Source organism: Bos mutus, chromosome 14 (genome assembly GCF_027580195.1).
Source record: "Bos mutus isolate GX-2022 chromosome 14, NWIPB_WYAK_1.1, whole genome shotgun sequence".
Taxonomy (NCBI): Eukaryota; Metazoa; Chordata; class Mammalia; order Artiodactyla; family Bovidae; genus Bos; species Bos mutus.
In genome coordinates, this window is record NC_091630.1 from 22,041,702 (window position 1) to 22,113,790 (window position 72,089).

Sequence of the window (72,089 nt, forward strand, 5' to 3'; positions counted from 1 at the left end):
TCTTTGAAAAGTTAGTGCAAGATTAAAAATTCAGAGAAATACTTTGAAAACAGAAGTATTAATAATATGGATAGGGAGGAGACCTACCATGTTTGAGAACAAATTTCAAAATGCAGTATTTAACAATGTATGCTACTGATACAATAGTAAGACAGTCAGATCAGAGAAACATAGCTTGTAGACCAGAAACAGATGCCATTATAAATATAAGCATTTAATGCATAACAAAAGAGGCTCTACAAAGAAGTAGAGAACAAAATGATTAGTCAATAAATGATGTGACAATTGGCATTGTTATACTGTGAAGAAACAATCAATTTAGTTACTCACTCTGCACCATACGCAACAGTAAATTTCAGGCAGAAGTGTTAAATATAAAGTCAATTCATGGATAATCTACAAGAAAATAGAATTTACTTGTTACTGGGTTTCTAGAAGGGGGAGGACTTACATAAGCTTAGTAACAAAAGAAGAAAGCACCAAGGAAAAGATCAACAGCTTTGTCTTATTCGTGTAAAGTGCACAGCCTCTTAAAAGCAAATTCCTAAATACGCTGGCAAACAATAGAGTAAAATAAAGTATTTTTTTATCTAATTTAAGAGACAAAGTTTAATATCTTTACTAAAGGGACGATATGCGCAAATCTCTCTAAAATACTAACTTCATTCACACAGAACATAAAAATGATAAACAAATATGGCAAAACGTTTGTCTTCATTAGCAACCAGATAAATAGAAATGAAAAGATTGGCATGCTGTTTCTGCAAATCAATATATAGCATACGTGAGAATGAATGAAAAGAGTGGCAGAGGTGCTTTGGAGAATAGACATTCTCTTACAGCATTGGTGTTTATATGGGTTGTTTTTAAAAATCAGTTTAGTGATCTTCACTGAGCCTAAAAAATGGTCATATATTTTGACCCAGAATTTCATTTCTAGGGCTCTGTCCAAAGGAATTCATTTCCAGAAGGAAAATCAAAACAGTCCTTATGCGGAAAGATGTGTATCAGTGTTTGTATTAGCATATGTGACTGCTTAACAAATTACAGCAAACCTGGTGGCTTAAACAACAGAAATGTATTCTCTCACAGTTTTAGAGCCCGGAAGTTCCAAATCTTTATCATTTGGCTGAAATCAAGGTGCGAGCAAGGTAGTGCTGCCTTCAAAATCTCTAGGGGAAAACTCATTCCTGGCCTCTTCCAGCTTCTGGTGGCCCCTGGGATTCCTTGGCTCGTGGCTGCATCACTGCAATCTCTACCTCTGTGGTCACATGGTTTGCTTCTCTTCTGTCTGCAGTCAAAACTCACTCTGTCTCTCTCTCAGAAGGACACTTCATTGCAGTTAGGGCTCACCTGGATTGTTGTTGTTGTTCAGCCACTCGGTCGTGTCTGACTCTTTGGGACCCCACGGACTGCAGCATGCCAAGCTTCCCTGTCCTTCACCATTGCCAGGAGCTTGCTCAAACTCAAGTCCATTGAGTTGGTGATGCCATCCAACCATCTCATCCTCTGTCACCTGGATAACCCAGAATAATCCCTTCCGGGTTGTTACTTATTCACATCTGCTAAGATTTTCCCTATAAGGTAACATATAAAGCTTCCAGGGATGGACTAGGATCTCTTTACGGGACACTTTCCTGTCTATCACAATGTGCATGCCTTAACTCCACATGCATTCACGCAAGACCCTGTGTGAGGTATGGGAGCAGCTGCAATGACCCAGGATATGGTACCTGCCCTCAAAGAACTTATGGTTGGGTGGGAAAACCAGGTAATAAACCAGCAACTGAAGCCTACAATGAAGAGAAGCCCCTGGCACTAAGAGGACCAGAGTTTGAGGGTGTCAGGGAAGGGAGGCAGTAACAAGTTATTTGCAACTTGAAGGATAAATGAGAGTTGGCTGAGGAGCAGTGCCGGGAGAAAGGAAGCCAATCAGATTTCCATACTTCATATGTCCTTTAGAGTACAGCAGACTTCCCTGGTGGGCCAGCGGTTAAGACTTCGCCTTCCAATGCAACGGGTTCGAATTCAATCCCTGGTCCCTGGTGGGGGACTAAGATCCCACATGCCCTGTGGCCAAAAAACCAAAACATGAGACAGATGCAATATGGTAACAAATTCAGTAATGACTTTAAAATGATCTACATTTTAAAAAAGTTAAAAAAAATAAAGTACAAGTTCTCCTTAAGTGCACTGTGCTCTCTTATGTTCGAATATTTGTTCATCTTCGGGCCTTGACACATGCTGTTACCTCTTCCAGGAGCACCTTGCCTACTCCTCAACCTTCTGGTTTTAGCCTGAGTGCTTTGTTCTCTCATAGCACACTCTACCTACCCTGCCATGACCCTTAACCCAATTCTAACTGCCCGTTTGTTACTTGTATAAATCCTCTATGGGTTTGTTACTTTGAGACATGCTAGTTTGTGCCTGTCCTGGTCGCTATGACAGAGCTAGCTTCCTGTCTCCTAGTAGAGTATCTGGCACCTAGCTGATGCCACGAAGTATTCAATGAGTAAGTAAGTGAGTGAATGAATGAATGAATGAATGAACACAGCTGTTGGGGAATGGCCAACTGATTAGCATTCGTTTACCAATCCTCCTTTTTGTTTTTCATTTTGTTTATTTGGCTACACCGGGTCTTTGTGGTGGCATGCAGGTTCTTTAGTTAAGGCATTCAGGCTCTTAGTTGCTGCATGAGGGATCTAGTTCCCTGACCAGGGATCAAATCTGGGCCTCCTGCAATGATAGCTTGGATTTGCTAACCACTGGACCACCTGGGAAGTCCCCAACAATGCTTCTTTTTGCATTGAACTTTTATTAAATATGCAGCTTATTAAGGTAGACTAAGCATGCAGATGACACCACCCTTATGGCAGAAAGTGAAGAGGAACTAAAAAGCCTCTTGATGAAAGTGAAAGTGGAGAGTGAAAAAGTTGGCTTAAAGCTCAACATTCAGAAAACCAAGATCATGGCATCCGGTCCCATCACTTCATGGGAAATAGATGGGGAAACAGTGGAAACAGTGTCAGACTTTATTTTTCTGGGCTCCAAAATCACTGCAGATGGTGACTGCAGCCATGAAATTAAAAGATGCTTACTCCTTGGAAGGGAAGTTATGACCAACCTAGATAGCATATTCAAAAGCAGAGACATTACTTTGCCAACAAAGGTCCGTCTAGTCAAGGCTATGGTTTTTCCTGTGGTCATGTATGGATGTGAAAGTTGGACTGTGAAGAAGGCTGAGCACAGAAGAATTGATGCTTTTGAACTGTGGCGTTGGAGAAGACTCTTGAGAGTCCCTTGGACTACAAGGAGATCCAACCAGTCCATTCTGAAGGAGATCAGCTCTGGGATTTCTTTGGAAGGAATGATGCTAAAGCTGAAACTCCAGTACTTTGGCCACCTCATGTGAAGAATTGACTCGTTGGAAAAGACTCTGATGCTGGGAGGGATTGGGGGCAGGAGGAGAAGGGGATGACAGAGGATGAGATGGCTGGATGGCATCACCAACTCGATGGACGTGAGTCTGAGTGAACTCTGGGAGTTGGTGATGGACAGGGAGGCCTGGCGTGCTGCGATTCATGGGGTCGCAAAGAATTGGACACTACTGAACAACTGAACTGACTGACTGACTGAAGCATTAAATTTGACATAGGTCAGGCAGGTGCAGATTCAAGATTAGGTTTTCTGCTATTTAAATGTGTAACAATGTATCACCTAGCATGCTGCAGTTCATGGGATCGAGAAGAGGCTGATGCAACTTAGCAACTGAACAGCAACAACTATGTATCCCCTAACATCCCTTGACCTCCTTTTTGTCTTTCCGTCTATAAAATTCAGAGCTTGGATTAAAGTATATCTAAGCCGGCATTTCCATGATTCTTGCCATTTCCTAGTCAAGCCATTTCTTTGTTCACCTCTCTCTGTTTGAAAAGTTTTTTTTCCCCTGGGCTCCCTTAGAGACCTCCTGATAACCCCTAAGGCAGAGCTCAGGTACCTGCAACTCCTATTTCTCCCCTAAAGCTGGCAGGACTCCTCAATCTGCTTCTCCAAATACTTTGCAAGTGTCACTCATAGGATATGCCACATAATGCTTATGTGGCATAAATGATATGTACATAAATGCTTATGTGTTTCCTATTCGACTCTTTTCCCAGTTCTTCACCCTCAAATAGGAATTTGTTGTTATTGTTCAGTTACTCAGTCACATCCCTTTCTTTGCAACTCCATGGACTGCAGCACTCCAGGCTTTCCTGTCCACCACCAACTCCCGGAGACTGCTCAAACTCATGTCCATTGAGTCGGTGATCCCATCCAACCATCCCATCCTTTGTTGCCTCATTCCAGCTCCACAAAGCAGGTATGATGTTTTCAGTCTTTCCTTACTCCTGAGTGCAGTTCCAGCATCAATTAACAGTGAATGCAATTGATTTAATTCTTTTTCCTTTTCTCCCGTTACATATGAGCTTTTTAGAAAATGAAGTAAGAAAGGAAGGGTGACGTTCAAATCATAGCCAGTCAGCAGAGACTGGGTGGCAGCAGTGTGCTGCCATCAGGCAGTTTACACAACTGCTCTGCTCAGCCACGTACATTCAGTCCAAATGGTCACTTTCTGTAGATACAATTCTCCATATCTTATCAGCAGTAGATGGATTTGGCTGAGGTCCCTCTTAGGAGGAAGTTACAGGTAACCTTTCTGAGCTACCTGGATCCATTTAGTAATTTACTTTTAATAAATTGCTTAAATAGAACCTTAGTGGCCTAGAAAGTTAGCACATGTGCCTAAAAGTAAGCAATGTACTCCCTTTTCAGTTATGGGATTAGTCCTTAATGGCCTCTTTAAATCTTAATGACTTCCTCAGAGTGTGGAAGAGCAGTAGTCTTTTATGGTATTCTAACTTAAGCATTTCAAATCAAATCACATATATTTATTGAGCTCTGTGCAAAGCATGGTGCTTAGCTGTGGGGCATACGAAGATGATTAAGATATAGTTGCTATCATTAAGGAAGGTACTATCTTTTTGGGTACACAAGACAAATGTGTGATAAATTAATAATACATAATTTAAATAACAATTTGAGAGACTTGTTGAAAAGATTCCACAAAGCAGTAAGTGATTAATTGGCAGATTAATTATTCAGACTACGTATAGTAAGCATTCCAGAGAGTGGGAGAACCTTGGGTTATGTAAGGCTTTCTGAAGAAGGAAGTAGTTCAGTTAAACCTTCAAAAATGCCTGGGAAGGGAGAATGAATTTATATTATCTGGGAACGTGAGTAGGAATGCCCTGCTACCTCCTACCTGGTAGGAGAGGTAACACTCTCAGGAAATAGTAGGTGGTGAATTATCTTAGATTTTGTTGTTATCGCAAAACGCCATCTACTACATAGCTTATAACAACAGAAATTTATTTCTTACAGTTTGAGAGGCTGGAAATTCTGAGATTGGGGTGCCAGCATGGTTGGAGACTTCTGGTTGCAGACTTCTCATTATATCCTCACCTGGTGGAGGAGGTGAGGAAGCTCTCTCTAGCCTGTTTTATAAGGTTTTCATCTCATTCATGAGAGCTACCCCTTCATGACCTAATCACCTCCCAAAGGCCCCACCTCCAATACCATCACATTGGGCTTTAGGATTTTACCATATGAATTTGGTGGCAACACAGACATTCAGATCATAGTATAGGTCAAGCACCAGGAAATTTCTGGGAAATAGTTCAGTCTGTAATATAGCATCTGGAGGAAAAGAGCCAACAACATGTGACCTAGTCTTGGCAAGAAGTCAGTATCAAGACATCTAGTGGAAAGGAGAAAAATGTCAAGATAATTGACCGCACATAGGTAAGAGTTAATTATGCTGCTGCTAAGTCACCTCAGTCATGTCCGACTCTGTGTGACCCCATGGACGGCAGCCCACCAGGCTCTCCCGTCCCTGGGATTCTCCAGGCAAGAACACTGGAGTGGGTTGCCATTTCCTTCTCCAATGCATGAAAGTGAAAAGTGAAAGTGAAGTCACTCAGTCGGGTCTGACTTAGCAGCCCCATGGACTGCAGCCTACCAGGCTCCTCCGTCCATGGGATTTTCCAGGCAAGAGTACTGGAGTGGGGTGCCGTTGCCTTCTCCGAAGAGTTAATTATAGCAAAGAGAATTAAACAACAGCAATAGTAGCCGCAGTGAACAACAGTTTTTAGGTGTTTGCCAAGGCACAGGCACAGATAAATGGTCTAATCTCATGTATTAATTCCTCAATCCTCACTAATTTATAGATCAGATGCTAATATAATTCCCATTTTACAAATGAAGATATCAGGACATCAAATGATACTTACCAGTCAAATGGCAAAGAAATTATGCTCACAATTAGTACTGCTACCTGAGCAAAGACTGTCTTGGCAAACTTAATGCCCTAAGGACCTGAGAATTTTAAGTAAGTTGTTAGGAGATGGCTTAATATGTTAATTCAAGGATCTTTACTCTGGCCTGAATCATCCATTCACCATGTGTTCATCAGCCCATAAATTTAAGTTGCAACCACCAGTTCTGTCTGTGCCATTTGGCTAGATTTCTCAGTACTGTTTCACTCAGGCTCTTTTTCTGCCTGTTCTACCTTCTACCCGAGACCCTGCTTTGACTTCTGCTTCTGTGTTGGTTTTGGACTTAATCTCTCCCGTCTTAAAACTCAATATTTACCAGTGGACGTTGACTTGATTACTGTCTTGATTGTTGGTCTGTTGGACTGTCTCAGTAGGAAGTTCTGGTTTCCATTCCAACCCATAATCAGTCTTATGGGATCCAACACTCTCCTTATCCTATATTTCATACAGGCCAATCCTATAGCTTCTTCCTCACTGTTCTCTAAGTGGGGATAGGGTAGGTGGGAATATGCGTGGGTTCAGGCATGAAAAAAATTGATCTGTATTGGGAATCAATGACTTTGCCTAAAGCAGAGGTCTTTCAGGGAACAGAGGGAGACAAGTCTGATTTGTCCATGGAGACTGAGATGGGAAGGGCCCTATTTTGAAATACTTGAAATGTAGCCATTTTTAGCAATAAGATTTAATGTGAAAGTAATCATAAAATTAACACAGCAATATATTTTAAATGCTTCAACTCTGTGTTATGTTTGCAAAATTTGAGTCATACGTGGAATCTATTTCAGGCAGATTTTTCTTTACAGTTTCAAGGAATATACACCACTTCAGAATATCTTAGATTAATGTTTCTTAAGAGAGGATTCACTGGAATATCAGGCTCAGATAAATAAAATGACAGTTTCTAGGTCATGCCCCTGAATACTAGATCAGAAGCTTTTAGGGGTTGGATGTAGTAGATTTCACCTTTTTAAAATTGATTTTTATTGGAGTATAGTTGCTTTACAATATTGTGCTAGTTTCTACTGTACAGCACAGTGAATCAGTTATACATATATCCCTTTTTTTAGGATTTCCTTCTCATTTAGTCACTACAGAGCACCGAGTAGAGTCTGCTGTGTTGCTGTTTTCACTGTTGTTGGTTCTCATTGTTGTTGTTCAGTTGCTCAATCGTGTCTGACTCTGCAACCCCATGGACTGCAACATGCCAGGCTTCTTTGTCCTTCACCATTTCCTGGAACTTGCTCAAACTCATGTCTATTGAGTCGGTGATGCCATCCAACCATCTCATCCTCTGTTGTCCCCTCCTCCTCCTGCCTTCAATCTTTCCCAGCATCAGGGTCTTTTTCAATGAGTAATTTCTTCACATCAGGAGGCCAAAGTATTGGAGTTTCAGCTTCAGCATCAGTCCTTCCAATGAATATTAAGGGTTGATTTCCTTTAGGATTGACTTGTTGGATCTCCTTGCAGTCCAAGGGACTCTCAAGAGTCTTCTCCAACACTGCAGTTCAAAAGCATCAATTCTTTGATGCTCAGCCTTCTTTATAGTCCAACTCTCACATCCATACATGACTACTAGAAAAACCACAGCTTTGACTATATGGACCTTTGTCAGGAAAGCAATGTCCCTGCTTTTTAATATGCTGTCTAGGTTGGTCATAGCTTTTCTGCCAAGGAGCAAGCTTCTTTTAATTTCATGGCTACAGTCACCGTCTGCAGTGATTTTGGAGCCCAAGAAAAAAAAGTCTGTCACTGTTTTCATTGTTTCCCCATCTATTTGCCATGAAGTGATGGGACCGGATGCCTGTTTTTTGAATGTTGAGTTTTAAGCCAGCTTTTTCACTCTCCTCTTTCACCTTCATCAAGAGGCTTTTTAGTTTCTCTTTGCTTTGTGCCATAGGGTGGTGTCATCTGCATATCTGAGGTTATTGATATTTCTTCCGCAATCTTGATTCCAACTTGTGCTTTATCCAGCCCAGCATTTTTCATGATGTCCTCTGCATATAAGTTAAATAAGCAGGATGACAATATACAGCCTTGACGTACTCCTTTCCCAATTTGGAACCAGTCCATTGTTCCATGTCCAGTTCTAACTGTTGCTTCTTGACCTGCGTACATATTTCTCAGGAGGCAAGTGAGATGGTCTGGTATTCCCATCTTTTTAAGAATTTTCCACATTTTATTGTGATCCACACAGTCAAAGGCTCTTGGGTTCTCATTAGTCATCAGTTTTTTACAAAGTATCAATAATGTATATGTGTCAATTCCAATCTCCTAATTCTTCCCATCCCACTCTCCTTCCTCCCTTGGTATCCATAAATTTATTTTCTACGTCTGTGTCTCTATTTCTGCTTTGCAAATCAGTTCAGTTCAGTCTCTCAGTCGTGTCCGACTCTTTCTGACACTTTGGACCGCAGCACGCCAGGCCTCCCTGTCCATCACCAACTCCCAGAGTTTCCCAAACTTATGTCCTTTGAGTCAGTGATGCCATCCAACCATCCCATCCTCTCTCGTCCCCTTCTCCTCCTGCCTTCAATCTTTTTGAGCATCAGGGTCTTTTCAAATGAGTCACCTCTTCACATCAGGTGTCCAAAGTATTGGAGTTTCGGCTTCAACATCAGTCCTTCCAATGAACACTCAGGACTGATCTCCTTTAGGATGGACTGGTTGGATCTCCTTGCAGTCCAAGGGACTCCCAAGAGTCTTCTCTAGCACTACAGTTTAAAAGCATCAATTCTTCGTTGCTCAGCTTTCTTTATAGTCCAACTCTTATATCCATTTTGCAAATAAGATCATCTATACCATTTTCTAGATTCTATATATATGTGTTAATATCAGAGAAGGCAATGGCACCCCACTCCAGTACTCTTGCCTGGAAAATCCCATGGATGGAGGAGCCTGGTGGGCTACAGTCCATGGGGTCGCTAAGAGTCGGACACAACTGAGCCACTTCACTTTCATGCATTGGAGAAGGAAATGGCAACCCACTCCAGTGTTCTTGCCTGGAGAATCCCAGGGACGGGAGAGCCTGGTGGGCTGCCGTCTATGGGGTCGCATAGAGTTGGACACGACTGAAGTGACTTAGCAGTAGCAGTGTTAATATATGATATATGTTTTTCTCTTTCTGGTGATAGTAGACTTTGACTTCTCACCCTAAAGGATTGTTGAGTGCACCAAATTTTTAATTAAAGGAAGACCAATAAATGCATTGGTAACCACACTTTCAGACTTTACAGAAAACAGTTACAGTTTTTGTGAGTCAGTGTGATTCTAATGATAGATTTTGTTTCATTAGAAGTATTGTTACTTGGTATCTCACCACTGTGACTCTGATTTTTTTTTTTTTAATCTCTTTAGCCTTTATCACTGGTATACTCTATTCTCTTACTTTTACCTACTGATTTTTGCTCACTTACGGTTTCTACTACCTTAAAGCTGGTACTGCCTCATGCTTGTGCTTCCTGCCTTTTCTCTGAATTTCGGTCTGCTCTTCTTTTCTTCTCAACTGATGATTTTATCATAGTCCAGGAGAAAGTTGCACAAAGTCTTAAGTCAGAGATTAGGAGATCTGTGCACTAGATAATGCTCATAGTTTTTATTTGCTTTTATTTTCTATCCTCATGAATAATTTTAATATTTGCAGGATTATAGAGGAGATTCAACTGTGATTTATATTTCCCAAGTTATGTAATTAAAATCACATAGTCTATCATGTTTTCCCACCTCTCTCTAAGGCTGCAGATGCCCTGCATTTAAATTCTACAACAGAGATAACCTAATTTATTTTGTTGGTGACTTTCCTACAAAGAACAGCTCTGTTAGAAGAGATCTCATGTCATTTCACATATCCCTTGCCAGCCTTGCCTTTATTACCCATCCTCGTTCCAATTCACTGCAGCCAGAGTAGTTAGGTCACAGGGTCAGCTTTCCTTAAAAATAGAAACTATGGACAGTCAAGAACATAGAACATAAACATCCCTCTCTGATCCATAGCTGCATTAGCTGAGTATTTGGTGATTTGGGGATAGCCTATTTAGTGTGTGTGTGTGTGTGAGAGAGAGAGAGAGAGAAAATATACCCAAAATACATCGTTTTGCTGATATATCATTGCTTGCCTCAAGCATTTGGGTCTACCTGAGGATGGCTCTGGACACAAAAGAAGCTCACGGTTGGTTACCTCACTGGGTATTATTTGTCACCGTGTCTTTATAGTAGAAATGCAAAGATAAGGCTGCACATATTCCGAGAGTCACACACTACTACTTCTCTATTTCGTAGAGGCTGGATGCACAATAAAGATTCATGAACCTGTATTTCAAGAGCTAGCTAAAAACAAGACAATAAAGTTGGTTGAAGGATTCCATAGATATCAGAAAAATCCACAGGCCTATAGCTTCTTCAGACCAGGGAATCAATTACATGCTAGGTTCCTTGAGAAACCATGCATTATTATTTATAGCAGGCTTGTCAATTGATTATTATGGACTGTGCTTCAAAAAAATAAGAAGCCTTGATTTATAGGCATCTGTTTTCTCACAGTGGATATGCAATGATGGTGTCACTGTGTTCACAAGAAAAGAAAAATTATTCAACACATGTCATGATGGCCATATTATAGGAAAATTTGAATGAATAATTATTTTCCTGAACCCTGGCTATTAAACATATTACATGAAGCATGAAACTTTTATTCAAAAAGAATCACAAACTTTATATTCTGTAAAATTTTTTCTTTTGGCATTATTGAGAATATTTACCAAAAACAGAAAGCCCTCAACTATTCACTCAACAAATATTTATCAAGAATCGATTATGTTCCAGACATTATGTGACAGACACTAGCAAGATAAAGTCCCTCTTTCATGGAACTTACCTCCCAGTGGAGGAGAGTGGGAAAAAATAAGATGATTTCAGATAGCAGAAAGAGGCATGAGGAAAATAGAGTAACGGACAAAAGAGTAAGGGGAATGGGTGGGGGTGGGGTGCTTTAACAGACAGCTACTCTAACTAGAAAGGCCAGGAAAGGATGCTCAAAGGAGATAAAATCTGAGCTGAGACCTGGATGAAGAGCAACAGGCACATTTATTTAATGCTGGAGAAAGTGTATCATTAATACAACACCTCGGTATAAACTATGGGACGTTGTAGGCACACATATGCCCTATGACTTAGAAAATCCTTGCTCAGGTATATACTCAACAGAAATGTCAGAAAGTCTGTGTCTTGTATAATTATGTACAAGGACTACCTGTCTATATATACTTATATACTTAGTAACGACGCTCACATTTATGCTAGCCTCATTAGAGCTCAACACTGAGGGTTTGCCAATGAGATGTGCAACTTTTCTGACTGCTACCGATTTACTGAAAAACGTATTGCGCCAAACACCTACAGTGTTTCACAATCTCAAACTGTGAACAGTTCTAATGTCCACCTGTGCTAGAATGCACACATGAATTGTGTGGAATTCATATTCCATATGATGGAATTCTTTCAATCAATGAAAATGAATGAATTGCACCTACATGTGCATCATGGATGCATTGCACAAGCACAGTGATAAATGAAGGATGCCAGACACAAAAGGACACGTGGTGTGCAATCCCATTTACATAAAGTTCAAAAAGGAGGCGAAGCTAAACACTAGGGTTTAGGGCATGCAAGCTCAGGTGGTTGGATCACTGTGTAAGTCAGCATAGTAGTTATCTCTGAAGGAGGGAGGTTAGTACTCAGCAGTGGACAGGTGGGAGGTTTTGGGGTGCTGGTGGTGTCTGTTGGCTTGCAGAATAATCCCCCTATCCTGACTCTCCATTGACTTGGCTTATAGTTATGTAAGTTTCATTGAACTCCACGTTATTATTTTGTGCATATAGCTGTTTGTTATATTTCACAGAAGAAAAAAAGTCAAAAAGCACAACCTATGCATAATTGAGTACTACTTGTACAAAAGCATGAAAATGAAATCAAAGCATAAATTATTCAAAATATTTTTAAAAGTATATGAAATTTAAAAATATTAAGGCTTTAAGGTTGCAGTAAAGATGCTTAAACTATGAAATACAAATATGATTTTATCTGTAATAGAAAAAATCTTGTTGTCAGGCACTAAGTCACGTCTGACTCTTTGTGACTCCGTGTACTGCAGCACGCTAGTCTCCCCTGTCCTTCACTATCCCCAGAGTTTGCTCAAATTCATGTTCATTGAGTCAGTGATGCTATCAAAAAATCTTATATTTTATTAATTTTAAATTTGCTACCTCGTTGCTGTTTACCTGTGAAAGATGCTGATCAGTGATTTATTCTTACCTTAAACCACACCAGAAGGTATTCTAACTATTAGGTTAGTGACAGGAACAGAAAGTAATATTTTATATAATACCCTTTATGCTGAGAGTGCCTTAAGGCACTTGACAGCATAAACATTGGTAGTGAATAACCTTGAACAAATTTTGCCTTTATAAAGCTTTTAAAACTCTATACATATCAAATAAGTAAATGTTGGCCAGAATGCAAGGTTTTTGTTACTATTAATATTCATATCCAAGCCTACTAGGGGTGTGTATATAATAAAACACCATGCTGAAATAACAAAGGTCAACAATCAAGAAGAAAGATTTACTGTCTACTTTTCTACTTGGTAATGATGCTCATATTTGTGCTGACATCACGATGGTTATTACTAAGTGCTAGGGGTTGGAATGTGTTATATAATGTTGCTGAAAACTATTTGTTCCTGAATAACTTCATGCTCAACCCACTGTGACACATGGGACTCCCAGGGTGTATAGCGATCTCATAACAAAGGAAAACCTTGCATGTTTTTTCTTTGTTCTGTAATTTCTTTTTTCCTGTGTGTGTGTATGGGCACATGCATACATGTCTCCACAAAAAAATGTACTGTGTTAATTATAGATCATCACCTAAAGTGATGAAATCTATCAGCAGCCCTGAGCCACACTTAGTGTGTTTCCAGCATCTCAAACATCAAGCTCAAAGTTTGCTAAGACAGGGGTGAACTAAATCGTATTAGAAACCCAGGTTCCCTCCAGGACACAAAGGATTGAGATGTCACAAAAATTAGTGTTATATTGTAAAAACCTATGGAGGCAGACTTGTTGGTCCTGAGTGAGGTCCAGTGCTGGTGTAGGTGTAGAAACTTCACTGCTAAAATTATGAGATAAAATTACTACAGGAGTTAAAAAGACTTAAAACTACAGAATTGGCTTGGGTAACATGATAGATGGTTAAAGAACAAAGTTTTTTCTGGAGTCAGTGAGACAGTAGACACTAGAACCTACGTATGTGTGTGTGTGTTGGTTGCTCAGTTGTGTCTGACTCTTTGCAACCCTGTGGACTGTAGCCCACCAGGCTGCTCTGTCCATGGAATTTTCCAGGCAAGAATATTGTAGTGGGTTGCCATTTTCTACCCCAGGGGATCTTTCTCCACCAGGGATTTAACTTGTGTCTCCTGCATTGGCTGGTGGATTCCTTACCACTGAGCCACCTACGTCCAGATGGCAGACTTGAGTGGCAGCCGCTAAAACTTCAAGGCAAAGACCCTAGGCCAGAGAAGGCTCGGTGTGGTCTAGCCAGGAGTCTCCGCCAGAATGGAGGTGGACCAGCCAAATTTATGCCCTTAGAAAAGCAACAGCAGAAGCAAAGGGAGAATTGCTTCAGACCATCTTGGGAAAGGGCTTCTGGGAGGCTGCTATTCTGGGGAAGTGTGGTCCCTGGAGTGGCAGCGTTAGCTCACTCTGGGAAATTGTTAGAAGTGCATTTTTTAAGGTCCCTCTCCAGACCTGCTGCGTCAACGTCTCTAAGGATGGGGATCAGCATTTTGTGTTCTATCGAGTCCTCTAGGTCACCCTGGAGGCTTCCCAGGCAGTGCTAGTGGTAAAGCACCCGCCTGCCAATGCAGGATACATAAGATATGTAGGTTTGATCCCTGGGTGGGGAGGATCCCCTGGAGGAGGGCATGGGATTCCAGTATTCCATGCTATTTCCGATATTCTTGCCTGGAAAATCCCATGGACAGACAGGCCTGGCAGGCCACAGTCCATAGGGTCGCACAGTCAGACATGACCGAAGTGACTTAGCACACACGCTGGATCACTCTCATCAGTGGCAAAGTAGTGGTGACAGCACCAGAGATCAGTGATGATGTCAGGGGCCAGTGTGAACCTGATCATGACAAAACAGCACTGCGTTACCTTCTGGAGAAGGAAACCCAGCCTTCATGAGTGCTGAGCTGCCATCAGCCTGAGGTAGTTCGGCCTAAATGTGATTTGAGATTAGATCAGATAGAACTCTGGATTCCAGGAGGCAGTCTGGGGGTCTCTTTGAACGTTCTGGAGAGGGGGGATCTGGGAGGAGGAGAGACTGAACTCTTTCTGATCTGTGATGAGGTGGTCTCAGTGTTGCAGCACTGGGGCTGTCTTTTGTATGTAAACCGGCAAGGGGAGATATCTAATGTATGCAAGGGGAGATAGCTAATGTGTGCAAGGGAGTATTTTCATTTCTCAATTTACATTTGCAGTCTGTTTTGTTTAAAATGTTAAATCTTGAAACATTTTTATTGATTGACTTGAGATCCTGACTTATGGTACTTCTGACTCCATGTTGGCATCTCTAAGATGGCCTCTGCCTAGTAGGTGTTAGCAAGGAAGGATGGTGCTCGTCTCTGGAAGCAACCACCTTGGCAAAGTGCTCGGGGGAAACATGCTGCCTTTAGTCTCTCGGGAAAATAGAACTGAATTCAGCTTCGTCTTCGGGAAGAAAACTTAATACCCACTACAAGAAAGATGACAGGGCCTGTGTCATGCTTATCTATGGCTTATAAGAGTTAACATTTAAAAAATGCAAAACAGAATGGAACATTATTAAGATCTACTATAAAACACTGCCAAGCTGGGACTAGAGAAGTTTGAGGAAACTGAAGGTATTTATGGACGGTCTTCTCTGACTTGATTTCTAAAGACTTCATGCAATTTCTTTCTCCTCTAAGGAAGACTAAAGGAAAAAATGAATTCTCATACCTTACCTATAAAGCTACCTCTGATGTTAAAAAAAATGCTGTTATGGCTTAGCCTGGCACCATTATTTTGTATTTTACATTCTTATTAATTTCTCTCATTTTCCCGCAACTGAAGAATACATTACATCATCTCCATATGCAAGGACTGCAGGAAGCTATAGACTTCTCTGCAGAGTTTTGGAATGGTGGAAACAGTCATGCTCATAAATTGATGGTGCTTAAAATGATCATGAGCTGTAAAATCTTACTTTAATGGTTCTTAGCATATAAATGAGAGCAGAATTTGTTCTGAGCAAGTTATTGCTATACTGCACCATACTCAGTGGGGCTGTTGGATTCCCTTACTTTCTGTGGTTGGCTATATCTCATGGAGTAGAATAAGTTAATAGCATATTTCTTTATATAGTAAAAATCTAGATAGTCTCACAACTAGTAATACTGCATTTTGTTAGAATCATCAACAAACAGCAGGTCACAATGGATAATTCTGATTTGAAATGTGGTGGGATTTCAGATCTAGCTAATTGCAGAGTAATGTGAAGTGTTTTCATATATGTATTCACATGTATCCCCAACCCTAGAGATTTTGATTGAATAGGTCTAGGAAGGAACCTGAGTATTTGAATTAAAAACAGCTCTCAGATGTTTCTATTAGTAACCAGACTTGACAACCCCTGAAGTACTCTATCTGCTATTTATATCCCTCTCTTGCTCTCTATCATCTGTTGATCTATATAGGTGTAGGGATTATATCTAAAACTTGTTAATAACTTTACAGTATTCAAAACATATTCTGAGATAATTACATGAACCAAAAAATAAAAGTTGAGGAAAGTAGGGAAATTTAAGGGCAAAAATCTGAAGCTCAAAGAGATTCTCTTGGTTTGAGGTTGCAGGAATGAGCATCAAACTCATATCTTCTCGTTCCAGAATTTGAGTCTTTTTCTTGTACTCTGTAGGGCTACAATAAAGATTTGCCAGTAGTTCAATGCCATCTTTCTCCTTCAGGAGAGCGTGGACAATCCAAGATCTTGTAACTAGAAGAGGTGGGAGAAGATAGGGAAGAAAAGCCACCACTTTTTTTTTTTTTTTCAGAATAACCATGCATCCAACAAAGTGATAACCAAGAATATTCAATAGTTATGTTTATATTAGGGATTCTTGATCTGTTCGGTACCAGAATCCCAGAAGATACCTGTGTGGGTTTCAGAAGATCTGTGAACTTTCCAAAGTTATATGTAAATTTTTTTATTTCTGTGTAATTGAAACAGATTTTTTGGGTATTCCAGTCTTCTGCATTCCACATTCTTTTAGTAATGGCATCACCTCATTGATGAGTTATATTCTTTTGGTGTATAACTTCTTCCTTGTTGGAAGCACTCTGGGTAGACTATTAATGAAGGTGTCCCACACTACCAGCCAGGTCTAGGCATATGAAACTTGTTAAACAATCACATTTTCTAATTTGAATAGTGAACCAGGTAACACAAAGCTGAAATCTCTTGGAGTGATTTAGCAGAGATGCCTGAGTAATTCCTAATTTTTAGTCAATTTGTCAGCCTCCCCTCTGTATCTCTGAATTTCCCACATGTTTCTATAAATTATTTTTGTTTGTGTCAAAAGTGATTCTGGGACGTGCAACTTAAGAGCTCTAGTGAGTGTATAACTTTTTTTTTTTTAACTGGGGAGAAATTTCAAAACTTTCATTACAACTTCATTTCAGTCAGTGACCTCAAGAAAGCTAGGTATTGCTGGTCTGGAGCAACTGGGAAGGGATTTGGCCCCATTCTAGATTTGGTGGTGGGCAGAGGGCTGGAGAGGACTCCATATAGAATTTGAGCGGTGGGAGCAAAATCTCATGGTACCACGTCTTCTTCTGAGGTGGGTTCTTCTTCGGTCATTTAAGGGTTGACGCTGACAGCCCTGGTGGCACTTAAGTGAAACAGCTCTTTGCAGAGTCACTTTTTCTTTTCACATCTCCTGCCCCGTCCTTATTGTCCATTGGCACATGGTTCTAATTTTCTTCCTTGTGTAAGAAGTGTTTCTCTACGTCAGTATTTCTCAAAGTGTGGCTAGGGGCCCACCCACATCGGAATCAGCTAGGGCCATGAAAAGTCTGTATTCTTATGCTTTTCCTGCCGTTGCCATGGATGAGCTGTGCCTGTTTCCCTGTACGGTAACTCTTCCACTCGTTTCGGTTTTATCCCTTTTAACCTTCCCAAGAACTGTCATCACAGTTATCCCCCCGAATCTTCTCTATCATCAAATTCTGTCAACTGGATCATTCCCTTTGATATAGAAAAGTGTTCTACTAACTCCAGTCCTAAACTATTCTTTAGACTGCTGTTTTCACGTAGCTACTTCCCCACACCTCTGCTTCCCTTTTAGCAACCCCCCTTGAAAATCTCTCAGTACTTTCTCTTGTCATGTTTCCCCAATCAGATTCGATCAGGCTTTTGTTCCCACTGTGTGTGCACGTGTGCCAAGTCGCTTCAGTCATGTCTGACTCTTTGCGACCCCATGGACTGTAGCCTGAAGGCCATGAGTTTCTAGACTCGTGGAAGAACTCAGTGAGAAATCAACCTGACGGGAGGAAAAAGACATGAACGAAGACACATGGTCCAGGTTGCAGGGTGGAGAAGGGAGTGGAGTGTCTGCGGGAGCTGACGTTGGAGATTTCAAGGGATGTGGGGAAATGAGATGGGTGTAGTTCAGGCAGAGATGGCAGGAGCTTGGGCCAAGCTTTTCAGGTTGGAGGTGCTTTCTAGAGCTTTTCTGCTCTTGAGTGATCTCTTGATTCCTAACTTGTTGATTCTTAATCAGCTTTTCCACCACAGTCTTTTGAAAGCTGACCTTCAACCCCAGGCTCCTCAGGTCTCTCTCCAGTTTCCATCAGCTCTCTGGGACAAGACCTTCTCTTGGAGTGAGAAAGCCAAGTTGACTGACATGTATGCACTTGGTTCCCTCTCTTCACTTTAAGATGCCTCTAATCTGACTCTTTCTTTGTTGTTTCTATCCTATTTTTGGTATAAAATCTCTTGCTTTTATTTGCCAAGAAATCTTTTCATTTATGGTTCCATTTTTTCCCTACCACTTCTTCAATACCATCTCGACTTCATTTTTTTCTTATAACACTTATCACAATCTCCCACTAGAAAAACCGTCAGTCTAAGAGTCTTTGCCTCCTCACTGCCCTGTCTTCAGCTCTTAGAACAGCAGCTCGCACAAAATAGGTGTCCAATAAATAATTGTTAAATGAACAAATGGGTCTTAGGATCGCAGCACAATTATGTTCAAATGTTTCACGTGAAACAGGGTAGAGAAATGAGCATAATTTAATAATGATCATTTCTTAAGGACTTTCTATTTTATACATACAATGTTTTACTTTCTTTCTTTGGGTGTGTTAATGTTTATAATGAACAATAAAGACACTTCCATTTAAAATGAATAAGACAGTATGACTCACTACTCTTCGTCTACTTAGAATGCTCATTTTTCCATGATAGCACATCATTTTCTAAAATTATGTAATACATTTATTTGTTTATTTATCATCTCCCTGTCTTGAATGTCAGCTCCAGAAGAGCAGAGACTTTCTCTAGTTCATGGCTATATCCCGTCTGCCTAGAACATTAATTGACACATAGAAGGTACTTAAATAAATTTTAATTCTCATCTCAAACCCACTGCTGAACCAGAATCTTTGTGATAATACCAATATCTACATTTTAAGTCAATTCGATAGATGATTTTTTTATTTTGTTTTTTAAATTAATTTATTTTTTGATTGAAGGATAATTACTTTACAGAATTTTGTTCTTTTCTGCCAAATATCGACATGAATCAGCCACAGGTATATATATGTCCTGTCGCCTCCCTCTTGAACTTCCCTCCCACCTCCCTCCACATCCCACCCCTCTAGGTTGTGACAGAGCCCCTGTTTGAGTTCCCTGAGTCATACAGCCAATTCCCATTGTTTTTCTATTTTATATATGGTAATGTAAGTTTACATATTACTCTCTCCATACATCTCACTCTCTCCTCCCCCACCCCTACCCCACTGGCTGTGTCCATAAGTCCATTCTCGATGTCTGTTTCTCCACTGTTGCCCTGCAAATAAATTCATCAGTACCATTTTTCTAGATTCTATATATATATGCATTAGTATACGATATTTATATTTCTGTTTCTGACTTACTTTATGCTGTATAATAGGCTCTAGGTTCATCCACCTCCTAAGAACTGACTCAAATGTGTGACTTTTTATGGCTGAGTAATATTCCATTGTGTATACCTCCACAGCTTCTTTATCCATTTATGTATCAATTAAGTCAATTCCATAGATGATTCTTAAGAGATTTAAAATTTGAAAATCATTTATCAAAATAATCATTACTAGATCAATACATATAGGGCTACCAGATATGCTGAATTTAGATAATGGTCTCTGATTCTATTCTTTTAAACCAAATTGCCTTATTTGACGGAGAAGGTGACGGCACCCCACTTCAGTACTCTTGCCTGGAAAATCCCATGGACAGAGGAACCTGGTAGGCTGCAGTCCATGGGGTCGCAAAGAGTCGGACACGACTGAGCAACTTTACTGTCACTTTTCACTTTCATGCATTGGAGAAGGAAATGGCAACCCACTCCAGTGTTCTTGCCTGGAGAATCCCAGGGACGGGGGAGCCTGGTGGGCTGCCGCCTATGGGGTCGCACAGAGTCAGACACGACTGAAGTGACAGCAGCAGCAGCAGCAGCAGCAGCAGCAGCAGCCTTATTTGAAGAACAGATTGAGAAACTGGACAATCTATAAAAGGGTAAGAATAGAAGTGTTTCTTCTCTCCCAAATGGAAGGAACAGTTACCTTCAGCCTTTCTTTTTACACTTATAATTAGTGTGATCACTTTTCTCCTCTTCTATTCAGCTTTTTTTTTAAACCACAACTGTTGGGTATATAGGTATTGTAAATTACATGAGTCTAACCTACTTGTAAGCTGTGTGAATTTCAAATATTCTTCATTTCATAAGTTAGATGTGTAAAGTATATCACACCTGGGCATAAATAAATCTTGTTAAGAGAAAATTCTGTTAGGAAAGCTTCTTACCTCATTTTGTTCACTTTGGGATCCAAGCATCTATATATGTAACAAGTAGAGATGTTATTTATCACCTTTGTGAAGGTGATAAGGGGAATTTTTGGAGGATTATTCAACTCATAGTCTATAATGACAAGTATTTACAACTTGCTATATATAGGTATGGGCTTCCCCGGTGGTTTGGAGGTAAAGAATCTGCCTCCAATGCAGGAGATGAGGGGTTTGATCCCTGGGTTGGGAAAATCCTCTTGAGAGGGAAATGGAAACCCACTCCAGTATTCTTGTCTGGAAAATCCCATCAACAGAGGAGCCTGGCAGGCTACAATCCACGGGGTTGCAGAAGAGTCAGACATGACTTAATCAGTAAACAACAAATACATAGGTATATATCTCAAAGTAAAAAGATGCTATTGTCAGTCTTTAGCATCTTCTCACTTTGGAAATTGAAATAGCCCTTCTGCCATGCTGAGGGATCAGTCTTGGATTGTCTTCCTTCTGCCCCTTATATGTTTGCTTCTTGAGAGGGACACTTAAGACCTGGTCTCATCTTTTGCTTGTGTCTTTATCTTTTAGTCAAGACTCTTAAGACTTGAACCTCTATCAGAGGGCATATATGGGAAGTTTCAATCCATTTCAATGTATTCTAGAAATTTTTAGTTATGTTTATACTTTTCCACTTTCTACTTGGTGCACCAAAATGAAAATGGACAACCCTTTCATTGGTCAAATGCATGAAAATGGTTGTGATGGTTTTAAAATATGTCTGTAAATTGACACTTTTCCTATCAAGCAGTGAACTCTTATTCTCTTGCCCTATGAAGTGGCCATAGTGACTCACCTCTAAAGGATAGAATGTGGCAGAAGTGACTCTATGTGAAATCTAAGCCAGGTTTCTAGGAAAAGGCCTGATTTTCTCTCTTGAGACACTCGCTTAGGAATCCAGCACCATACTCTGAGGAAGCCTGGATCATGTAGATAGGCCTAGTTGACAGTGTTTATCAAGATCCCAAACAATAAGTCAGCAACAACCACCAGACATGTGAATGAAGAGGCCCTGGAGATGCCTCTGCCTCCAGCCACCATTTGAAGACTGAAGCTCAGCTGGTAAAGAATCCGCCTGCAATGCAGGAGACCCTGATTTGATCCCTGGGTCAGGAAGATCCACTGGAGAAGGGATAGGCTACCCACTCCAGTATTCTTGGGCTTCCCTTGTGGCTCAGCTGGTAAAGAATCAGTCCACAATGCAGGAGACCTGGGATCGATCCCTGGGTTGGGAAAGCCCCCTGGAGAGGTAAAGGCTACCCACTCCAGTATTGTAGCCTGGAGAATTTCATGGACTGTATAGTCCTTGGGGTCACAAAGAGTCCTACATGACTGAGCGACTTTCACTTTCCAGTCCATCCTCAGAACTATGAGAGATGATGATGATTGTTGTGGTCTGATACCACTAAATTCGGCTTATTATCTGATCTAGCAATAGATAACTGGGGCAGCCATGACATTCCCTTGGCAAAACTTAACTTTGTGCTGGGCATCTTTTACTTTGTGCAGCCTGTGCCTTTTTCCTTTCTGACATTTACGATGCAAAATGGTAACTCATGTTGAGTAATGTTTTCAGGGGAAGTCAGCCTGAAAGAGAGTTAGGGATCAAAGGAGACAACAGAGTGGCACCGTTTTTCTTCAACATGTAAAGAAGCGACTTGGAAGCTGCGGAGAATTCAGGTGAACAGAGAACTCAGGGGAAAACCATGATGGAAGGAGAGCTGATTGCTGGGCGAGGGCGTGACTCTAGCAGGCCGTCTCCCCCTCCTCACTTCACTTCATCCAGTGTTCTCACTGTTGTCCAAATATTCTTTCTAAATCATGAATCCCACCACTAAGCTATTAAAATTCTTAAATTCCCCCTGATGCACTGGCTTCAGGACAAAAGCCAAGCTCCTGTGCATGGCACACGAGGATCCTCATGAAGCCCAGCCCATACCTGTGCTTGTCTCTGTAGCCTCAGGATCCTTCCCTCCCTCCTCCTACACTCTATGCTTCAGTTATGTTCATTATGACTGCACCCTCCTCGCATATATGTCTGTCCTTGCTCTTCCTTCTCCTTTGAATGCCTTTCTCCTCCTTTTTTCCATAGTCAATTCCTAGTCATCCTTGAAGTTCCGCTTCAGTGTTGTCTTCTTTAATCTGGGTGGCATTATATACACATTCTGTGTATTCTCTGGGCCCCTGTGGTTACCTCTGTCCTAGGGCTTCCTGCATGGAAGTGTCCTTGCCTATCTCCTTATCTGGCTGAGAGCTCCTTGAACCTTGGGGATTTGTCTATTAGAACCTCCAGAGTCCATCAGTCCACCAAATGGCTCATGGCAAACACATTTATGCCATGATGAATGTACTAGAGTGAACAGTGAGTGGGGGCACAATAGAGAAGAATCAGCTGTTGTTTCTAGCGATGAGGAGAGTGTTATGATGATATTTAACATTTGAAATTTGACTACTTAAAAGTTCAGAATAAAGTGAAACACACAAGGTCTCAGCTATGAAATTGCTTTGAGGTGGACTCTAGATGGGAATAGGATGGGGAAATCAAATGATTACAAATAAACTTTATCACAGTAAACTGACAGAATACATTCTTTGTACCTACAGGTTATTTTTCTTTTTTCACCTTCCAAGTTATATCACACAGAGCATATCTTTTGCAAGTGAATTAAATTTATTTTGTGTCCTATGCAATTGTGTGTGTATGTGAAAAAAAATAAGGGTAATTTTGCAGAGAGATAGAGCTGGTGCTCTGCTAGAGATGCTTATATGGGCTTATAAGAGCCAGTTGTTAAATTTTCAGGAGTCTTGCAAGTCGGTTATTAAACACAGCTTGAAATTAGCCAGGGTAGAAGTATTTACATCCCAGAAGCTAGCAAGTGCTTCGGGTCATAGCTTTTCTCCCTCTCTACCCAGCTGGCTGTTAAACATTGACTAGTTTATCACTAGATGCAGTTCTGTTTAACTCAGTATTTCTATGCTCAAAGACTGCACAAATTATTATATATTTTGCAACCTTATGAGAGATGAAAGATGACCTAATGAAACCTATTGTGTGTGTGGGCAGATGACAGAGAGAATGAGACTGTCCTCTTAGCATATGATCAAAACTTGAAACATTCAAGCATAATGGAAATATCACCCTGGTTTGGTGTCACAAATGTTTTCTCTGTATAGCGTCAGTTTGTGGGGTTGCGTATATTCTCCTGGGATGACTGAAAGAGAAAGAGCTATGTTTTTCTGAAGTGAAACTTTTGGTACTACAATAATCCAAACAATGTCTTCTCTATCTTTAAAAAAAATTACAATAAAATGCTAAATAATTCAGATGTAAACTTATTCTTGAAAAATGTATACATTCCATAAATATTCAGGCTTTCCTAATAGCTCAGTTGGTAAAGAATCTGCCTGCAATGCAGGAGACCTGGGTTCCATCCCTGGGTTGGGAAGATCCTCAGGAAGAGGGAAAGGCTACCCACTCCAATATTTTGGCCTGGAGAACTCCATGGACTGTATAATCCATGGGGTCACAAAGAGTAGGACACAACTGAGAGACTTTCACATAAATATTCATAAATATCCACACAAATTCATAAATATTTATGCTACATAAATATTCTTGAGTGCCTACAATGCGTGCTGCTGCTGTTGCTGTTGAGTCACTAAGTCCAGTCTGACTCCTTGTGACCCGGTGGACTGGAGTCCGCCAAGCTCCTCTGTCCATGGAATTTCTCAGGCAAGAATACCGGAGTGGGCTGCCATTTCCTTCTTCAAGGGATCTTCCCCCACCCTGGGATGAAACTCACTCTCCTGCTTGGCAGGCAGATTCTTTACCACTGAGCCACCTGGGAAGCCCCACCTGTGATGTGTACAAGAGGCTATAGTCATAAATAGGATGAACACAGGTCTGTGCTTGTGGAATTCACAGTAAAACTGGGGATACAGTCAACAAATAACTAACTAAATTGTATCACATGTTATGAAGAAATCCAGAGGGAAAAGGAGGAAATAAATGTAAAGCTAATAAAGCTCAAGCTTCAGGATATGGTTGGCATTCCCCATGTATATGTAAAGACCAGTCGGAGAGGTAGACTTTAGCATGTTTTAATAAAATAAAAGGAAGCCAATAGACTATTACATGAGAAAGAAACTGGTATAAAATGAGGTCGGAGAGTTAGGTGGGAGCAAAGTCACGGAGGGCCCTTGAGAAGGGGTTAAAGACTTTGGACTTTTTCCTAAGTATAATGGGAGGCTCATAAAGAATTTTAAGCTGAGGAGTGACATGTTTTAAAAGATTGCTGGGAACTGGCATGTGGAGAATGGATGGGGGGGCAAGGCACATAAAACATAATGAAAGATGGTGCTGTTGTGAATTGAGAGAGCAAAAGGTTGCCTAGGGGAATGCTAGTGGGATTATTATTATGAAGCCACTTACAGTGGATGTCCTTTTTAATGACCTGGAAGAAGTGATAAAAATAATTTGATTACTCTTGCAGGCAGTAAGAAGGAATTACCCATAAAAGTGGAAAAAGACATAATTTTTAAAGCTCTAGAAAAACTATAACTAGTTAAGAAACAAACCCTATTAATCCTGAAAATTGGGGTGCACATACATAAAGCATCTAAGAATTCTTTGGATCTTGTGGAAAAATGCCTTGTGAACAACAGCACAGCTTGTCCAGTGTTGTTGATTCTGATGGCTCTTTCTTTGGTTGAGCAAAGCAGCTGTTTCTAGCAAGTTCCTACTGCTTTTAAGTTCTATCTCTGCCAGAATGACTCTGATGATCTATAGCAAGAGCCTGCAGGAGGATAGTCATTCATGTTAAAAATTGGGAACAGCCTCACTCCTGCCATGAAAGAATCAAAAGAATCCCCTATGGTATCCGTAGTCAACAAGAAGCTCTATAAACAAGATGCTATCCAGAGTGTGCACAGGGCAGCATGGATGGATCTAGAGATTGTCATACTGAGTGAAGTAAGTCAGACAGAGAAGGAGAAACATTGTATGACACCCCTTATATGTGGAATCTAAAAGGAAATAATGCAGATGAATTTATTTACAAAACAAAGAGATTCATGGACTTAGATCACCAATTTATGGTTGCAGGGAGAGGGGAGCAGAGGAAGGGACAGTTAGGGAGTTTGGGATGGACATGTACACACTGCTCTATTTAAAATGCATCACCAACAAAGACCTACTGTATAGCACAGGGAACTCTGCTCAATGTTATGTGGCAGCCTGGTTGGGAGATATGTTTGGGGGAGAATGGATTGATGTATATGTATGGCTGAGACCCTTTGCTGATTGCTTGAAACTATCACAATATTGTTGTTGATTGGCTATACCCTAATACAAAATAAAAAGTTTTTTTTTAAAGAGTCTTTACAGAACAGAGAATAAACATAATTATTGAATAACCTAATTGGACTAGAAAGCTTTATATAATATTTACTTCTTCTTATCACAGATGAAGCATGGAAGAATGATGAAATGCAACAATCCAATGTTCAAGTCCTCAAAATGTGAGTGTTCAGCTTTCATTATGTCCACTGGAGACACATAAAAAAATCTAGCTTGAACTGCTGTGGAAAAAGCATTAAGTTATATCCTTGGAGTATATTCTATTCTGTCCCTCCAAATGAAAGACCATTTACCTTCTGTTATGTAAGTTTAAGTCACACTGACTATAAACTGGCTGCTTCTTGTCTTAATTCCACTTATCAAATCAAACAGAGCAGATGGTCGCCTTAATGCAACCCATTTCATTCAGAGTTACCGACAAATAAACAATACGGTTAGCTTAGCATATAGGGAAATTAATGTGCTGACGACTAGTTATTAGGTTTGCAACCACAGTTTATTAATTTTGATTTTTATGATGATTGCATTTATTACCAGGAGAGTAGAGTAATTGCCAGAGTGAGCAGTGTCCATTTCCACCCTCACCCAAACTAAAAATGTTATTAGTGCTGCTACATTTTCTTTCCCTCAAGTAGAGAGATACATTTAAAAAAGTAGGTTATGTCTGAAGATAAATGATATAAAGAATTTGTGATGCTGATGGTGTGTGTGTGTGATATGATGAGATTAGATGCTTGATTGCAAACATGGCTAATACTGCATAATCCCATGGTTTACACATGGACTGAGTTGGGTGAAAGATTTTTCAAATGCTGTAGTGAATTTGCCTCTTTGAAAAATAGCTTTATTCAGGCTATGTAGATAGATGGAAGGCCATGAAACTACTGAATTGTGTCTCTCGGCGGGTTGGGTTGGCCAGCAGAGGGGGGCCAACTCTCTTGGGGTCTGGTACTTAATAATGTAACCCAGCGAGAGAGGTGGGGCCCTTGGATTGGTACTGTGGGGGTTACTTTTCAGGTAGTTGTTGCTCAGTTGCTAAGTAGTGTCTGACTCTTTGCGACCCCATGGAGTGCAGCACGCAAGGCTTCCTTGTCTCTCACTGTCTCCCAGCGTTGGCTCAAACTCACGTCCATTGAATCGGCAGTGCCATCCAACCATCTCATCCTCTGGTGTACTTTTCAGGTAGTACTCAGTCTAAATTCTTTATAATCCTTGAGTAATGTGTGGGAATGAACGAAGGAGGGACACATGAAGGGAGAGGGACAGAGGAGGCAGGGGAAGAGAGTGCCTAGATAAAAGGCTGCAGAAGCAGACAGCTTTGGAGAGTAAATATTGGAGGAACGTGAAGCCATTTTAAACTCCATAATGTCTAGGTCTCAGTAGGAGCAAATGGAAAGATATATAGGTAAAGCTCTGAAAATAATATCAGAGATAGTAAACCGAAATGTGTGCAAGAGCCAAGCAGATAATATAAATGTAGACAGAGACCAAGAGGATCCTATAAAGCGTGAAGCAGGCTGCAAGTAAGATATTGGCGTCTTTATTGCCACCAAGCACAACACCCATCAAGTTATGATGCCTTTTAAGATAAAATTTGAGCTAAAAGAAAAGAATGACCCTATATAACACACGGAGGTCGATTTGTGCCCTCTAAGATTCTGTGTTTAGAATTTGGACTTGAGCAATTGTATGCAGTGAGAATTTTCAACAATGACTAGAAGGCCCTGAAATTAGAAATTGTTCTTTCTTAAGGAGGCAAGCAAAATAAAGGAAGGATATTTATGAATCATGTTATATTTTAAAGGCATGTGTGGCTAAGGGGTTCTTTGTTTTGTTGTTTTTCTGTTAGCTCCCAAATGAGAGGGGAGTAGAGTTAATACCGAAAGTTCATTTTATGTTATTTATTCTCTGTGTGTATGTAGTATACATTTGCCTAAGTTAGCGCTTCAGTACACTTTTCACAGTTCATTTCTCAGCAAGGAATTAGTCATTGTCAACTCAGCCCTTTTCTGCGTAGTGTTACATTTCTAAATTCAGCCTATTCCCCCATTGTCTCTGATTTGAATTCTTGTAGTTTTGCTCTCATTAGCTTTTTGTTTGTTTTGCCTCCAGTTTCTACTTCCTTTATCTCATCATTTCTAGCCACTTCTTTGTAAAGGGCCTGGTACTGGCCCAGATGGGATTTCCATCAAAGGGACAATGGTGGGAATTGAGTATGAGAAAACAAGACCAGCACAAACTCTCCTGCCAAAGGTGTTCTAGAAATGCGGGAAGTAAATAGGCTCATTGAAATATGAGTCCATTGGGGAATGTGGAGAGTTAAATGTTAGAGGGTCCAAAAATGCCAAAGTGCCAAGGCCAAAGTGCCAAAGATAGGGTTCAAAGTAGGGGAGGAGTGAGGAATTTAGAGTTGGGAAGAGGTAGGTCAGGGAGTGACCATTTGAGGAATAGACTGGGGTGATCTATGATTCATGTCTATTAGTCAATGGCTGTGTGCATGGTGGTTAGAGTGTCAGGCTGGGACTGAGACAGGATATACATTATCCTCTTCACTACTGTTAAAGAGGACTTTCTAAAACATGAATTGCATCATGTAATTACCTTTCTAACAAACACACTTACAACTCTGCTGGGAACCCTACTACTTGCTGTAAGGCTGTCCAATGTGGAGTTGCAACATGCTGGCGTGTTGCAATCAACTAGGTCTGTGCAGTCACATTTAGGTGTGTCTCATATAATTGGTTGCTTATAATGAAGTGCAGGAGTTTGTGAAACATTGTTTTCAACATGAATCATCAGCAGATTGATTCTCCACACTTTGTCAATCTCTCTTGCATCTGAGGCGGTTTCTTGAGTGTTACCAGTTAAGTCTGGCAGAATTACCTATAATCTGAGGGCAATCTTAGGTAGGCTGCAGTCTTTTGCAAACCACTACCTTTACTAATCTGCTGGTTGTTGTTGCTTATTTTGTTGTTTAGTTGTTAAGTTGTGTCCAACTCTTTTGTGACCCCATGACTGTAGCCCGCCAGGCTCCTCTGTCCATGGAATTTTTTAGGCAAGAATACTGCAGTGGGTTGCCATTTCCTTCTCCAGGAAATCTTCCTGACCCAAAGATCAAACCCAAGTCTCCTGCACTGGCACGTGGATTCTTTACCACTGAGCCACCTGGGAAGCTAATAGTTAGTATTACCAAAAGGTGATTGTGAATTATTATAGTGCTGGACTTCATCAAACTATGGTATGCCCATAGGAGTGTGTCATGAATCTGTCACGTCTCTTTTGGAGAAAAACACACTGAGATCTGCTAGCAAAATCTAAGCTTGTTCATTTTTGCTGTCTAGTACAGCTTCATTTTTCCCTCCCCTCTACATCACCTCTCCATGCTTTCACTTTCTTTTCCTTTTGCCTGGAGTGGCTAAGCCTGGGCTGTTGTAGTGTCTGACTCTAGAGAGCACCATTTCCATTGTATTCTTGAGTTATCCTTTGGGAAGTGGTGGAGGGATGGTCACACAAATGAACACTGTTTCTGAAGTTGTATTCAAGAGTATTTTTTATTATACTTCCTTTCTCTCATAGGTCTGTCTATATACATACGTATACATATATATTTCCTTTAAAATGTGTTATTAAAATCCTCTTCCAAAATTATCATATTAATTATATGTGATCACTTAGCTTTTGAAATAGATACATTTCTACATTTTAGAAAAGGAATCTGCATGGATTACAACAAACTGGAAAATTCTTAAAGAGATGGGAATACCAGACCACCTTATCTGCCTCTTGAGAAACCTTTATGCAGGTCAAGCAGCAACAGTTAGAATTGGACATGGAACAACAGAATGGTTTCAAACTGGAAAAGAAGTACATCAAGGCTTTATATTGTCACTCTGCTTATTTAATTTTTATGCAGAGTTCATCATGTGAAATGCCAGGCTGGATGAAGCACAAGCTGGAATCAAGATTGCCGGGAGAAATATCAATAACCTCAGATATGCAGATGACACCACTCTTATGGCACAAAGCAAAGAGGAACTAGAAAGCCTCTTGATGAAGGTGGAAGAGGAGAGTGAAAAAGCTGGCTTAAAACTCAACATTCAAAAAACGAAGATCATCGCATCCAGTCCCATCACTTCATGGCAAATAGACAGGAAAACAGTGGAAACAGTGACAGGCTTTATTTTCTTGGGCTCCAAAATCACTGCAGATGGTGACTGCAATGAAATTAAAAGAAGCTTGCTCCTTGGAAGAAAAGCTATGACCGACCTAGACAGCATATTAAAAAGCAGAGATATTACTTTGCCAACAAAGGTTCATCTAGTCAAAGCTACGATTTTTCCAGTAGTCATGTATGGATGTGAGAGTTGGACCATAAAGAAGGCTGAGCACTGAAGAATTGATGATATTGAACTATACTGTTGGAAAAGACTCTTGAGAGTCCCTTGGACTGCAAGGATAGCAAACCAGTCAATCCTAAAGGAAATCAGTCCTGAATATTTATTGGAAGGACTGATGCTGAAGCTGAAACTCCAATACTTTGGCCACGTGATGCAAAGAGCTGACTCATTAGGAAACATCCTGATGCTGGGAAAGATTGAAGGCAGGAGGAGAAGGGGACGACAGAGGATGAGATGGTTGGATGGCATTACCAACTCGATGGACATGAGTTTGAGCAAGCTCTGGAAAACGGTGAAGGACAGGGAGGCCTGGTGTGCTACAGTCCATGGTAGCAAAGAGTCGGACACGACTGAGCAACAACTTAGCTTTTGAAATAAACAGGTTCCTACATTTTAGAAAAAGAATCTATGTAAATTGAAAATGTAGGTAGTATTACTCTCACCTTTGAGCATTGAAGGTAAATGCTGTAAATTCATCTGAGATCAAATGCCTAATCAGATTATTTCCAGAGAATATCCCAATTCTTTGTGTGTGTGTACTCAGTCTTGGGGTGGTGGCTGACTCTTGTGACCCCATGGACTCTAGCCTGCGAAGCTCCTCTGTCCATGGGATTTCCCCAGGGAAGTGTACTGGAGTGGCTTGCTATTTCCTTTCCAGCGTATCTTTCAACCCAGGGATCAAACCTGCATCTCTTGCGTCTCCCTAGTTCTAGAGAAATTCTATAGACAATAGGGTATGGTTTGGTTTATTCCATAGTGTCATTGAGTGGGGGAGATTGAAAGGGAGCCATGATAATATGAGTAGGAGAAGGAAATGGCAACCCACTTCAGTATTCTTGTCTGGAAAATCCCATTGACAGAGGAACCTGGCAGGTTGCAATCCATGGGTCGCAAAGAGTCAGACACAACTTAGCGACTAAACCACGTGAAATTGTACAGTACAGATAGATTTTTGGAGCCAGGCATACATGGATTTGAATTCCAGATAAGTGACCTGGGAAATTTTCTAAAGCACTCAGCTTGTCAGTTTTGTCAGTTTGTAAAGTGGGAATCACAGTACCTACTCCACTGTTAAAGACTAAGTAAAATACCATATGCTTAAATCTCCTGTTGTGCTTGATGAATAGAATTTTATTTTTTTAAGGTTTTAAAGTCCTATGAATGTGACTTATGAATAAACCTGCTATGTTTTTGCATATATGACTCCCTCATTAAAACCTAGAATGAAACTTCCTGTTAACATGTTGTGCATGTAAGAGTCTCTCTGCTCCACTACAAAAGGTATATTTTTAAGTAATTACCTGAGTTTAGACTTACTAGAACCAAACAACTGGCAATGATGGGCAACTGAGGTTTACCAAAGACTAATTTGAAGAAAAAAATGCATAAGGCTAGCTCAGGTTGAAAACACAACCATTTAAAATGCAGATTCTAAGACCATTGGAAAGAAAGCGGAGGTATTTCTAATGCATCATGTTGAAATGGTGTATGCTATATCGATTTCACTACTGAGTGGATGTTTTGCTTTTTGATAAGTTCTGTGTTTTGAAAGGTTTTGTAATGTAAATTATAGATGATACCAAAGTATTTGCTAAGCTCCAAATAGCATTTCTTTTGTTCCATTTTTATTTTTGCTGGAAATGCATGTTTTGATGATGCTAAAGCTATAAATCTTTCTTGATAGTGCTCTCGTTAGTTTTACTAGGTAGTAGCCAGGGCTGGCTTCCTTTTACAGTTTTTGAATGTTAAGCAGCATTGAGAAATGTTAAGGCATTAGATAACTGACTAGTTTTGTTGAAGCTCCTTTGGGACACTGAGAATTAACCAGGCTTCTCACTTTCCTTTTCACACTCCAAAGAGAATATGCTAATTCACTATTAACAGCAAAGGCTTAGTACTCCATTTCTTTTAATTCATGATTCACTTGGGAACTTGTGCACAAGCCCCTGTGTAAACTGATTTTATCCCATCAGGAACTCACACCCGGAGGCATTGCCCTGACATGGTGAGAGTGAGTGAAGAGAAGCTTCCAAACCTCCCAACTTCAGAGCCCTTCATCAAACCTAACACAGAATAAGAATAGTAATGGTAATGATAACTGATAATGACACCTGTCTCAACGCGTTTCGTTTGTGGAATCAATGAAAACTATCCCCCATAATGCTTTGCTGTGATGCTTCTGCTCACAAAACATACACATTAATTTGACTCAAAGGAGATGGAGAGTAATGTGTATAGGAAAACGTGAGTCCAGGACTATTCGTTTTTCTAGTAAGGTTCCTGGATACATCTTTCAGGAATAAGTCCTGTGAGATTCTATGACTCAGGAACATGGCGCTCTCCCGGGATGGCAAGGTAGCCTCAAGACGCTTCTGGGACCTACACCCCCTTTTCTCTGGATCCTTGATGTCACTGTTTTTTATTCTCCCCATTCTTTTCTGACCCACTCATGCTCATCTGTTTTTCTCTTTCTTATTTGGCCTTGTGGTTCTTATATTTCTGTTATTATAAAGACCTCAGAGATTTAAAATTTCATGAAAAAAGTCCCACATGGATACATTAAAAAAACATCACCAGGCTCTGAGTTTCTCCCATGTTATCCAAAGCCACACAAATTTGTCATTTTTCTCAGGCAGATGGGAAGCATATGCTCTGTAGGTGGCCACCACTGTTGATCAATTTTGGCCTAGGTATTTCGTGCACGTTTTCTCTTTTAGTCCTAACCACAAGTCCATGGGAAAACTCTAAGGCATTATTTCCATTTATGGATGAGAATACAGAGGCCTATTGCTGTAAAAGTCTTTTTCACTTAAGGACGGTATTTTGATTTTTAACAAAGATGGAAGGAAATAGAAGCAGATAGACAGAATGCCATGTCCAGACAAAACACATTAGGACTGGACACATCATTATAGCTAACTTTCCAACTGTGATAGAAGATGCTTCATTATGCACTAATTTTGCAATCCTGTAAATGCTTCTGAGACACTCCAGGGGCTTTTGTAGTGGTTTTTATGTAATTCGGTCTTCTAATGTTCACTTCCCTTTCTTCCTATATCACCATTTACTTTCTAAAGTATTAAGGTCTCATTTCAGATGTTATTCCTCAGATCTGCCTTCTAAGATGACTCTAGACCTACCCCCAACCATTCTCTATTCCAGTGTCCTCTCTCATTTCCATCATAACTTTGATTGGTATTCAAAATCATATTTTTTAGTCATTTATGTCTCTAACTGAAACAGGAGCTGCTTAGGAGAATATTTGTCTTACTCACCTTTGTCCCTGGAACAGTGCCTGGATGAATTATTGCATATTCTTTAAGATGCAGACTTTTAGGTAAACAGCATGTCATGGTTGCATGCATGCTCAGTCGCTTCAGTCATGTCTGACTCTTTGCAAACCCACCAGGCTTCTCTGTCCATGGGGTTTTCTTGGGAAGAATGGGAGTGGGTTGCATACCTTCCTCCAATGGATCTTCCCTACCAAAGGACTGAATCTGCATCTCCTGTGTCTCCTGCATTGCAGGTGAACTCTTTACCACTGAGCTACCTGGGAAGTCCAAATAGCATGACTCTGATCCTTAAATACTGAGGGATTAGCAAGGGTAAGGCCCCAGCAGCCCCAGTCACAGATTGTGGAAGATTCGTAGCAGCATTCTCTTTTGCCAGCTGCTGTGTTGTTCTTACAGCTAAGCCTGCTAAGGTGGGTGTAATTAGCGTTAAGTGTCTGTCTAAACAAGTGCCCAAGTCCCAACATGAAATGATCTTTATCTAAGTCTCTCCAGGCATTGCTGGTTTGTATGACGCCAAAGGAGCCTCGGTCGTTACTCATAACTCCTGGGACATTAAATCAACCTGAACTAATCCTGGGGATTTCTGTCTCAGTGTAGGATATTTGTAGCTTGCTTTAAAAAAGGATCTAATGCCTAGATCCCCATAGATGACTACATATATTGGTCCAGGCACCAGGCACTAGAATAATTGTTTAATACCATTTAATTTCATCTTTAGACACATCTAGAAATAGATACTATTATTATCCTCATTTTTCAGATGAAGATACTATTATTATCCTCACTTTTAGCTTGGAGAGAATAAATGACTTGCTCTGGCTTTACAACTATTAGAAACCAGATGCAAACCCAGGTTGACTCTTCCCACTGTTGATACTAATTATCAAAAATCTGAGGCTCCATTTTGATGTGACCTCTAACCTCTAGCAAAGCTGTGTGTTTATGTGCTAGGAATGAATGCTCAGTCTGAGGATGGGCCTAAACGTTAGTGATTTAGAAGTTAAGAAAGAAGTCAAATTTTAAATCACCATATTTAAGTCCTAAAAAAAGGAAAGTCGTATGCAAATCAATTTTTGAAAAGAGTTCATCTTTACTAATGTGAGTTATGTACGTACTTTGGAGACAGATGGAGTTGGGTTCAAAGCTTATCGGCCATTTAGTAGCTTTGTAATCTTCAGTAGTTTTTTCTTTTATCCTTTTAAGATTTAGTGTGGATTCCAATACCTACCTCACAATTTTTTTGCCAAGAGAGGAACTAATTCAGAGCCTGACACATAGGATGAGGTGCAAATCATGATTTTTTTTTTTATAAAGCTGCTTTTATTGAGGTAAAACAGGTATGCACCATTATACTTGTTTAATATATATAATACAGTAATTCAGTATTTGTATACACTACAAAATGATCATCACAATAAGTCTAGTAACCATTGATCATGGTACAATTGATATCCTTCACCCATTTCTGCCAGTTCCCCTCTGATGACTACCAATTTGTTTTCTGTAGCTACAAGTTTTATTTTGTTTGTTCATTGTTTCATTGATTACCCTCCACATATGAGTGAAATCATATTATGTTTATCTTTGAGTTCCTTTTCTATAAGTATTATAATTGGGATTTTTTTTTTATTGTGACATTTTGTTTCTCCCTAAATTTGATGTTCTCCCAATATTTCCCTTATAGCTCAGTCAGTAAAGACTGCCTGCAGTACAGGAGACCTGGGTTCAATCCCTGGGTTGGGAAGATCCCCTGGAGAAGGAAATGGCAACCCACTCCAGTATCCTTGCCTGGAAAATCTCAAGGACAGAGGAGCCTGGTGGGCTGCAGTCTGTGGGGTCGCAAAGAGTCAGGCATGACCGAACAACTAACACTTACTTACAGTATTTATGTTAAAATTTTATTCCTATTCATTTCTTGCCTCAGATACAATTTAAGATCTTCGTTAATTTCCTATAGTTTATGTATCACTTCTCTGGAAAATCTGTTAGTCATCATAGTGGCTGATAAGATCCACTTTTTCTCTTCATTGAATCTTTCCACACCTCATCCCCAAGCAAAGATTTTGTTCAATGGTTTACATTTCACTCTGCTAACCTTGAGAGAATGTTCTTATTACCTTAGGAAGTTTGGATTGTTTTTGAATCATTTTTATAGTCATAGTGTAGGAACATTTGCAGTAAGAAATAAAAATACGAACATGCAGTGGCTTAACCACGACCTGTATCAGTAACGGAAACAGGGCCATTCACTTGTTTGGAACATATGAATCTCAGAGTGAATTCAGATTTTTAAAAAAGGCTGACGCTATGAGACCAAGCAAAGCAAGAAGCTACCTTCACTATGAGAGAGACACAGTAAAGGCAATAAAATATGAATTTTGTGTAAAATCTCTCTTGGAGTAAGATCATATTCTTTACACCTGACAGGCTACATCTAATGGAATTATCCTCAATTTTTGTTCTTTTATAAGGAAAAACAAACTATATAGCTTTCATATTTGTCACAGATATTTCAGGATGCAGGTACAAAATTATAATAAACTTGCTTTTCTTTTTCAAGCTTCTGTCCCTTGGACTGCAAGGAGATCCGACCAGTCCATCCTAAAGGAAATCAGTCTTGAATATTCATTGGAAGGACTGATACTGAAGTTGAACTCCAATACTTTGGCCACCTGATGAGAAGAACTGACTCATTTGAAAAGACCCTGATGCTGGGAAAGATTGAACGTGGGAGAAGAAGGGGATGACAGAGGATGAGATGGTTGGATGGCATCACTGACTCAATGGACATGAGTTTGAGTAGGCTCCGAGAGTTGGCAATGGACAGGGAGGCCTGGCGTGCTACAGTCCATGGGGTTGCAAAGAGTTGGACATGACTGAGTGACTGAACTGAACGGATCTTTCCCTTGTTCAGGAAACCTTGGGTTCCAGGACATTTGCATACTGCCCAGATTAATTCCAACCTCTCAGGAGTGTGAGAGGCTGCCATGGGTGCTGGAAACCAAGTACTATAATTCTAACCCCACATCACCTGAAGACACTCAATCAGAAGTCTGCATTCTTATCTTGACTGCTATTATAAGAGGCAAGCCCCTGCATCTGTGCAGGAACAGAACTACTAAAAAAATACTTTGACTCTTTTATTGGAGATGGGTAAGCACTACCATCCCCTTTACAGTTGAGGAAACTGAAACCCAGAGGTGTTGAGTAAATTACCCAGAAAGGCTGAGTAAATAGGTCACACCTCTCATTAGCTACAAACTAAATGTACCCAAACTCAGGGTGACCAACTGCCCCAGTTTTCTCAGGCCTTTTCTGGGCTCCAAAATCACTGCAGATGGTGACTGCAGCCATGAAATTAAAAGACGCTTAGTCCTTGGTAGGAAAGTTATGACCAACCTAGATAGCATATTCAAAAGCAGAGACATTACTTTGCCAACAAAGGTTCGTCTAGTCAAGGCTATGGTTTTTCCTGTGGTCATGTATGGATGTGAGAGTTGGACTGTGAAGAAGGCTGAGTGCCATAGAATTGATGCTTTTGAACTGTGGTGTTGGAGAAGACTCTTGAGGGTCCCTTGGACTGCAAGGAGATCCAACCAGTCCATTCTGAAGGAGATCAGCCATGGGTGTTCTTTGGAAGGAATGATGCTAAAGCTGAAACTCCAGTACTTTGGCCACCTGATGTGAAGAGTTGACTCATTGGAAAAGACTCTGATGCTGGGAGGGATTGGGGGCAGGAGGAGAAGGGGATGACAGAGGATGAGATGGCTGGATGGCATCACTGACTCGATGGACGTGAGTCTGAGTGAACTCCAGGAGTTGGTGATGGACAGGGAGGCCTGGCGTGCTGCGATTCATGGGGTTGCAAAGAGTTGGACACGACTGAGCGACTGATGTGATCTGAAGGAGCTTCTGGAATGCAGGACTTTCAGTGCTAAAGTCAAGACAGTCCAAGCAAACCTGGTCATTCTAGATGCCTGACTGTAGAAATCCTATACTCTTTATCTTTCTGCTTTCAATTCTTAAATATTTAGCTCTCCCTAAAATATTTAACTCTCAATATACTCTTGTATCCTCACCCATCACTACCCTACCTTCGCCTCCTCATTGAAAGAGTAAACAGTGCTCACCACTGCATTCACTGTGAAGCTCTCACTACAAATTGCATCCCATTGACCCTCCTTCCTGGGCCACAGGAAATCAAAAGGCAGACAACTTTTGTCTCTGTGGTTTTTCTGGGCATCTAACCCTATTGGATTTCCAGGCAGAAAATTGTTATTCTTCCCGCTTGGTGACAACTGTGTTGAGAAACTCAACAATTGCCCCGACTTCAAAGATGACAATGTCTGTGAAGAGAAAGGAATCTAAAGATCTCTGGGAATTTAAATTCCTCCATCCAGACACCCTGTCTCATGTTTTAAGGATGATTTCCTTTAACCTCAAATCATGCCAGGGTTGCCTCAGCTGCTTTTGGCAAATGAGAATCCTGCTAGTGAAAGCTCCTGGCACCTACTCTCACTGAAGAAGCTCGTCTTAGCAAGGACTCCTCCCTTAAGGCTCCTCTCTTTAATAGATCCTATTACCTGTAACAGCTTTGCTCAGTCACTCAGTCGTGTTCAACTCTTTGTGAACCTGTGGACTGTAGCCCTCCAGGCTCTTCCACCCATGGGATTCTCCGGGCAAGCATACTGGAGTGGGTTGCCATTTCCTCCTCCAGGGGATCTTCCTGACCCAGGGATCAAACCCATGTCTTTTGTGTCTCCTGCTTTGGCAGGCAGGTTCTTTACCACTAGTGCCACCTGGGAAGCCGCATAACAGCTTTGGGAGATGGCATTTGGTTCTGGTGCCTGGCTTCTTTGTCTGACTGTAACAATCCCCCTAACAGCAACTTTTCTTAGATTTTGCTGGATTCTTTTTCTTTTTTAGAAAACATTGTGCTTCCTCTATAGCCAATAAGTGCGTTTGATGCTGAGTAAGTACTAGAGTTCATATTAGATCCTTTAGTGAAAACCATGGCGCTCTACCATGCTCTAAGGCAGTGGTTTTCATTGTGAGTCTTTACTCATTAGTGGGTAATAACTCAATGTGGTAGATCAAAACTAGTCATTTGGAGAAAGAAATTTAAAAATACTAGACTGTAATAGAAAAATAAGAATATGTTGTATATAGTTAGGATTGTGAAAGAAAGTGAAAGTATTAGTCACTCAATCATGTCTGACTCTTTATAGCCCCATAGACTGTAGCAAACAAGGCTCCCCTGTCCATGGAATTCTCCAGGCAAGAATACTGAAGTGAGTAGCTGTTCCCTTCTCCAGGGGATCTTCCCAACCCAGGGATCAAACCTGGGTCTCCTGCACTGCATGCATTCTTTACCATCTGAGCCACCAGGGAAGCAGTATTATTTTTAAAGATTTTTATTTCATTACTTTGCATATATATATTTGTGTATGCCACTCATATGATAGTAAATTTGTGATAAAGCTATATTTCTTACTGACTTATTTAACAATTATTTATAAAACTTCTAGAAAGATTTCTGTAGAAAGATGTCCATCACATTGTTTCTTAAAATAGTAAGACATTGCAAATGGTCCAAATGTTCAACAAGAAGAGATTATAAGCTCCATGCCTGCTGTATCTACAACATCTTCTGCTCTATCCCTCCAGAGTTTAGCACTGGTGCCCTGTACATAGTATGTGTTCAGTAAATATTTTTGATTGTTATTGTTGCTAAGACATTAAATCCATTATGAAGCATTCACATGATAGAGTTTAATGTGATTATTAAAGCCATATTTCCAATAATTTTGTAAATGTGTGGGAAATGTTCATAATAAAATTTTGAGACCATATGTTATATAAGCAAATATACAGTTGTATGTAGAGCAGTTTAGTCACTAAGTTGTGTCTAACTGCCATGGACTCTAGCCTGCCCGGCTCCTCTGTCCATGGGATTCTTCAGGCAAGAATACTAGAGTGGATAGCCATTCCCTTTCTCCAGGGGATCTTCCTGACTCAGGGATGGAATCTGTGTCTCCTGTATCACAAGCAGATTCTTTACTGCTTAGCCGCCAAGGTGTATGTATGCATATATATAAATGATAAGGAAAAACACCAAAATATTAACTAGGACTATTTCTGGCTTAGTAACATAAATCAGTAGTAGTTACAAATTCTTCATTCTTCTTCTTTTTCATATATAGAATGAATAGCTTCAGAGTAGTTCAGCTTTGGAGAAGGCAATGGCACCCCACTCCAGTACTCCTGCCTGGCAAATCCCAAGGACGGGAGGAGCCTGGTAGCCTGCAGTCCATGGGGTCGTGAAGAGTTGGACACGACTGAGCGACTTCACTTTCACTTTTCACTTTCATGCATTGGAGAAGGAAATGGCAACCCACTCCAGTGTTCTTGCCTGGAGAATCCCAGGGACGGTGGAGCCTGGTGGGCTGCCGTCTATGGGATCGCACAGAGTCGGACACGACTGAAGCGACCTAGCAGCAACAGCAGCAGTTCAGCTTCAGGCACACCTTGATCATATAGACCAAAAGATGATAGCAGGAAGCCATCCCTCTGCCTCTGTGTGTTTTTCTTCTGTGTTAACATCATCTCAAGGCTAGCTCTCCCCAGAAGGTGGAGAAGATAAGACTGAATAACACCTTGAGGCTCACGGTCTTCTAGCTTAGCAACCGGAAGTGGATCATCTCTCCTGATAACAGAAGTCTTTAGACTGATTTTTCTTGGCACCAATTAATTGTAGGTGTCCTCACCCAGACTGATCTGATCTGATCTGATCACTCAGAAAAGTGAGGTATTATCTCACCTAACCGGAAACTGTGGTGTTGGAGAAGACTCTTGAGAGTCCCTTGGACTGCAAGGAGATCCAACCAGTCCATTCTGAAGGAGATCAGCCCTGGGTGTTCTTTGGAAGGAATGATGCTAAAGCTGAAATTCCAGTACTTTGGCCACCTCATGTGAAGAGTTGACTCATTGGAAAAGACTCTGATGCTGGGAGGGATTGGGGGCAGGAGGAGAAGGGAACAACAGAGGATGAGATGGCTGGATGGCCTCACCGACTCGATGGACGTGAGTTTGGGTGAACTCCGGGAGATGGTGATGGACAGGGAGGCCTGGCGTGCTGCAATTCATGGGGTTGCAAAGAGTTGGACATGACTGAGCGACTGAATTGAACTGAACTGAACTGAACCCTAAGTGAGGTTGGATGCTGACCAGGCAAAGACAAAAACAAACAACCGCCCCTCCCCAAAAGAACCAAGAACCAAAAAAGAATGCTCACTACATTAGTAACTAAGCTTGTTTCTATGAAATAAATGTAAAATTTCGAATAGTGACACTCACAAAGGCACTTTTTTCTTCCATCTGTGATTTTATTCTCTGACAATCTTCAACTGTTAATGCCATGCCTTCTTTCTATCCCATACTGTACCTCCATCCTTAACTGTAGAGCCAACATCCCACCACCTGTTTGACATCTTTATCAGAATATCGCTCCTTCATCTCAGTCAAAAATAAATCTTTTTTAAAAAAACACACGAATAAACAGATACTCAGAACATTTAAGTGTGTGTTGTATGCGTTTGTGAAAGAGAGAGATGATTTGTGTGAATATTTGGTATTTTTAAAAGTACCTTATTGACATATAGGTGCTCAAATGAAGCAATATCTCCATATCAACTGATTCATTGGTAAAACAAAAAACTAATAAGCTAACATGTGAGTTCATGAATGTGACCCTTTTCTCCCAAATCATTAAAGGCATCATTATAGTTTGATGCTAACAAGCAAATGGAAACAATATGCTTTCCTGCTGGGTGTTCACAAGAAAATCTGTTAACCTATTTCTGGACATCTATTCAAATGAACAGGCTGCTGATTCCATGGAGAGAAAGGTTACTTGGTGTCACCTTGGCTCAAGCCCTGGCATGTGAACCTGCTACAGACCACAGGGTGTCAGGTCCCAGGGATGAGTCAGCTGAGATGGAAATGCCAGTTAGAACAGATGTACAGTCCTGTTTTTATTCATCAACTTAAGGAGCTGTTGTAATTGTCATGGTGTGTATATTTTGGTTGGTGAGTTTTAGGTTTTAAACATGAAAATGTCTTGTTTCCTGTGAATCTTCAAGAGTGTGGTTCTGATCAGGGAAATATCAAGCTGTAGAGACCTTAAGAACAAGTGATGAAATGGAAACTTTTGTCAGGAGAGTCCTCTATAAAAATCTCCATTTTGTATGAAATTATTTTTTAGTACTCTTGCTTATTTAAGTTCTTAAAATGCAGACTGAAAACAGAAAGGCATTTAATATTTATTCTGTATTTTGTTAAACTCTTATCTAAAATGAAATAGAGGATGAGGAAAGACAGGTTACCAAGATGTGGGTTATTTTCCTTCCTTCAAAAGCAGCATTGCCCGAGGCCAAACTCATCCTATCCCTCTAAGACCAGCTCTTGGTTTCTTCTTTCTATTCAAAGTTTGATGGTTTTTCAAATGTCATTTGCCTCTGTCTCAGCATAGCAGTCTAATATTGATCGTGCTTTTGTTTATGAGTATGTGATGTGAGAATTAATCATGTTTGTGCCTAAAATGGAAAGACATTCACTTCTTAGCATTTGATTTCTTCCACTCATAATTTTCACTTGTCACTGGCAAGCTAGCTGGTAATGGTATAACTGAGAGGCCCTTCGAGCTTCTGAAGATGGTGGGCGACACAGGGAATGAGGAAAAGGAGTTGCCTGTACTCCTGGCTTGAGTTTAGAAAGGAAAAGAACAATTTGAGTCCATAGGAAGAACTTTAGCGAGTGAAAGTAGCATAGCTTAAAAAATATGTTTCTACCACTTTTGTTTCAAAAGGTGTCTCCAAGAATCAGGTGAAGAACAATTTCTATCCATCTGTATAAATAGATAGTGCTAATAGTATTGTAGTAAAAGGGTAGTTTCCCTTCTGTAATGGTTTTTACTATTGGTCTATTACATTCTCAAAGCACTTTCTTTGCAATAGTTTTGTTTATCCCTTAGCTCTTTGGGCCATCCAGGTTCCTGCTCTGGCTATAAAGCATGGTACTTAAATGTGCGCCAAGCCCTCACTATATTTTCTCTCCACATTCTCCATGTGTTGTCAAATCTCAGCCCCTCTCTTATTTATAAGCCTTTTGGCTTAGTATTAGTGTTTCAACTGACGCTGCAGAATCTTGCTGATGCTGGAAGTCGCTGTTGTTAGACCAGGAAAAGACATAGTTTGAGTTTTTGACTGCTCAGATAGACTTCATATTAAAGCAATGTGATTATAACCTAAAGTGTTTGCTGAAAATGTGGGTTACCAGGGAAATAGTTTTAAGTTCATGGAAGACCTGTTAGCATCACTTACTTATGAAGAGTTTGCCAGCGTTGGCCCCAAACAAAACTATGGGATATTAAGGAGGTGGTGGCAGAATAAGTGAGTGCCTCCAAGCTTGGTGATTGGCACGATATTTTTCCAGGCCTGAAATGTGTCCTCATGCCTGTTCATAGGCTATCACAAGGTCATTCATCAGAATGGCTGGTGGCCCATTTCACTACAATGGTAGCTTGGCATGTTTCTTATCATCATGGCTTTGTTCAGTCTCTCATTATGTCACAGCTGCAGAAACACGAGTTTTCTGAAAGATCTCCTTGGCTTCTCTCTGACCCTAATCAAAGCTATGTCTTGCATGGCTGACCAAGTTATCTTTTAAAAAATCCCCATCAATTTATTAATCCAACCACTCAGGATTCACTTGACTATATGGAGCACCTATGATGGGAAGGCTCTTGTGACAAGTCAACTGAGGGAGACAGACTTGTACTCAGAAAATTATGAAGCCGTGCACTACATATTTTATCTCATTAAAACTTTTTTGTGTTTCTTCATTGTTCCTAAGAACAAGAGTTTTCCTTCTCCTAAGACAGAAGATCCTTCACAATATAAATCCACTCTACCACACAGCCTCCTCTCCAGCCCTTCCCCTGCTCTGCACTGTGTCAACCATATAAAATGTACCGATGTTTCCGGGACCTGCAACAGAAACAACTGGCAAATTCCTGCGTGTTATTCAAGACTTAGCTCAAGTGTCATTGTCTCCTTTTTGACTTTGAGTTTATAATTCCAAAGCAGAGTCCGTCATTCACTCCTTTGGGCTCTTGTGGAAATTTTCACATATCCCTGTTTTCTCATGGGTCATATAATACTTTATTTCATTATACTTTCCATTAAATTCTGAGATTCTTGAAGGCAGGGAAGGGAGTGAATATTATGCCTTTTGTTTTCCTGATCTTTAGTTCAATGGCTGGCACACACAGAATGCACAATAATGCATTTTTCTAAAGTGAGTGAATGAATAAATGAATTAATGAATTAGGAAGCCAGCTTTTGGAATTACCCTTGCATTTGTTTTACATTCAGCACTGTTGAAATATTCTGTACTGTTAAGCAATTATCTTCCGGTAGAACACCTGGTAGAAATCTATAACTATGTTGGCCAACAACTCAAAGTGATTAGTGCGACCAATTTACTGCAATTAGAAGGAGGACCACACTCCACAGAATTTAAAAGGTGCATTGATTACACACCTGTACAGCATAAAAGAGACTATGACTACTGCAATAATCATGAAAGCATGTCACTCTTTCACTAATTAAATAGGCCACCGGCACAGGCATTTCATAAAAATAAAGCCAGATAAAAGCAAGAGGTGAAAAGCAAGCAACAAGAAATATCACAAACAAAGAATTTTTAAAATATTATATTATTTCTACACATACCCCAGTCATACCAGTATAATCATTTTCAAGTCTTGTAGGGAATTTTGGAGGTCACCTGAGGCAGCTGGATTAGAGAACATCAAATTCCGTGGAAAGCAACATGTGTACAGCTTCATTTTGGGGTAGACTCTTCATCAGTGTAACGCAATGGTTAAGAGCCTGGCTTCTGGAGGCAGGCTGCGGGTGTAAGTCCCAGCTTCATCCACTAATGTGGGAGTGTGTGTGCCTGTGTGCTCAGTTGTGTCCAACTCTGTGACCCCATGGACTGCAGCCCACAAGCCCCCCTGTCCATGGAATTTTCCAGGCAAGAATACTGGAGTGGGTTGTCATTTCCTTCTCCAAGAGCTCTTCCTGACCCAGGGATCAAAACTAACATCTCCTGCATCGATGGGCAGATTCTTTACCACTGCCACCTGGGAAGCCCTGCATCTCCTTCTAGCTATAAAATATTAAGAAAGTTACACAAACTCTATTTTTCAGTTACCTTGTCTATAAAATAAGGATAATAAGACTTAAAGGATTGTTGAGAAGATAGAAAATGGTAAGCTGTCAAAACATACTAGATTTATTACTATTCACAGATTTCAGTTTTTATCATATTCCATATTTACCATATTTTAGCATGTGTTCTCACTGGGCCTTGGCTCTTCCATAAGTTTTCCATGTTGCATGTCTTTCATATGTTCCTGTGAAGTTGCTGCATCCAAGTTATTGGCATTTTGTTCTGTCCAGGAAATAGTCATGATCACTGGTGAATGCTAGAGAAACACCAAATCCATGAGTAAGCAAAGTCACAAGATGATTGCGTTCTTTTATTGTTTGCTGTATATGGATCAGAAATCTTTAATGTTGCCTACAAAGGCTATGAATCAGCTGTTTTTGCTGAGTTTAGGGCTAAATTTCAACATTCAGAAAACGAAGATCATGGGATCTGGTCCCATCACTTCATGGGAAATAGATGGGGAAACAGTGGAAACAGTGTCAGACTTTATTTTTTGGGGGCTCCAAAATCACTGCAGATGGTGATTGCAGCCATGAAATTAAAAGACACTTACTCCTTGGAAGAAAAGTTATGACCAACCTAGATAGCATATTGAAAAGCAGAGACATTACTTTGCCAACAAAGGTCCGTCTAGTCAAGGCTATGGTTTTTCCTGTGGTCATGTATGGATGTGAGAGTTGGACTGTGAAGAAAGCTGAGCGCCGAAGAATTGATGCTTTTGAACTGTGGTGTTGGAAAAGACTCTTGAGAGTCCCTTGGACTGCAAGGAACCCAACCAGTCCATTCTGAAGGAGATCAGCCATGGAATTTCTTTGGAAGGAATGATGCTAAAGCTGAAACTCCAGTACTTTGGCCACCTGATGTGAAGAGTTGACTCACTGGAAAAGACTCTGATGCTGGGAGGGATTGGGGGCAGGAAGAGAAGGGGATGACAGAGGATGAGATGGCTGGATGGCATCACTGACTCGATGGACGTGAGTCTGAGTGAACTCCAGGAGTTGGTGATGGACAGGGAGGCCTGGCGTGCTGCGATTCATGGGGTCACAAAGAATCAGACATGACTGAGTGACTGAACTGAACTGAGGGCTAAATTAAGCACACTTCATTTGTTAGCCAAACTAACAAAAAGTAAGTACTGAGAAAAATTATTATAAGTTTCTATGAGAGATGATTGTATTCCTGGGTCTCAAAATTAGGATGAGATATAATCATTATTGTATTGGTTAGAGCTATATCCTGTTTTGGGGGCCTCCATGGTTGCTCAGTACTAAAGAATCTACCTGCAATGCAGGAAACACAGGAGACTTGGGTTTGATCCCTGGGTCGGGAATATCCCCTGGAGAAGGAAATGGCAAGTCACTTCAGTATTCTTGTCTGGGAAATCCCACGGCCAGTGAGTCTGGCAGGCTGCCATCCATAGGGTCGCAAAGAGTTGGACATGACTAAAGCAACTTAGCACATAACCTGCTTTGATTTGATAACCAGAGCCAAACACATAACAATCTTCCCTCAAGTATGTGAAAGGCCTGTTCTGTTAAATGATTCACTGCCATATTTCAAATAATTTCTTTTATGATCAAATTTGAAAAGTAAATAACTATTCAGATGATGAGGAGTTGATAAAAATAAAATCCAGGCAAGCAAATGCCAACAAAGCCAGGCATTGTACAAAGTAAGAAGCATAAATTAAGATTTTGGATCTTAAAACTATTTTGATTGGAAACACTGAACTGTGAACTATATACAGCCATCATGTTATTAAGTTTTACTCCATTTTTTTGATGGGCTATTTTATATCTAATTTTAAATGGTTATTAGCACACGATTAGCAAAAAAAAAAAAAAAGAAAAAAGTTCATCAGTAGAACTGATTTTAATGTAATTAGCCACATTTCAAAATTATTTTCTATACTAACCTGTGACCAAAGATGCTAAAGCTTTCCTATTTAAGAATATTGTAGATAGAGGATATGTTTGGAGAAACAATAAGGAAAGACACATAGTGGCTTCTATTTGCAGGAAACGGGAATAAAAATGCACTTTGAGTATTATCATGGTGACCACATCTTTGACTTGGTCAAAGTGAGAAGTGGTCAGACTTACCATTCTGTTGGCTGTTCCCTAGGTCCCACATCCATCAGGGTGATGAAAGGTCTGTGATAGGTCTATTGAATATTCTATCTTTCCTCTTAATGTCATAGCTGTGTCATACTCATTTATTTCCAGGATGCAAAGAGGCAAAAATTCAATCTTATGTCATTTCTGGAGCTGGATGGCCTGGGATATTTAGACTTCTTGTTTGAATTGCCTTTGTTACTTTTTTCCTGAAATGTTTTCAATGTTGGGAGCCTCCTGTCTGGAGAGAAGGGAAAGCACTCCCTCTTTGGCAATGCACAGACATTGAGCTGAAAAAACAAAACAAAACTGGCTTTGGCCAAATGAAAAAAGAACGTTTCAACTCTCCAAAAGGGAATGACATAAGGAAAACAAAACTAGACTGTGCTGTTAACTGTCCAAATGTGCAATTAAGTGCGTCAGAGTTTGAAGTGGTCTGCAAAACGGTTCCTGAATAATCTAGTTAATACAATTCAGTGGCTCCACAATAATTGCAACTCTTCATATGGAGTAACTCTCCATGCCCTTCTCTGGAGAACACTCTGGAGGAAAAAAAAAAATTTGGCCCCTCTGACTCACCAGCTTGTTCTTAAAACAGCAACAGCAGCAACAAAATGCTGGGTTTAGCCTGTTGGGTTTCCTGATATAAGAGTCACTGAAGGGGGCTGGAATCTGTAGCCAGCTTGGGGTAGTCAGCTTCATCCCCCACATCCTGACAGCAAAGAGTGGTTGCATTTTAGTCTGCCTGCTCCTTATTTCTCTAGCAGTCTAACATTTCTTTATGAGCATCCGTCCTTTTGGAGCAGTAAGCGATAATTTCACTAAACCTATGCTGTGGGTGTCTAGTACAATGATTTGTATAGAGTTTAAGTCCCTCAATAAACATTGGCTGAAGTGAATTGAATAAGATTTAAAAACAGAAAGGCTGAACTAGAAAAATCTTCTGTAGAGAATGTGCTATAAGTCTCCTTTAATTGTAGACATTGTTACCAAGTCGAAGCATTATATGATTATATGTTGATTCATTTGAACAAATATTTGCAGAGCCTTCCTGGCCACACTTTACCAAGAACCTGGAAGGTAGAAGAGAGAGTAGTACAGATGATATCAAACAAATCCCTGGCTCTCCTGGAGTTTATAATTCAGCAGGACAGATGGACTACAGTGATTGCCTGTTTTTTTTTTTTTTAAGTTGGATAATAAAGACCGTTGGAATGTCCTTGAAGCAAACTCTTACTTTTGTCACTCAAAGAATACCAGATAAATGAAGGGGGAAACAAAAGCCTAGTCTGAGATGGAGAAAAAAGGAAGAAGAAACGAAAAAACAAAACCAGGGCACGTGGCATTTTCTGAGGATAGATGAAGTACTCCTGGAGTCATGCCACCAAAAGCCAGGGCTTCTTGTTTCCCAGTGAAGACCTGACTCACAGGCTGGTTCCCTTCCTCTCCCAAGTTACCCTGACTCCCTACCCCTTCTCCCATGTCTTCATGACTCAGTCCCTGGGGCTTCGGCTTAAGTTCAACACCAGGGAGTTACCAAGCAACCGTGGTGCCCCTCCCCCAACCCTCCATGCCTCACTGATGCCCTCTACTGGTCTGGCTCACTCATGAACTATAATAATAGGGGATCCGTTTCAAAAGTTTTGAGCGTTGTGCAAAGCTCTTGAACAAGAAAACACATATGGTAGCTCAAATTTTTAGCTTTTTAAGGAAACTCCATACTGTTCTCCATAGTGGCTGTATCAATTTACATTCCCACCAACAGCGTAAGAGGATTCTCTCTTCTCCACATCCTCTCCAGCATTTATCATTTGTGGAATTTTTCATGATGGCCATTCTGCCTGGTGTGAGGTGATACCTGGTTGTAGGTTTGACTTACATGTCTTGATGATTGAGCATCTTTCCATGTGCCTCTTGGCTATCTGTATGTCTTCTTTGGTGCTGTGTCTATTTCGATCTTCTTGCCCATTTGTTGAGGGGAAATGTGGAGTGGGATGAATTGGGAGCTTGGGATGACATATATACATGACTGTGTGTATAGCAGTAATTAATGAGGACCTACTGTATAGCACAGGGAACTCTGCGCCAAGTTATATGGCAGCCTGGATAGGAGTGGAGTTTGGGGCAGGATGGATACATGTGTATGTATGGCTGTGTCCCCTTGCTGCCCACCCGAAACTATCACAACGTTGTTAATCAGCTACAAAAAAAAAAAAAAAAGAAAAGAAAAGAAAACCCTTACATTGGCCTTGGAGAGACCCATCTTTCTGGGTGCTCAATATTTCTTGAAACTATGCCAGCATTGTGGAGGCTACTGTCAGGCATTGAATGGAGCCCCCAAATCAGACACTGGTGGGATGAACCATGGACGAGCCTGCTTGTTTTACACTTTCTTGGGAAACAAGAAGCTACTGTGATCTGCTCTTATCTTTCACACTGCTTACAAATGGTTTGAAATCTCGATGCTCTGAGAACAGTAGCATCTCTAGCTTGTCCAGAGCCTTCTGGAAATAACCCCACTCTTGGAAATTGGCTTCCCTGATGCCGCAGGTGGCGCTAGTGGTAGAAAACCCACCTGTCAATACAAAAGACCTAAGAGATGTGGGTTTGGTCCCTGGGTCCAGAAGACCCCCTGAAGGAGGGCCATGGCAACATACTCTAGTATTCTTGCCTAGAGAATCCCATGGACAGAAAAGTCTGGCAAGCTGCAGTCCTTAGGGTCACACAGAGTCAGACACGACTGAAGCAACTTAGCACAAAAGCATGGCTCAGCAGATAAAAAATCTGCCTGCCGTGCAGGAGACATACAAGGTGCGAGTCCAATCCCTGGACCTGGAAGACCCCCTGGAGAAGAAAATGGCAACCCACTCCAGTGTTCTTGCCTGACAAATCCCATGGACAGAGGAGCCTGGTGGCTACAGCCCAATGGGTCTAAGAGTTGGATACTACTGAGTGACTTAGCATGCACGCTCTTGGGAGTTGCCTTTCCTCCCACTCTAGCTACATGGTTCTAGAAGGAGTCACCTCGTTCTTAGCTAATATCATCCATCTCACCACAGCTGATTGGTTCAGGTGTGTACAAATTATCCAAAATGGGAAACTCAAAAATTAATTCCTGGGATTTTCCTAACTGGAATGGAGAAAAAAAGAGTGAATTTCTCTCAGGTTGTGGGAGACTTGGGATAGGAAGCCCGCCAATTTGGGGCGGCTGTGTTTTCTATTACATGGTATCAGAGAGTCTGCAGTGGGATAGGATACACTGAGAAAAAGAAGGATAAGAGATGTGCTAAAAGAATCCTAGTGGGTTTGAGTCCCTGGTTCCCACTGCTTGGGAGGCACAGCTTAACTCTGCATGGATTTGTTTGTTTAATCTTCTCATTGGTTGCTAGAAACACACGAGTGTGTGTCTAAATAATCTTTCGCTTTTCGTGTATCCTACTTCACGTCGAGTTTTTATCACTTGCAACCTTTAAAAGAACCCTGATTATGAAAGGATTTGCTCTGATGCTGGTTCCTTGCCTCTCCTTCTTCTATATTGTTTCCTTTGCTTTTATAAATCAGCAGTCATTTTCATTCTTTTGTGGATATTTTCTTCCTTTTGTTTCCTCTCCACTTCTCCCTGATCTTACCTTATTTCCTTTCCCTCTCTCTTCTCCCTCCCCCCCCGCCCCTTTCTCTAACACTGTCCAGGTATTCACCGTTGTTGCATCCCAGTGGTTATCATTCATTCTGTATAAACTGCCAGTTTAAAGGTTGTTCAATTGTATCTGATAATACTTCAATTGTATCCTGAATGATAATACTTCAATTGTATCCTGAAGGCCTTTGGAAGTGATTCTTTGGCAGCTATTATTCAGGATTATGTTGAAGATGAAGATTCAGAGTTGGAACATAAAGAAAGCTGAGTGTCGAAGAATGATGCCTTTGAACTGTGATGCTGGAGAAGACTCTTCAGGGTCCCTTGGACTTCAAGGAGATCAAACCACTCAATCTTAAAGGAAATCAACCTTGAATATTCATTGGAAAGACTGATGCTGAGGCTGAAGCTCCAATACTTTGGCCACCTGATGCGAAGAACTGACTCACTGGAAAAGACCCTGATGCTGGGAAAGAGTGAAGGCAGGAGGAGAAGGAACAACAAAGGATGAGATGGTTGGATGGTATCACCCACTCAATGGACATGAGCTTGAGCAAGCTCCAGGAGATACTGAAAGATAGGGATGTCTGGTGTGCTGCAGTCCATGGGGCCACAAAGAATCAGATACGACTTAGTGACTAAACAACAATAGCAACAACAGCAAACATTCAGAAACTAATAATAAACGTGACTCTCCTGTTGATTACCTTTGAATCATATAGTTACAGATGATTCTTTTGGGCTTTTTATCTTTCTTGGATTTGTTTTATTTTTATTAAAAATAATTAAAATATTTTGTCATTGATCACATGAATTTGTTGCATACTTACCTGTTTCTCATTTGTCCTTGTTGGTAAAGTATGTCATATTAAAAGATTTATATAAAGATGAGTCAATCAAAAAAGTCTTCCCTAAGAAAGTCTGGAGACTTATAACTTAATTCTCCTTGGGAAATATGAATGGATAAATGAATAAATAAATGAATGGGTAGGGGAATGAATGTGTTTCCCCTGGACAAAAAGCAGATACCATCATGGCAAAGCCTGACTCAGTATAAGACCCTCAGATAATTTACCAGGCTGTCAGTTTCTTTCAGCAGATATGCCTGCGCTATTTGACCAAAGATAAATATTCAGTAAATTCTCTGGGCTAAACCTGGTGATGGTATATTTGACAGCTTTAAATAGAGAAAGAAAACTATACTTCTGGATTTAAATAGAGAAAGAAAGCCAGTAAAGGAAAGGCAGATGCTCAGTACAAATATTTTAGCAAATCACAAAGACAGTGAGAAAGAGGAAGATCAAGCTAAAAATAATGCTCTCTCAAATGAAACATCTGGCCAAGGAGAGTCAGATGTGGTGCCTTTGGTCTAAAGGGACCTTTAACCTAAATTACTATAGAAGGAGTTGCCACATGGATGGCAAATTAGGGGAAAAATAAGTCAATTAAGGAGAAACGGAGGTAAAGAGAATGATAATACTCAGGATATAGAGAAACTGGTACATCATATGGATGGAGTACCCATGCATGAGTGCTAAGTTGCTTCAGTCGTGTCCGACTCTGTGCGACCCCATGGACTGAAGCCCGCCAGGCTCCTCTGGAGTGGATTCTCCAGGCAAGAATACTGGAGTGGGTTGCCATTTCCTTCTCCATAGAGTACCCATGGAAATGTATATCAGAACCACATTTGTGCAAAATACTCTGGTCATATGTCCTATGTCTTCTACCCAAGCAAATCTACTTGAAAGTATTTATATTTCAAAGTTTCAGGCAAGTTTCAGAACATTGTACAGACATATAAAGATGTTGACTAGAGTATTACTGTTAATAAGAAGAAAGAAATTGAAATCACTGAAGTATCAATGGGTGGTTCCTGTTTGCATTATGGCATATCCAGTGAATATCATGCAGCAGTTAACATTGATATTTATTGATTTATGTTCATGGGCATGGATATATATTCAACATACTCACATATAATTTTAACTGAAAAAGAAGATTTTAAAGTAGTGTGTATAAAGTGATCTTGTTTTTATTAAAAATAGTAACATGTATATGAATTCATACATATAAATACAGCATTTTTTAAATTCTGAAAAGTTGTGCCAAAATGTTTGCAATAGTTCTATTTGGAATTTTTGTTGTTGTTGTTGTTTAGTCACGAAGTCATGTCTGACTCTTTGCAACTCCATGGATTGTAGCCCACCAGCCTCCTCTGGCCATGGAATTCTCCAGGCAAGAATAGCGGAGCAGGTTGCCATTTCCTACTCCAAGGGATCCTCCAGACCCAGGGATTTAATCTGAGTCTCCTGCATTGGTAGGCAGATTCTTTAACACTGAGCCATCAGGGAAGCCTATTTGGGATTGGAAGTATTTAAAGGTATGTTTGCCTATCTTGGTTGTCTATTTTTCTATAAGGAATACAAGTTAATAGCATAATAATATAAATCGAGTTTTAAAGGGGAGATGGGGACACTCTTGACACCCATAAGTCAATTCCTGCCATCTCACATTTCATTCCTCGACACCCCACTCCCCCCACTACCTTCTTCTTACCCTCAGTCCCTGGATGAGGTGGATGGAGCCCATCCATCCCGGACATTCCCCCTGGGGCCCTGGAGCTGAGACACTGAAAGGCAGAGCCACATAGTGAGTGTCAAACTGAAAAGCCACGCGGGGTAGATCCAGAGTTAGCGCTGGGACCAGCCGAAGCCACTCGTAAATGGAACTGTGGCAGAGCGGAGAGGCCCAGAATAAGCTTGAAAGGCAGTTTGCAGAGAGGGAACGGGTGGAAGGCAGATGCCAGAGGGGAACGGAGGCGAGAGCCGAGGGACCCGCTGTGGAACGGAAGGCGAAGCTTTGCTTTCGGCGCCTCCAGTTCCCATTCCTGCCTGGTCTGACTCTTCCATTTATGACTTTTAGAACTTCTAGGAATTTTCTGTTTTAGTTGTTAACTAAGATTGCCTCTTAACCCAGGATTGGAGATGCTTTATATTCATTGCGATAAAGACAGAAAAGCATCCTCGAAACAAGCAAAAGGATAGGGCAGCCCTGGTGGACTCTGCGTGGGCTGCCATCACTTCACCGTCGTCCACGGCCCCGTGAGAGACTCGCCAGCGTGTGGAACGCCCAGCAGAGCTTTTACTTTTTCAACCTTGGCCACAACGACTGGGAAACTGGGGCGGCTGTTCTCTCTCAAGAGCAAGCTGGAAAACACCAGAAGTAAAATCTTGATAAACATTCTCTGAGGCAGCTGCAATTCCTACCTAAGTCATGTCTACCCCAAAATGTGTGTTTTTATGTGTGTTTCCTGAAAGACTTTTGAAGGTGAGGAATTTTACAGGGCAGTTCTCCTTTCAATATTCTGAATTCTGTTGTGCAGAACTTAGCCTGATGTGCTTGACAGCCTTGGCGACAAAAAGCACTATATAAATGCATCATCAATATAATAATATAAATTGAATTAAAATGTTCATTCTGTTCTGCCGAGTTTCTTTCCTGAGCTGATTATATCTGAAATAGCTCTTGTTAGAGGCTTTCTCATTATGAGGAACTCACTGTCCTGTTCCAGCCCTCCATCAGGTACCACCTGTTTGACACTTTGTATTCTTTTTTTTTCCCCTAAGTTAAGTAGCCCACATGAGGATTTGAAGTGCAGAGTCATGGCATTAGAATTACAACCTGCTGTTTCTCCTGATTAAGTTTTTCTGTTAGTAAGTTAAGGTTGCACTTTGAAGAATAAAGGATGACAGTTTGGATACTGATGGCTGATGAGGTCAAATGGTAGCCCAACAAATGATGATCTTGATGTTTTCTCTAACAGTCCTCTTCTCATTGCATAATTCATCTTTTATCCTCAAATAGGAGTATTTGCGGTGTCTTAAATCACACACCATTCAAGTGAACTGGATAAGTGTTTAGATAAGTGTCTAAATTATGCTAGAAAGTGAAAGTGAAGTCGCTCAGTCGTGTCCGACTCTTTGTGATCCCATGGACTGTAGCCTATCAGGCTCCTCCGTCCATGGGATTTTCCAGGCAAGAGTGCTGGAGTGGATTGCCATTTCCTTCTCCAGGGGATCTTCCCAACCCAGGAATCGAACCTAGGTCTCCCACATTGCAGGCAGACGCTTTACCATCTGAGCCACCAGGGAAGCCAAATTATGCTAGAAATGGGTCTTTAAATATATATATATATTTAAATATATAAAGACTCATATAAATAAAGACCCATTTCTAGCATTATATATATATATATTTAAAATATATATATATATATATATCCAGAGAGAGAGAGAGACTTTATTTTTTAGAATAGTCTTGGAATTACAGAAAAATTGAGCAACTAGTTTAAGCAGGAAGTTCTCATATGCCTCTCCCTACCCCACACCATGTTTCCCCTTTTATTAACATCTGACATTAACATGGTGCATTTATTACAATTAATGAACCAACGAGTGTGTGTTAGTCACTAAGTCATGCCCGACTCTTTTCAATCGTATGAACTGTAGCCCACCAGGCTCCTCTGTCCATGGGATTCTCCAGGCAAGAATACTGGAGAGGGTAGCCTTTTCCTTTTCCAGGGGATATTCCCAACCCAGGGATCAAACCCAGGTCTCCTGTATTGCAGGCGGATTCTTTGCCATCTGAGCCACCAGGGAAGCCAATGAACTGATATGGATACATTATTAATTAAAATCCATAGCTTGTTTGGATTTTACTTTGTTTTCACCTAGTGCTTTTTTTCTGTTCCAGGATCCCATTCAAGATACACAGTACACTTAGTTGTCATGTCTCCATTAGGTCACACTTGGCTGTATAAAACAAAACCCCAAACAAGTAAGACCCCCCAAAGAACAAATTCAAGGACAAGAGACACAAGAACAAGGACAAGAAGTGCTGAGATTTGCCTTCTCCCGGTGACTCTCACCCTGGGCATGTATCTCTCTTCCCGTACCTTGATCTGTCCCTCAGCATTGGTAAGACAGACTGTAACTTTCACACATGAAGATTTAAAAAGTGATAAATAAGAACATTTAAGGTATATGAAATACTATTCCGTTGTATATATATACCGTAGCGTCTTTATCCATTCATTTAGAAAAGTGGTGCAGAGGAGCCCATTTCCAGGGCAGGAATGGAGACACAGACACAGGGAACAGACTTGTGGACGCAGATGGGGAAGGAGAGGGCGGGACGAACTGGGAGCAGTTTCGACATATACACACTACCATGTGTAAAACAGAGAGCTTGTGGGAAGTTGCTGTATAGCATAGGGAGCTCAACTCGGTGCTCTGTGATGACCCCGATGAGTGGGATGGGTGGAGGGCGGCAGGGAGGTCCAGGAGGGAGGGGATATGTGTGTACATATAGCTGATTCACTTCATTGTACAGCAGAAATGAATGCAACATTGTAAAGCAATTACACTTCAATAAAAATATATATGGAAAAATGACACAATAATAATAAATTCTCTGAATAACCTCAGATATGCAGATGACACCATCCTTAAGGCAGAAAGAGAAGAAGAACTAAAGAGCCTCTTGATGAAGGTGAGAGAAGAGAGTGAAAAAGCTGGCTTAAAATGCAACATTCAAAAAACCAAGATTGTAGCATCCAGTTCCATCGCATCATGGCAAATAGATGGGGAAACAATGGAAACAGTGACAGACTTTATTTTCTTGGGCTCCAAAGTCACTGTGGATGGTGACTGCAGCCATGAAATTAAAAGACACTTGCTTCTTGGAAGAAAAGTTTTGACAAACCTAGACAGTGTTTGAAAAAAGCAGGGACATTACTTGCCAACAAAGGTCTGTCTATTCAAAGCTATCGTTTTTCCATTAGTCATGTATGGATGTGAGAGTTGGACTATAAAAAAGGCAGAGCACTGAAGAACTGATGTTTTTGAACTGTGGTGTTAGAGAAGACTCTTGAAAGTCCCTTGGACTGCAAGGAGATCAAACCAGTTCATCCTAAAGGAAATCAATCCAGAATATTCATTGGAAGGACCGATGCTAAAGCTGAAGCTCCAATACTTTGGCCATCTGATGTGAAGGGCCAACTCATTGCAAAAGACCCTGATGCTGGGAAAGATTGAAGGCAGGAGAAGGGGATGACAGAGGATAAGATGGTTGGATGGCATCACCAACTCAATGGACATGAGTTTGAGCAAGTTCCAGGAGATGGTGAAGGACAGGGAGGCCTGGTGTGCTGCAGTTCATGAGGTCACAAAGAGTTAGACGTGACTGAGCAACTGAACAACAACAAAAATAGCTTTGTTATCTCCTATCCCAATAGAAGTGTCAACTTGCTTCACTAAACTCCCAAAGGTCTTTATTCTAATGTAAAGTTGGTACCAAATTACGGTTTTCCTCTCTTCCAGTGCTGAGGAGGCTTGATTTGGTATTGTCTGGTTTTGTCTCTGTAACTGGCCCTCTGAAGGTACTTTTATGCTCAGTCAAGTGCTAAAGTCCTTTTTGCACAAAAACTCAAGCCTTTTCTGAATTTAAAAGATCTTAGATGATTTCCTCCTACTTAGATCTAGTTTCTAGTTTGAGAAACTTGCTGCAGAGTTTAGTCCAAGCTTCAGGGTGCCTCTAAAGTTTAGGGTCCTCTTTCAGAGGCCATCTTCCTTCCTCATTGAAGAAACATTCTAGGCAGTTCTTTAGGCAAATATGTTCCTGTCACAATGTGACTTGGCCAAGACATTGGCTTGTCTTCTTGGCCTTGGCTGACTAGACCAGATGTGGCCATCAGGCCAAGGACAATCTATAAGCTATGAGGTGTGGAGCAAGAATGTTGTTCAACCAGAATGATGAGGATTAAATTGGATTAATCTGAATTTCTGAAATGAAACCTAGACAATGAAGCCAGTAAGGTTGTAGTACAGATGGGCCATGAAGGATCATGAACAAGAGAAATGATGAGTAAGCAGACATCTTGAGTAAACCAGAGTGATAAATAAGTGGAAACCAGAGTGATAAGTAAGTGGAAACCAGATGCCATGGGTAGTTGTTTGCCACACTGGGAGAGGTAAAAAAGAGAGAGAGTAAAATGCTGACTCATTATACTAGGAGAACTCTATGGACTTCAGGGGCTGAGGGCATGACAAGGTAACCAAGATTTAGAATTGCCTTCGATCTCCTGACAACCTCCCAGCTCATGAGCTTCGTTCCTTTTCAGGGTTGCCTCATCTTTCCAATACCTTCAGGTTCCACAGGTATCCTTGTTGTCCTCCTTTCCACGTGCATCCTTACATTACACAGGTCTTGTTTCTCAAGAAAACATCAGGGAGGTTAAAGAGCACACATGCCTTGTCTCCATTCAGGTTGGCAGGAATTGCAATCAACTCTGCAACGGATTCAACCTTTTCCAGCTCGGCTTCTTTGCCCTGCACATCTCAGAAATGTTCCAAATTGTTCCATAGATGTTTGACCTTCATCTCCAACACAGGGAAGTAAGTAGCCTTACAAAAGCCCAATTAACAGAATAAAATTAATTTATATCATGGGCAAAAAAGGTTGTATCCCCGCCCCCCCCCTGCCCTGCCACAAAATTTCCCATCTGCTTGCATTGTGTCCTTAGGTTAACTGACTCACCTTAATCAAGTCAGTTATTCATTATTTGATTTCAGACCAGTTATAGGTCTTCTCACCTGCCCTCTAATAATGAGTCACTGATATTTACATATGCAAGGTACTAGTCTAAGAAATGTATATGTAATTATTTTAATCCTCTCATCAACACTCTAAGGAAGGTAGGTATAAGCATTATTTCTTTTTGTATGTAAGGATATTAAGGCTTAGAGAGGTTAAGTAATTGGTCAGAGTTCACACATATGTCATTAATAAGTGAGACTTGATGTAAAACCTGGTAATGGAGCCTTAGTTCTTAACCAGAGCCAGGTTCGCTGGTTAAGAACTAGTCCTTCCTACATAGTGGTAGTTGGCATTCAGGTTCACGTTCAGTCGACTGCTTGCCTGGGTCTCCCTGAGGTCTAGACTCTCCATTAATACACTCAGCCTGATTGTAGACTAATCACTGATAAACACCCCTGAAGGGCGAGTATTGTGGAAATAAACTTGAGTAGTACTTCACCCTGGAGCCATAGGAATCCAACCCCCAATGTCTGCTTCCTCAAATCACCTGTCTGAACCAGCTTGCCTCAATATTCAGTCATTTCCATGGTGGAATGACTTGGCAGAACAACATTTTCATCTAGAGATTGATGTATTTCTTCCATTTCATCAGCAGCTGGCACTGTTTTTTTCTTTGAACATTGGAGCTTATAAGGCTAAAAGACATTGAAAGGTGTGGTCATAAGGATTCCCACAGCTGCTGGACATTGATCATTCCCTGTCCTCCAGTAACGGTGAATTCTGCCGAGTTCCTCTTCTCTGGGGTCCTGCTGCCCTGCATGGCTGTCTGTGTGATGGGCTCAGGTGGGTGCCATGATGGAAGTGGTCTGCTCTGTTTACAGGAGCTTCCATTAGAAAAGTTGCCATTTCCCAAGGAATTCTTTTCCTGTAATAATGATCCTTTACTAGGGGAGTGAGTGACACCCTCCATTCAGGCTCCTAATGCCTTTTCCTAATACAGGCAGAAAGGAAAAGATGGACTCCAAATTATAAAGCTCCTCATGCCAACCTCAGGTTGTCCAATAGTAGATTTTTTCTTCTAGGAATTCACTACCTCTGAAAAAAGGCCCAGTTTTACAGGAACTGATAGCTCTCCAACACTTTCTGAGCAGTTTCTAGTGGAAGAGCTACCCGAATATAATGGGTGGCCTTTCCAGGAGTTTTCCTTGCCCTTTCTTTATTGGACAAGCCCTGCTCTTACCACTGGGAACACCAGTTACTCTTTCCCCAGTCTTCCTTACAATTAGCATATAGGCAAGTAACTCAATATTGACCCATGGAACCTGAAGAAATGTCTGATAAGGGTTTGGAAAAAAGGTTTTTCTTCCTAGAAATGGGAAGCATCCCTTTTCTGTTTTCTGAATGTGATTTGTCAACATATGACCTCTGGAACCATTGCAGCCTTTTTGAGGTCATGAGGGGAGGCATCAATGTCACATTTTAGGTGTCAAAACACAAAGAAGAGCTCCAAGTTCATGAGTTGTTGCACCCAACTTTGAACTTCCTTGCCTTGACTTACTTGTTATAGCGAAAGAAAGTGAAAGTTAAGTCGCTCAGTCGTATCCAACTCTTTGTAACCCCGTGGACTGTAGCCCACCAGGCTTCTCCGTCCGTGGGATTCTCCAGGCAAGAATACTGGAGTGGGTTGCCATTTCCTTCTCCAGGGGATCTTCCTGACCCAGGGATCAAACCCAGGTCTCCTGCATTGCAGGCAGAAGCTTTAATAGTAATAATAGTAACCTTGGGCTTCCCAAGTGGTTCAGTGGTAAGAATCCACTTGCCACTGCAGGAGATGCAGGTTTGAGCCATAGGTCAGGAAGGTCTCCTGGAGGAGGAAATGGCAACCCATTCCAGTATTCTTGCTTGGAAGATTCCATGGACAGAAGAGCCTGGCAGGCTGCAGTCTGTGGGGTCACAAAGATTTGGACATGACTGAGTGACAAGCGTGCACAATAGTAACTGTTATTGTTATTCCTGGCAATAAAGACAATTAATACTTCTACAGAGCCTATTATGTACCATACATATTTAATTATTATGTAACATTATAAATATCTATATTGTTTAAACTATAACTTTTAGTTGAGTGCTCTATTATTTGCAGATGAAAACACCCTAACCAACATGCTTGCCACCCTGTTCCTTGCTCTCTCAAAGCCTTAGAGGTCTTCAAGAGGCTTCTTTAAAAAACAGACTTGAGCCTATGCCATCTAAAATATATACTCCTCCCATCATGGAGTGAATCTTCTTTTCCCAGGATCCTCCAAAGAAATCTCTTCTCCTGAGAAGAAGCTTCCTGAAGTCCACAGCTAAAGGGTCCTGGGAAACCAGGTGTGAACTGTCCATATCTTTATTTTCAGCCTGGTGAGTTACACAGACAATAGAAAATAGTACACACAGTTCCTAGAGGACCACGCTCTCAAAAACATCTGAAAATGAAGACTTGGAGTGAGAATGGGTGAAATATTTCTAAGATTCCTCTATTGGTCTCATTCCCTTCCCTTCACATTTCAAAAAGTCAATCAGGTTATTCTAAGGGCTCAGGAGGCCCTGAGGAGCTGTAATTAGGCCACTGCAGTGAATATTTACCTGGACATGTCTGCCCATAGCAATCATTTTCCTGGTTCACACATTCCACTTGACAGTATTTTATATAATAAAATAAACACCATCACCAAAGAGCTCTATAAGCTATAAAATATACAGAATTAACTTATGATGATGACAAAGATTTATTCATTACCTGCTCTCAATATTACTGACTCAGGGTCCTAGGAATATATTTATATTTTAGCCTGTTTTATTACCTTATTCAACTATCAACATAACCTGATTTTGTACCAAATATATTGACTGTGTCAGAACTGGTTGTGTTTTCTTTCATGGCCATTGAATTATGTCTTACATTTTTATTGATAGTTATGACCAATGTTGGTCAGCATTTTACAATTTACAGTTGGTTTTTCCTGTATGTTGGGGTTTCCCTGATGGTTCAACAGGTAAGGAATCTGCCTGCAATGCAGGAGACTTGGGTTTGGTCTCTAGGTCAGGAAGATCCCCTGGAGAAGGAAATGGCAACCCACTCCAGTATTCTTGCCTAAAAAATCCAATGGACAGAGGAGCCTGGTGGGTTACAGTCTAAAGTGTCTCAAAGAGTCAGACATGACTGAGCGTGCTGTCACTGAACTCTCAAAATCATAACTCATTGGAGCTTCATAACAATCTTATTTGAAAATAAGAGTATGGAGGCTCAGATTTGTTCAAGATGACTTAGGAAAAAGCCAGAAAAGGAGCAGGTTCTCCTGAAGGCAAGGAAAGTCCTTTCTTCTGGGAAGTGTTGACACTCCTCAGGATCACCTGTGGTTTTAAGATGGAAAAGGGACCACAGGGGCAAGAGATTGGAGTTCAGTAAGGAAGGATGACATGTCAACAACAAGCTAGGTAGATCTTTCAGCGCTGGATGGGCCATGGGGGATATTTGATGAATTGGTGATACCCTGAATTACAGAGCTTCCCCTGTAGCTCAGTCAGTAAAGAATCCATCTGCCATGCAGGAGTCTGCCTGCAATGCAGTAGACCCAGGTTTGATTCCTGGGTTGGGAAGACCCCCTGAAGAAAGAAATGGTAAGCCACTCTAGTATTCTTGCCTGGGAAATCCCATGGACAGAGGAGCCTGGCAGGCTACAGTCCATGGGGTCTCAAGAGTCGGACATGACTTAGCAACTAAACCACCATGAATGACCACGTGGTTAATTTTTCATGGCTCACAGGCAAGTTATCAGGGCAAGTTACTCACCTCAGTTTCCTCATCAGTAAAACAGAATTCCCAATAGCATCCACCTCAAAACATTGTTGGTTTACATAAGTCAGAACATTGCTTACCTAATAAGTGCTTTATAAACTTCTGCTAGTTTGGGTTCTATCCTGTGGGAACACTTAGTGTGGTTGAGGAGAGAGATAGGGCCATTCAGCTACTTTTGTCTTCCTACAGACCCTTCCCATCTCTCTATCCTTGTAAAAGTCCAGGATAACATGTAGATTACAGAGCCTGTGTGTCAATGTCCTCAGGGATCACCAAACCTTGATGGTAAGCACCCTGGTAGTAAAGTGAAGCTTGAACTTAAATGAAAACTGTAATATTCAGCTCTGCTCACTGTTTAAGGAGTTCCTTTAAAGGGCTTAATAAAGAGGATCAGCAAGATCCCTGGGTATTAAACATGTCTTCCAAAGCAATATTTTAATGAGGTTAAGTATAATACAGCAAGCCCTTGGATTAATCTTCCCTTAAACTACCCATGAGCTCAAGATGCAGAGAAAAATATCCTCAGAAAATTGCCGGGACTTTTATTGAACCCATGTGTCAAATGCAAGAAAATTACAGGTGCTTGACTCCTAACCCCCATCAGGGCTGATGTGGTCTCTCCTTAAAATCCCGAGATAAAAAATGAATATCACAGAGGGAACTTGACAATATTGCTTCTTTATTGCTCCTTTGAAAGGCTCAGAAGCAACGATCTCAGGCTGGGTTTCTCCTGGGGACTGGTGGGCCAGTTGTGCCCATTGAGATATTTCCCAGTGCTGGGGATGGAGAGTTTCTTTGCTCAAGCCCTCACGGTGTGTCTCCCTGCGAAGACTGTCTTTCCTCTGAGAGCTCCCAGTTTATTTTTAACAACTGGTGCCAAGACCTAGCATTGTTTGCCTGCATCAGAGTGTGGGCAGAGAGGACACATGCAGGAAATTTCAGAGCATGGGGGCCACTTGTCTGGGGTTAGTCATGAGGAAGTGGCTGCCGCCTCCTCTGGCAGTCTTTTATAACTGAGCTGTTTTAGGTTCTCTGTCCTTATGTATACAGTTTAATTTTGAGTGCTTTAGTTTAATTTTGGCCTTCGAATGCCTTTATAAATTATAGCATCTTGTGATGATTGTTTTTCTTTTTTGGAAAAGAAAGGATTAGTACACAAATCTCTGAAATGAAAGAGAGGAAGGGAGAATAAAGGATGAGGATAAAGAGGAAGAGGGAGCTGCCAGGGAGGGAAGAGAGGCAGCTATTCTCTTCCATTTCTCCTTTATCTTGGACATTGAGACAGACACAAATGACCTCAGTGAACCTCAAAGGGCAGATGGAGTAAGATGATTTCTGTGGGGTTTGATTTGATAAGTTGGACATGGATTGTCCGATTTCCCCACATTCTCTCCACTTTTTGCTCTGATTTATTCCTTTCAGTCAAGCACTGCCTTTCTCTAAGATGCTCCTTAAAAGGCAAATCCTCTGAGAAGGCTAATCATGAAGTTTTAAACTCTTGACAAGAATGAATTCATAGATTAGTGGTTCCCAAATCCAGCTGATCATCCCAAGCCCCTAGGGTACTTGTTAAGCATACAGATTTCAGGGCCTTACCCCAGACTTGTGGAGGAGTCAGAAGGTCTAATGACATGAATCTGCATCTGTATTTATAAAAAACAAAACAAAACTTTTTAGGTGTTTCAATGATTTGGGAATTTCTTACAGACTCCCAGACATGCCTCCACATCTAATTTGTCATCCTAGAAAGAAAGGAAGGGCACAATAGTAGAACTATACTGGGTCCTTCTAGAATTAAGATTCTAGAAAGAGGGTTCAAGTTCTCAAGTGTTAGTTGCTCAGTCGTGTCTGACTCTTTGCGACCTCATGGACTGTAGCCTGCCATGCTCCTCTGTCCATGGAATTCTCCAGGCAAGAATATTGGAGTGGGTTGCCATTCCCTTCTCCAGGGGATCTTCCCAACCCAGGGACTGAACTCAGGTCTCCTGCATTGCAGGTGGATTCTTTACCATCTGAACCACCAAGGAAACCCAGAAAGGGTAAAGAAGGTAACTTTTTTAAAGACAGTGGAGAATTGCTACCTAACACTTTTGCTCTAAATTGGCTGTGCCAGTGGGAATGTACCTTCATTCAAAGTCATCTTTATCAATACAGTTTCATAAAGCCATTGCAGAAAGCTTTTTTATCCTTCTGGCACTTCAAATATTGAAGCCAGTCAACAAGTTGATACTGATCTGGCCTTGATATTTTACTGGTTTAAATAAAGAACCAGTCCATGTCAAGAAAGAGAGAGCTTAATTAATCAATTAAAAGAACATGTGCATGTTGTATGAAAGGAGAAAAGGTGAGAACTTCCTTTGACAAAGTTGGAAGAGGCTCTCGGGCTTGACAACACGCATGTGGTTAAGGCATTGCCACCTACTTTGTGGTAGCTAACCACTGTTTTTTTGATTTGAGAGACTAGCATTGAAACATATACATTACCATATGTAAAACAGATAGTGGGAGTTTGATGTATGACGCAGGGCACCCAAAGGCGGTGCTCTGTGACAACCTGGAGGGATGGGGTGGGGAAAGATGTGAGAGGGGGTTTCAGGATGGAGGGAACACAAGTATGCCTATGGCCAATTCATATTGATGTATGGCGAAAACCATTACAATATTGTAATGCTTTTAAATTAAATTAAAATAAGCTAATTAATTAAAAAAAGAACGCATGCACATTCATTTATATTGGCAGGTTATTTCAGTTCACCTGTAGGTGTGATAATCACAGATGGAGGTCCTGGTGATGAAACATCATCATTTGGCTTCTGTTTCTTCCTTCCTTATTTCTTAAAATAAAACAGAAGAGTTTAGAGTCTATTCTTGGGACACACAGAGGTAATAATGGGAGTCTGTATTCTATTTTTAATAACTGAATAAAAAATCAGGATTAAACACTGTATATTTACTTCATAATAAAAGTTCATGAGCTAATAAAAAAATCACGTTTCTTTATTTTTTTGGTGATAAGTATTTAAGCTCACTCTTTTTTAGCACTGATTCACTCATGTTGAATTGAAATTATCATTTGGATTTATACCGTTGATAAATAGATAAATAGAAAAGAAACGAAATGAAAACACAAGGTCCATTTGTTCATTCATTTGGTTGTTTTATGTCATAGGGAGTTCAGATATCACTCCCAGAAGTGTTTAGATAGAATAAAAAATACCCCGAAACCTTCAGTAACACAAAAAGACCAGAGAAATATTTTATTTTGTAATTTAATTTAATTTTACTTTATTTTTTAAAAATTGTTTATTTATTTGGCTGTGTTCGGTCTTAGCTGAGGCACACTGGATTTTCATTGCGTCATCATGTGGGATCTCCTTGTTGCATTGACTCTGTAGTTGTGGAGCATAGGCTCAGTAGATGTGGCTTACAGGCTTAGTGAAGCCGCCCAGTTATGTCCCACTCTTGGCAACCCCACGGACTGTAGCTTACCAGGCTCCTCCCTCCATAGGATTTTCCAGGCAAGAGTACTGGAGTGGGTAGCCTTTCCCTTCTCCAGGGGATCTTCCTGACCCAGGGATCGAACCCAGGTCTCCTGCATTGCAGGCAGAGGCTTTACCATGTGAGCTACAGGCTTAGTTGCTCTGTGACATGTGGGATCTTAGTTTCCTGTCCAAGGATGGCACCCTGATTGCAAGGCAGATTCTTAACCACTGGACCTCCAAAGAAGTCCTGAGAAATATTTTATATAGGGCACTTTCCATGAGCTCACAAAAGAAAGTTCTGCCACATAGTAAGTCCTCTGTTTTTTTTTTTTTGTGGGGCTCTATAGGAAGTAGATTCTGAGATGGAGATTTTTAAGCCAGAAGTCTATTGAAGGCAGTTCTTTGGGGTAATAAGGAAATCCTCAGCCAGTCCTACAGAGACGCTGGGGAACAGGGATGACCCATCAGAATGATGACAAATTCCAGAGAGGAACTCAATTGAGCCATCAGCCCCTCATACTCCAGGAGGTATCTAGAGGCACACCCAAGACAGACTCTGCTTTTGTGCCATCACCAACTCTCTACGTCCTGTGATATATGTGGGCACATGTTCCCCCCTCCCCCATATTCCTAGGACCTGTGTTGTCACATATAACATATCAAGCCTTTCCTTTTGACTTTGTGGTTGCTGAAGAGCATTAACAGAACACATTAAGCTACTTTACAATGCCAGTTCTTCATGTATTTTCACAGGAGTTAGGTCTCTGAGTTGACTGCTCATGAATGCTCTCACCAGTAATAATATATTGGCCATAAAGAGAAGGATGGGGCAGGGGAGAAACTAACAGTTAAACATACCTACCATATGCCAGGTCTTGAACTAGACTCCAGAGCCAAATAATGAATTGAACATAGTAGGAATGCACAGGTTTACAAATTAGTAATTGCAACAAAATATTATGGGTACTCAAACAGAGTATGATTAAGTTCGATGGAGATGCAAGAATGAGCCTGGTGAATTTTCCATGAGAAGTATTCAGGGAAAGCTTTCTGTGAAATGTGAAATTTGAAATAAATCTTGAAAGATGACTAAATAGTGTCCAGAAAGTGGCACACATAAAGATGTTCCAGACAGAAGCAGGGTATGCAAAAGCCTGGGGTCCTGGACTTACTTGGGAAACGCCAATCATTTTGACATTGTTGAAGCTTAGGTTTGGGGGTGTGCCATGCTAAATGGCAAAGCTTGAGAAGTGGGAAGATCAGAGAGTCTTTGATTTCTTGTCAAGCTCTTTGCCAGTATCTTGAAGGCAAAAGGGAGCCTCTTAAAGATGTGTGTGTGCTTCCTCCTTAAAGAGAAGAGTGACATGATCATATTTACACTTTTGAGAATCCACTTTGACAATGCACAGTACTACTAGGCTAAGGCAAATTGTAAACTCTTTGAGGGACAAGCCCTTTAAGCCTTCATTTGATTTAAAGGTTGTGGGTAGTCAGGGAATAAAAGCCAAGAATGTGGTGCTTTAATGAGACACAGATGTAAAGAACAGACTTTTGGACTCTGTGGGAGAAGGTGAGGGTGGAATGATTTGAGAGAATAGCATTGATATGTATGATGATAAAATAACAATGACATGATACATTATATGTATACATAATATACATATAACATGTATATTGTATATATAATATACATATAACATGTATATTACCATATGCAAAATAGATGACCAGTGCAAGCTCAATGAGTGAAGCAGGGCACTCAAAGCTGGTGCTCTGGGACAACCCAGAGGGATGGGGTGGGGAAGGACGTGGGAGGGGGGTTCAGGATGGGGGGGCACATGTGCACCCGTGGCTAATCCATGTCGATGTTTAGCAAAAACCAACACAATATTGTAAAGTAATTAGTCTCCAATTAAAATAAATAAATTAAAAAAAAGAATGTGGTGTTTAAAATTGTTAACTTGTTTCATAGTTTTAGTAAATAAAAGCAAATGTGAGGACTCATATTTATTGGCCCCATCCAACATTATAGTCTTCATTAAAGTCAAATGAATCAATTCATCTTTGTCAGGACACTTCAAAAACTCATGCTGTTGCTTTCATTTATCTATAAACAATCTAATAAAATGTAGAGAATTTGTTTAGAACAAGTTTGCCAAAGAAAGAAGTGTTCTTAGATATACTGAGGATGTAGATCAAAGATGCAGTCATATGTGCATCACTCCATCCATCCATCCAGCCATCCATCCATCCACCCATCCATCCATTCATCCATATCTATCCTGGCCCACTCCAGGCACTCTACAGGATACCAGGGCTGCAAAGAGGCACAAACTCAGCCTCTGTTCAAAGAGCTAAGAATCCAAGTTCAAAGAACGTATATAAAACAGATGATGGCAACATTATACGGTAATATAAATACTACTATAAAAATATATTTTCAAATAAAATAGACAATTATTTGACCACACTGATACATACCATTAAAAAATATGTACAAAGGAAATAATGATTGTACTTTATCCAAAAGAATCAACTGAAAACCATTCAAAATAAGAGTTCAACAAATTTGCTGCATATAATACAAGTCCTGAAAACCCAAGAACACTCATGTACAACTTTTGTGAGAGAAGATCCGCTACAGCCCTAAGCATCCATGCATATTCTTGGCGGATGTGCCAAGAACTCAAGGTCCTGGCCTGGCCATGCTTTATTCTGCCCAGCTCTCAGGCTTGGGTTTGCAGCAAGCTACTTTGAGGGAAGAGGTAACATCTCCACCCACAGAAAGAGCAGGCTTCCTTCTTCTTACTTTTCAAGTGAAGAGGATCCCAATCTCAGAGTTCTTCTATAAATTCTGCCCACTGTATGTGCAGTCGTCCAGGCTGAGTCCTTCCCCTCATCCTTTAGGAAGATGGAGAAGTCACACAAGCAGGGTGCTGGCACACTGGCTACTGCTTCTATCATGAGGAGTAAAGTTCTTTTTCTGACCCAGGATTCTCGTGTCTTCTGCCAGCATTCATGAAACAGTGACAGATTAGCATATTGGCTTGTAATTAGTGTAGAATCTTGGACCTTGCGTGGTTCTTGACAATAACTATAATAGCTATTTAATACCATAAAAAAGAGATTGTCAGCACTAATAAACATATGGCAAAAAGAGATGATTTACAGAAAAAGTACTTCTGACTTATATGAAGTCACCTTATTATATGTATGTGTGTATGTATAAGCATATTATATATTGAAACATATATATTTGCCTTCTCTATTCATCTGTGATATTTCCTTTATTATAAATGTTTGTGTATCTGTATAGTATATATATATGTATTTGTACAATTTTTTGTATCTATATAGTATATACAAGGTCTTCCCAGGTGACGCTAAGTGGTAAAGAACCTTCCTGCCAATGCAGGAGACATAGGAGACGCAGGTTTGATCCACGGATCAGGAAGATCCCCTAGAGGAGGGCACAGAAACCCACTCCAGTATTCTTGCCTGGAGAATCCCATGGACAGAGGAGCCTGGTGGGCTACAGTCCATGAAGTCACAAAGAGTTAGACACAACTAAAGCGACTTAGCACAGCACAGCACAGTGTATACATATGTATTTGTACACACACGTATATACACATTTTTTTATATATATATATATATATACACACACATGTGTATATAATGGATACACATAAAAATATGTACCTACTTGTATGTTGAGTTCAGTTCAGTTCAGTTCAGTCTCTCAGTCGTGTCTGTCTCTTTGCGATCCCATGAATCACAGCACGCCAGGCCTCCCTGTCCATCACCAACTCCCAGAGTTCATCAAACTCATGTCCATTCAGTTGGTGATGCCATCCAGCCATCTCATCCTCTGTCGTCCCCTTCTCCTCCTGCCCCCAATCCCTCCCAGCATCAGGGTCTTTTCCAATGAGTCAACTCTTCATACAAGGTGGCCAAAGTTTTGGAGTTTCAGCTTTAGCATCAGTCCTTCCAAAGAACACCCAGGACTGATTCCTTTAGGATGGACTGGATGGATCTCCTTGCAGTCCAAGGGACTCTCAAGAGTCTTCTCCAACACCACAGTTCAAAAGCATCAATTCTTTGGAGCTCAGCCTTCTTCACAGTCCAACTCTCACATCCATACATGACCACAGGAAAAACCATAGCCTTGACTAGACAGACCTTTGTTGGCAAAGTAATGTCTTTGCTTTTGAATATGCTATCTAGGTTGGTCATAACTTTCCTTCCAAGGACTAAGAGTCTTTTAATTTCATGGCTGCACTCACCATCTACAGTGATTTTGGAGCCCAAAAAACTAAAGTCTGACACTGTTTCCACTGTTTCCCCATCTATTTCCCATGAAGTGATGGGACCTTCGTTTTCTGAATGTTGAGCTTTAAGCCAACCTTTTCACTCTCCTCTTTCACTTTCATCAAGAGGCTTTTTAGTTCCCCTTCACTTTCTGCCATAAGGGTGGTGTCATCTGCATATCTGAGGTTATTGATATTTCTCCCAGCAATCTTGATTCCAGCTTGTGTTTCTTCCAGTCCAGCATTTCTCATGATGAACTCTGCATATAAGTTAAATAAGCAGGGTGACAATATACAGCCTTCACATACTCCTTTTCCTATTTGGAACCAGTCCGTTGTTCCATGTCCAGTTCTAACTGTTGCTTCCCGACCTGCATACAGATTTCTCAAGAGGCAGGTCAGGTGGTCTGGTATTCCCATCTCTTTCAGAATTTTCCACAGTTTATTGTGACCTACACAGTCAAAGGCTTTGGCATAGTCAATAAAGCAGAAATAGATGTTTTTCTGGAATTCTCTTGCTTTTTCCATGATCCAGGGGATGTTGGCAATTTGATCTCTGGTTCCTCTGCCTTTTCTAAAACCAGCTTGAACATCTGGAAGTTCACAGTTCACGTATTGCTGAAGCCTAGCTTGGAGAATTTTGAGCATTACTTTACCAGCGTGTGAGATGAGTGCAATTGTGTGGTAGTTTGAGCATTCTTTGGCATTGCCTTTCTTTGGGATTAGAATGAAAACTGACCTTTTCCAGTCCTGTGCCCACTGCTGAGTTTTCCAAATTTGCTGGCATATTGAGTGCAGCACTTTCACAGCATCATCTTTCAGGATTTGAAAGAGCTCAACTGGAATTCCATCACCTCCACTAGCTTTGCTCATAGTGATGCTTTCTAAGGCCCACTTGACTTCACATTCCAGGATGTCTGGCTCTAGGTCAGTGATCACACCATCGTGATTATCTGCGTTGTGAAGATCTTTTTTGTACAGTTCTTCTGTGTATTCTTGCCATCTCTTCTTAATATCTTCTGCTTCTGTTAGGTCCATACCATTTCTGTCCTTTATCGAGCCCATCTTTGCATGAAATGTTCCCTTGGTATCTCTGATTTTCTTGAAGAGATCTCTAGTCTTTCCCATTCTGTTGTTTTCCTCTATTTCTTTGCATTGATCGCTGATGAAGGCTTTTTTATCTGTCCTTGCTACTCTTTGGAACTCTGCATTCAGATGCTTATATCTTTCCTTTTTTCCTTGCTTTTCACTTCTCTTCTTTTCACAGCTATTTGTAAGGCCTCCCCAGACAGCCATTTTGCTTTTTTGCATTTCTTTTCCATGGGGATGGTCTTGATCCCTGTCTCCTGTACAATGTCACGAGCCTCATTCCATAGTTCATCAGGCACTCTATCTATCAGATCTAGGCCCCTAAATCTATTTCTCACTTCCACTGTATAATCATAAGGGATTTGATTTAGGTCATACCTGAATGGTCTAGTGGTTTTCCCTACTTTCTTCAATTTAAGTCTGAATTTGGCAATAAGAAGTTCATGGTCTGAGCCACAGTCAGCTCCTGGTCTTGTTTTTGCTGACTGTATAGAGCTTCTCCATCTTTGGCTGCAAAGAATATAATCAATCTGATTTTGGTATTGACCATCTGGTGATGTCCATGTGTAGAGTCTTCTCTTGTGTTTTTGGAAGAGGGTGTTTGCTAGGACCAGTGCATTTTCTTGGCAAAACTCTATTAGTCTTTGCCCTGCTTCATTCCGTATTCCAAGGCCAAACTTGCCTGTTACTCCAGGTGTTTCTTGGCTTCCTACTTTTGCATTCCAGTCCCCTGTAATGAAAAGGACATCTTTTTTGGGTGTTAGTTCTAAAAGGTCTTGTAGGTCTTCATAGAACCATTCAACTTCAGCTTCTTCAGTGTTACTTGTTGGGGCATAGACTTGGATTACTGTGATATTGAATGATTTGCCTTGGAAATGAACCGAGATCATTCTGTCATTTTTGAGATTGCATCCAAGTACTGCATTTCAGACTCTTTTGTTGACCATGATGGCTACTCCATTTCTTCTGAGGGATTCCTGCCCACAGTAGTAGATATAATGGTCATCTGAGTTAAATTCATCCATTCTAGTCCATTTTAGTTTGCTGATTCTTAGAATGTCGACATTCACTCTTGCCATCTCTTGTTTGACCACTTCCAATTTGCCTTGATTCATGGACCTGAC

At 40.8% G+C, this 72,089-nt stretch overlaps 1 long non-coding RNA gene and 1 other non-coding gene across 2 annotated transcripts; one reads left to right on the plus strand and one right to left on the minus strand.

Moving 5' to 3' along the window:
* Positions 1-359: 359 nt before the first annotated feature.
* LOC138990746 (uncharacterized) lies at positions 360-47,244 on the minus strand. The gene is made up of 3 exons (XR_011466846.1): positions 46,999-47,244; positions 45,006-45,152; positions 360-2,070 (listed from the first exon to the last, which is right to left on the minus strand). It is a non-coding gene; the product is annotated as an uncharacterized lncRNA (long non-coding RNA).
* A 17,162-nt stretch (positions 47,245-64,406) lies between these two features.
* On the plus strand, positions 64,407-64,532 carry LOC138990805 (U6atac minor spliceosomal RNA). Its single transcript, XR_011466921.1, has one exon. It is a non-coding gene; the product is annotated as a U6atac minor spliceosomal RNA (small nuclear RNA).
* The last annotated feature ends 7,557 nt before the right edge of the window (positions 64,533-72,089 follow it).